General features: G+C 37.4%; 1 protein-coding gene, 2 long non-coding RNA genes and 1 other non-coding gene across 4 annotated transcripts; 1 reads left to right on the forward strand and 3 right to left on the reverse strand.

Annotated features, from left to right (window-relative positions):
- Window positions 1-14543: 14543 nt before the first annotated feature.
- Window positions 14544-14650, reverse strand: LOC118488537. The gene has a single exon (XR_004885081.1). It is a non-coding gene; the product is annotated as a small nucleolar RNA R71 (small nucleolar RNA).
- Window positions 14651-33926: 19276 nt separating this feature from the next.
- On the forward strand, window positions 33927-36383 carry LOC110915880 (serine/threonine-protein kinase SRK2A). Its single transcript, XM_022160624.2, has 9 exons — window positions 33927-34229; window positions 34727-34801; window positions 34901-35002; window positions 35082-35135; window positions 35211-35303; window positions 35395-35487; window positions 35570-35674; window positions 35742-35840; window positions 35920-36383. The coding sequence occupies exons 1-9, from the start codon at window positions 34104-34106 to the stop codon at window positions 36244-36246; spliced, it is 1074 nt and encodes a 357-aa protein (XP_022016316.1). The 5' UTR covers window positions 33927-34103; the 3' UTR covers window positions 36247-36383.
- Window positions 36384-40802: 4419 nt separating this feature from the next.
- LOC110917716 lies at window positions 40803-41132 on the reverse strand. Its single transcript, XR_002580812.2, has 2 exons — window positions 41072-41132; window positions 40803-40996 (listed from the first exon to the last, which is right to left on the reverse strand). It is a non-coding gene; the product is annotated as an uncharacterized LOC110917716 (long non-coding RNA).
- Window positions 41133-43638: 2506 nt separating this feature from the next.
- Window positions 43639-44392, reverse strand: LOC110916522. Its single transcript, XR_004883695.1, has 3 exons — window positions 44164-44392; window positions 44005-44073; window positions 43639-43851 (listed from the first exon to the last, which is right to left on the reverse strand). It is a non-coding gene; the product is annotated as an uncharacterized LOC110916522 (long non-coding RNA).
- Window positions 44393-72089: the final 27697 nt, after the last annotated feature.

A 72089-nucleotide genomic window follows, 5' to 3' on the forward strand; every position in this document is an offset into this window, starting at 1 on the left:
CCGAGATGCTGAGCTTCGTGCCACGGCTAAAGTGAAATGAACATCCAAGGAGAAAGCATTCAGAAATAAAATGAAGAAGAAGCTCCTTTTACTGAAGATCGTTTCCTTATTAGTCCTTATAAGGGCATATTTATCTTTCAGTCCCTGCGAGGACAACATTATTCCTTTCAAGTCCCGCTTAGGGCAACTTTATACTTTTACTTTTATATAATGGAATGATTTCGTTTGGATTTTCATTCTAAATAAGAAATATTAAATAAATGGAAAATATCAATTTTTATTTGATTTGCCATTTAACAAGAATCTTAGTAAGGCAAAACCTAGCTTGAATGTCTTAATAAAAGGCCTGGCCAATATGGTAAAACCTGGTTGAAAAGATTCAAATCTCTGTTAACATATGTAAACACGTTAACACTCCTGGCTAAGCGTGACCGTAAAATCACACAAGCCACTCTTTTTATAAATTATCTGCAGATTATATCTGTATACAAGTCTGATAATGACTTGATGCCTACGGGTAATAAAATTTGAAAATTGGGATTTATTTAAAACTCCCTGTAAGTAAAATAATCATCCCTTAAGGATGAAGTGCCACGAGCTATAATACACTGTCCGATTGCGACATCGACAGTTGTGAATCTTTTGAGATTCCCTGTCCTAAGGGGGTGAGCTATGCTCAAAAGCCCTCTAGACGATAATCTGGTCGTCATGTCATTTTTATGACCGCTGAATGACATTCGATTTAAATTAAGTACTAATCCTGTCGTTATGTCATTATTATGACCGCTGAATGACAGTTGATATAAATTAAGTGTTAATCCTGCCGTCATGTCATCATTATGACCACTGAACGACAGTTGATTAAATTAATGACACTGATCATGGCGTCATGTCATTATTGTGACCGCTGAGCGTATCATCAGTGCAATGACTATATGTCTTAACATCTTACGAGATGTCAATTGATAGGCCCACGGGCCAGAAATTTTAATAAAAGCAGTGGTGGTCTATGACTCCCTGTCAAGAAAAAGGTAATGAACTATGTTCAAACCTCAAGGCTTCGATTCTCTGAAATCCTAGCTTATAATTTATAAATGTCCTTGTGACTAGGCCTTTGTGCCACCTCAATATCCGTAATGTTTTATAACTAGGATAAATTGTAATGCCTCGACTCTCAGAAATTATGGCTTACAAATTAAACTTGTCCGCGTGACTAAGCCTTTTGTGCTATTACTAAATGCCTTGATCCCAGACGATCATGGCTTATAAAATTAAACTTGTCCGCGTGACTAAGCCTTTTGTGCTATTACTAAATGCCTTGATCCCAGACGATCATGGCTTATAAATTAACTTGTCTACGCGACTAGGCCATTTGTGCTATCATAAACTTATAAAATTAGGATTTATGATAAAAATCCTGAATAAAATAAACATTATTCCTTTCTGTTAAGTGTATGTATTAAAGGAGAATCTTAAAAGGTTTGACCTAGCTTGAATGTCATTGAAGACCTTGCTAAGACGGTAAAACCTGTTTAGAAGAGATTCAGATCCTGATTAACACTTGAAAACGTGTTAACACTCCCGACAACAGTGATGCGATAAAATCGCGATTGTCACCTTTATATATTAGGAACTCCCAAACCCGCTTAATTAGCCTATATGATCGATAGGAATCATGACTAATAAACGTCGAACATGATGTACACATCTAAACATCCACCTGGGATGTATACCTACGGGCAAGGATGCATACATGAAAACGATAGTTTTATTTCATAACTTCTTGTCAAGACAAGGAATTATGAAATTTTCCGATCCAGAGGAATCATTGATTATGTATTAAAAATTTCCCCAGTGACAAGGCATCTGTGCCATCGAAAAGTCCTATGGAACAAGCCGTTGTGCTATAAAAGATGTCGCTATGACGTTGACAGTCGTGACTTATGTCCCCTGTCTAGTAAGTATAAAGGATTTATTCCATTTAAAAACGCCAAAGATGGTTTATTTAAAAACCTAGGCAAAACATGATCAAATAAACTAAATACTATCTATTGGCCTATATGGTTTGTTTGCACCATGGCTATTTAAATTATCAAGTTCGACAATTCCCTATAATTAAGTAAGCTACTACTTCATGGTTAGTTGGCCTTCAAGGTTTCACCATGGCTGACTCCCCCGGGGCTCACAATTATCTAGTTAGTCAGAATGGTGTACATTGACTAGCCTTTGTGGCAAAATAAATTATCTCCCACAAGATGACGGTTGTAGTCTTTGACTCTCTATCCAAAGGTGAAGGACTATGTTCGAACCTTAAGATCTCTGATCCAATAAGAGTGCGGCTTATATATTAATGCCTTATGTACCACATTTTGTATGTCCTTTGTGACAAGGCCTTCGGGCCTATGATTATTAATGTCCTCCATGACAAGCCTTCCAACTATCTAAAGATTGTCGTTATGACAAGGACAGTTGTGACATTGTGACCCCCAGTCAAAAGGTAATGGACTCGGTCCAAACCATAAACGCAATTGATGGTCCTTTTTGACCTAGGCTAAATATAATTGGCATACTTTCTAGTAGCATACTATAAGGAAGTTATAAACCAAACAGCTATTATGGTTTAGTAATACCATGACCTTATAAATCATCCATTACGATGATTCCATAATAACTTGCATCTAAGCACATGTTATTTTTGGGTGTTAGTACCAAAGCTCCAGAATGGAGGTTTCCGACGAAGCACACAGCAATGCAGCGGCTAAAAACAAGGATGCAAATATAAATATAAATGTTAATGGCACTACTCTTCAGGCCTTGATTAGCGCAGCAATTAGTGAAGTTGTGGATAAGGTCCTTGAGAACAAAAAGGAACCGAGTGTCACTCACTCAAAGAGCCATACGGAAACGCGTACATCAGCTCGTAAGGAGAGCTCCGTTCACCCTTCAGATGAAAAGAGCGAACCTCAGGAATTAGTACTCTATGATAAGCCCCGTTCAACTGAGGGCGGGTGCACCTACAAATATTTCGTCTCATGCAAACCCAGAGATTTCAATGGCGAAAAAGGAGCAGTTGATGCTATGGAATGGCTTGAGGAAATGGAAACGGTTGTGGACATCAGCGATTGTGCTGATAAGGACGTAGTAAAATTTGTATCACAATCTTTTAAAGGAGAGGCTCTAGTATGGTGGAAGACCATGATGCAGTCCACGGGGAAAATTTCCCTATACCTTATGGGATGGTCCAAGTTTGTGGACCTTATCAAAGAGAACTACTGTCCACAGCACGAAGTGGAAAAGGTGGAGACAGATTTTCTGAACCTCACAATGAAAAACCTAAATTGTCAGCAATATGTTACCGACTTCAACTCCCTATCTAGACTAGTACCCTATTTAATCACCCCGGAACCAAAACGCATTGCGCGTTTCATCGGTGGTTTGGCACCAGAAATAAAAGGGGATGTTAAGGCTTCAAGGCCAATCAACTACAGATCAGCTGTAGATCTATCCTTGTCTCTCACTCAAGATGTAGTGAGACAAAAGTCGTTCATGAATGAAACTAATGACAAAAGACCAAGGGAGGAGAATAACTCTCAGAATTCTAAGAAGAGCAAATCCAAGCTCAACAACAACCAACAGGATTCCAACAAAAAGCCTACATGCAAAACCTGCAAAAGAAGACATTGGGGGCAGTGTCGATTAAACCAAAAGATAAAGCAATGTGGCATCTGTAAAAGAGCTGGCCACCAGTCCCACGAATGTAGGGACATGAAGAATGCAAACTGTTTCAGTTGTGGTGAAAAGGGGCACATCAGTACTAATTGCCCTAAGGCTGCCAAGAAAGGAGCAGCTAGGTCTGGAAAGGATAAGAAAGGAACCGCCTGGACTACCGGTTGAATACCTGAGGCAGTACACATCGATAATAGCATTAGGTACGTCCTTTACCATTTAGCATTGATAGTGACTGCCAAGTATTTTTACATTGATGCAAGGGATAATAAACCTTTAGCAAACCATAAGCTTAGCAAACTCTGGATTACATTCATAAGGACTTCATATATTAAATATGAGGTATAATTTACCAATGGAATCTTTAATGACCTCTCTCCCACCCTCGGAGATAATCCTTTCATAAAAATCTGGAGTACTCTTCCCTAGAAAGAGTACGACAATATATATTATTTATTTTATTTTATTATTTTTCTCATTGTTTTCTATCGTCTGCGAATGCCAAACTATGTTTGATAAGAGTACCATATGAGGATTTGCGTATCCTAGTGTGTCCCATAGATTGCTTCCATGCCTGATCAGTATGGAGGTTTAATGCATGGGATCCCCGAAGATATCCTAATAATCATATTGTACTAAAGTCGACTAGTAGTATTCAAAGAAGATATCCAATATAAAATGTCCTTATAAGTATCTCTACTTAGGGCATCTTTGCAATGGTAAAGGGAATGTGTCACTTATCTGACACCGAAAGCGAAAGATGAGCCAAAGCCTGAGAATGCAGAAATCTCTGACACCTCTATGTGTCATAAATAGCTTCTTTATAAGAATTACCATGTCTACCTTCTGAGAGGCAAGAGGATGTTAGGACAAACATCCCGCTTAGGGCTGCAGTTATTGTAAGAATCTTATATCTGTTATTACAAACGAAATAGGAAGAGCTAAGAGCCAAATAAATAAGTTTTGGATAAGGTTTTGTAAAGCCAAAAAATTCGAGGTTTTAAGAACTCCGATTTTTAGTAAATAAGAAAGACGATTCATCTTGCTTATGCATTGATTACCGCAACCCTATTTAGGCAACAACTAGAAATCCCCAATTGCTGCCAGGATCGTCGATTTATTCGACTAGCTGTAAGGAACAACTATTCTTTGAGATTAGTTTTAAACAGTGATTGGAATAACCATCTCACCTTAAGAATGGCTCGTCTATAATAGTTGTTATATAAGTATCAAGGCTGCTCCTTTGGGAGACCTTGTATAGATAAGATGTTAAACATCTATTGCTAGATAGAAAATTGGTAAGTCCAATTAACAGGATCTAAAAGTTGCCCTGGAAACAACGAATAAGATCGAGCAAATCCATAACCATCTATAAGTTGCCAGTATTCGGCAGAGAATCAAGGATTCATGGAAATAGCAAACCTCCAATTTGTTAATTGTCAGGCTAGTAAGCTCTGAATGTATGAAATCATTCGAAGTAATCAAATATATCAAGATCAAATAACTTATGAGCTAAAACTTATTTAAGGAGCTTGGCAGAGCTCGCAATGTATCACACCCTAAGGATTAAAGGATATGTTTCGCCAATAAGTCATGAAGCGCTATCACATAACGGTTGGCAGTCAGACGGACCGAGTGAGCGTACCATCCAAACATTGGAAGACATGCTTCGAGCATGTGTGATTAATTTAGGTGGCAGTTGGGATAACCGCCTACCCTTGATAGAATTCTCCTATATAAATAGCTACCATACTAGTATTAGGGCCGCGCCTTTTGAGGCCTTATACGGTAGGAAGTGTAGATCGCCCATTTGTTGGGCAGAAGTTGGAGATGTCCAGTTGTCTGGACCAGATCTCGTCTTTGAGACGACAGACAAGATCGTGCAGATTCGCGATCGTTTGAAAGCTGCCAGGGATAGGCAGAAAAGTTATGCGGATCCTAAGCGCAAGGATTTTCACTTCGATGTAGGTGATAAAGTGTTGCTTAAGGTATCACCTTGGAAAGGTGTAATGCGATTTGGAAAGAAAGGCAAGCTAAGCCCGAGATACATAGGACCTTTCGAGATAATCGAACGTGTCGGGGCAGTCGCTTATAAGTTAAACTTGCCTGAGGAACTTAGCGCTATTCATAATGTGTTCCATATCTGTAATTTGAAGAAGTGTTTCGCTGACGGTTCACTGGTTATACCGCATACGGATATACACATAGACGAGAGTCTAAAGTTTGTTGAAAAACCTTTGTCGATTGAGGATCGACAGGTAAAGAAACTTCGAAGGAAGCACGTGTCTATTGTTAAGGTCAAGTGGGATGCCCATAGAGGACCCGAATACACGTGGGAAGTGGAATCCACGATGAAAGAAAAATATCCCCATTTGTTTGAGTAAATCTCGGGGTCGAGATTTCTTTTAAGGGGGTGAGGATGTAACACCTCGAAAAATTTCGTCCAATAATGTCTTGACACGTGTCATAAGGTTCCGGTATGTGAAAACATACTTTAGAAGGACTAAAAGTGACAAACAGTGAAAACTATGGAACATAAGGGTCCAAAGTGTCAACAATGGATAAATAGGCTCTATGATAACCCCACATAATGTTTATAACCTTAAACGGATGGTTCATGGATCATACGACGCGGAAATTGCACAAAAGTGAAGTATTGTAAACTATAGGGGCCAAAAGTGTCAACATGTTGAATTTATACCTCTGAGTGAACTTTTGGCAGACCCGAAGCTTTGTAAAGCTAAAATATACTCACTAGAATATGTGGTAAAAATTTCATGAAGTTTCGTCAACGTATGAGAAAGTTATGGCCAAAACCGTACTTAAGGGACTAAAAGCGTCAACGTCGAATTTCATGGCTTTTCGGTTGAGCGCAAAGTTATCCGAGGACATTACCATGTTGGTAAATGTCCTAAGGTTCTTAAAAACCAAGTTTGGGGGTTTACGGGTCGAGAAAAGTAGCCGAAACATCGCGTACAAGCTCAGGGACCAATTCTGCCAAGTTTGAAACTTGTTGGGCTGAACCAGGGGTCAGGCGACCCGCCTGGGAAAGCCCAAGCGGGCCGCGTGGGGCTGCCAGCGACAGAAAACTCATTTTGGGTCGATTTGGGTCCGATTTTGGGTTTGTTACAGCTGGTTCTTGCCTCCTTTTGCACCAATTAGAAGCCATGCATGGCTACTACAACAGTAACCTCGAATTTGTGGCTTTAAATCAGATTTGATCAATGTTCTTGGCACTTGCATTTGTAAACAAAAGCTCTCTCTATCAAGAACCTTCAAGGCAAGACTTCTGGAGCTAATCTGATCAACAAGGCCGACTTCTAGTGTTCTCTAAACACCTATAGGACCCTTGTAAGCTTTCAATTCGTTCTTTAATCCGTTCTTGTTGTGATTATTGATAAAAGTCAAACTGGGTGTTCATAACCTTTGACTTTCCGATTAAACGGATTTCTTTCAGTCATTTCTCGAATTGAAACTTGTTATAGATTGGTATTTATGTGGGAAACAAACCCTCTAAAGGGTACTCTCTGATTCCCACTACATGCATGCTAAATGTCGAGTCAAACCTATTTCTAAAAAGTCAACAGAAGCGATTTTTGTGAAAAATGACATAAATAATGATATAGATGACATGCAATCTGTTTGATCTTCATAGAAAGCTTTATTATGAATATAAGAATGTATTTTACCACGATCAACTCGACGATCTTTAGTGTAAACCCGGATTGGAACCGAAAGTCTTAATAATCGACTTTTTCGTAAACTATCGGTTCGGATCCGTGCATGCATGTTCGAGATCTGTATTGGAAAGTATTTTTGACTATTTTTATTTTGTTAAACTTTCTGGAATTTTCGTTGATTGAGTCTACGCCTAGCCTATTCGAATGCATGTTTCCGATTTATGCATAAAGTTGACTATCTTGCCCTTTTTGTTATAAAACGTGATTTTTGGAAAAGTGAAAGAGTAGAAATCTTTATTTTTAATATATAAACTTGCACCGAAAATTTCGGATCAGTTGGTGGTCCAGATTGTGAGTTATGGCCGTTAGCGTAAAACTATATTATAAATTTACATAAACGGCCCTTTTCGTGTAGAACCCGTTTCTGGCCACGTTTTGATGCAAAACTTTTTACCAACTGATGTATTATAATATTCTGGGAATTTTGATGATTTTTAATAAATTTTTGGCTGAACGGATCCTAGATCGCCTAGTTATTTCGGGTTATGTCGGTTTTGACCGTTTAAGCCATAAAATGAGTTTTACACATCCTTTTGACCCGAAACCTTTTTCTACTGATTTTAAATGTTAAATAAATTATTTTAAGTATTCTGGAAATATAAAAATCTCAGATTTATTGTGAAAACCCGAAAACGCCCTTAAATCGCATTTTTAGCGTTTTTAACGCATAGTAAGCGTTATACTTATTTTTAACATATAAGACTTATACCTACTGATGTAGTTAGCATATTTTCATATAATAACAGTAAGTATAAGTATATAAACTCAGACTTCCAGTTTTGGCAGTTTTAGCCCTTGTGAAATTACTAAAATACCCCTACGGTGCATAGTTTGGTTTTAAATGATAAATCTGATATATGGGTCATACCCTACTGATATAATATGTTATATTAAGTATATTTACTGTATGAACCAGACCCGAAACTCAGATTTCTAAATTTACTCTTTTATGATCTTTTGAATGACCAAAATACCCTTTTAAGGCGTAAATTGGGTTTAAAATTATTCCGGGCAATATAGGACATAACTTACTGATATTATATCATAATTAAAGCATATTATATCAGGGAACTTGCATTTGAATCATTTGACTACCCGTATCGCCCTTTTTGCGTTCGGTTCGGTTTACGTAACTAGTTTGCGTAGATTGACCGAAACGGGTCAAACGTTATCATTTTTGTCTCAAAATCCAGAATGTATTTAGTATACCCATATTATACAAGTAATTGAACTTGTCGGGTCTAAATAACGTTCTATCCGGTCTTCGCTTAATCGTGCGCTTGAACCATATATTTCCTTAAAACTAACCGGTCTAAGCTTAGGCTTAATTAAAGACCCGTTAGTAATCTAATTGGTTATTTATACCATCGTTCCAGACTAGAGCCTTCCGGTAAATTGTACCTACGCTTACTTAAGTGAATACGGCTGAGTTATTATAATTCTTGCCATTTAAGACAGGAGCTAGCTCAGGTAAATACTCTTAACTTATTTTCCCTATTACGGGCTTGGGATACGGTAATATAAATACCGCATGGTCAGGTATGGGATTCAAAGACCAATGTGTCGGGAAATCCAAATAACCTGTTTTTAATTCGTATTGCTTGACTGAAACATTGGGGATTAATGCGACCGTGTCCTGGATATCCTTGACTCATTAATTGCAATGGCCACGACCTAAGCACGGGGTGTAGGCATACACCTGACAGATGCTTCATGCTTATTATTTGATTATACCCAATAAGGGATTCCCAATAAGGGAATAGTGGTGTGTCGGTTAATCTTGAACCGGCATAGGACCGGGCCCCGCATGTAGAGCAAGTTATGTAAAACTGATAACATGAGATATAGTTTGTCCCAAGTATAAAAGATTAATCTTGCCTTGTGCATTTTAATCAAGTGTCAAAATAGTTTTGTGCCTTGTGCGCCTAAACCAATTTTCATAAACTCTTTTCAAATGAGTCAGTTGAGTGTATTTACCAGTGAAAACTGACGTATTTTCCAAAGTCTAAGTGACAGGTACAAGTACGTAATAGGCTGGAAGCTGCTCAGGGCGTTAGTAAGGAATCTTGCAAGTTCTAGGCGTCTAAAGTCTGTTGAACATTTATCTTATTTTATTTGATCCGCCTGTGGATCCGTTTCAACTACTTGTGATATTAAACATTACGTTTATGAAAAGTTGAAATGAATCTATTTCTGCTTCCGCTGTGCATTTATATATTGTGTTGTTTGACTATGATGTTATCAACTACGTCACGTTACCCCCACCGGGCCCACCGGTGACACGTGGAAATTCGGGGTGTGACATCCTGAGCTAGGATATTTATAGCCTGAATTTGGGTTTTACGCGGCCCGCGTAAACCCTTAGTTAAATCTTACGCGGCCCGCGTGGCCGCCTAGTCTACGCATAGGCTGCATGGGTCATGGGTTAGGGTTAACAGATGGGTTATACGTGGCCCAGATGCTTATCCGGATGAATTTCAAGTTGACGTGACCCGCGTAAGGACATGCTTAACCTTTACGCGGCCCGCCTGAAGACCAATTTTCTAGATTTCTTGGTTTTTGATATGGATTAGGGTTTCAGGGGTCCGAGTTTATATTTATGGGTTATTTAGGGACATGTTTGAAGGTCCTTACATCCTCCCCACCTTAATTAAAATCTCGTGCTCGAGATTTATTGAAATAAGTGTGGATATTTGTGCTTCATTTTTTATTCTAGCTCCCAGGTGTATTCGGGTCCTCTTTTCAAATCCCACTTGACTTTGACCAGCACCAGCCGTTTATGTTTAAGAAACTTGATCTTTCTATCTTCTATCTGCAGTGGTTTCTCCACAAATTTCAACTTTTCATTTACCTCTATCTCTGGAAGAGGTACTACCAGGGATTCGTCCGATAGACATTTCTTGAGGTTGGATACATGAAATACATCATGTACTCCAGCTAATTCTTCTGGTAGTTGTAAACGATAAGCAACTGGTCCTATTCGTTGAATTACTGGAAATGGTCCTACGTACCTTGGACTCAGCTTTCCTTTCTTACCGAATCGTACGACTCCTTTCCAAGGAGAAACTTTTAAAAGTACCTTGTCTCCGACTTGAAACTCGAGTGGCTTGCGGCGATTGTCTGCATAGCTTTTCTGACGATCTCGAGCCGTTTTCAGTCTTTCTTTGATTTGAGTTATCTTGTCAGTGGTTTCTTGCACAATTTCAGGACCTGATAATTGACTTTCTCCTATTTCTGCCCAACAAACTGGAGTTCTACATTTACGTCCATACAGTGCTTCAAATGGGGCAGCTTTGATGCTTGAATGATAACTATTGTTATAAGAGAATTCAATTAAGGGTAAGTGGTTATGCCAATTACCACCAAAATCAATTACACATGCTCGGAGCATGTCTTCTAGAGTTTGTATCATCCTTTCACTTTGTCCGTCTGTTTGTGGATGATACGCAGTACTTAAATTTAGTCGCGTTCCCATTGCTTCCTGAAAACTAGTCCAGAAATGAGAAGTAAAACGACTATCTCTATCCGATACAATGGAGAGCGGAACTCCATGTAAGGATACTACTTCGTCTACGTACAACTTTGCTAACCTTTCCATGCTAAAGGTTTCTTTCATGGGTAGAAAATGAGCTGATTTGGTTAATCGATCTACAATTACCCAAATCGCATCATTACCTTTTCTGGTTTTGGGTAACTTAGTAACAAAGTCCATTGTTATGAGTTCCCATTTCCATACATGCATCTCTAACTGTTGTAGTAGTCCCGAAGGTTTCTGATGTTCTGCCTTTACTTGCGAACAAGTAAGACATTTAGATACATATTTAGCTATGTCCTTTTTCATTCTATCCACCAGAAATTATTTCTTAAATCTTGGTACATCTTATTGTTTCCTGGATGCATGGTATATCTAGATTTATGAGCTTCTTCTAAAATCTTATCTCTTAATTCTCCTTGCTTAGGTACCCAAATTCTTTTCTTGTGGAATGTCCAAATTCCATCATTTCCTTGCTCTAACTCTTTTATTCGTCCTTTCATTTCTTCAGCATTGTCTTCGATTGCTGTTTCTTGAATTTTCTTTAATTGTTCCATTAAATCAAATTGCAGATTTAATCTAAGAGCACGGACTTGCTTTGGCTTTTCATGATACTTACGACTTAGAGCATCAGCGACTATGTTTGCTTTTCCTTCGTGATATTGAATATCACAGTCGTAGTCACTCAGGATTTCCATCCATCTTCTTTGCCTCATATTCAACTCTTTCTGCCCAAATATATACCTTAGACTTTATCCCGTGAGGTATGTGAACTTGTATATAAATAGAATTTTAAAAAAGGCATGTTATGCCCAAATAAGTAATTTATCCTATGAGACGTTCTCAATAAATCATAACGAATAAAATTGTGAATAAATAAAAATAAAACCTAAAAAGATCTTGGATTCCCGACACTCTATGACAAGCCAAAAACTTTCTCTTCTACCTATTCCATTTGAGAGTGTAAGCCACATTTTAAAGAGTTTTGCTTGAGGACAAGCAAAAATTCAAGTGTGGGGGTATTTGATATGTGTAAAATGCAACATATAAATCACATCAATTAAGGCATAAAACTAACCCTTTTTAAGTACTAATGTTGGAAAAAGAGTGTTTTTGTCTTCCTTTTGTATTTTCAGGATGAAATGAGCTCAAATTCACAAAAGAAGCAAAAAGACAACTAATTCTAGCATAAATACAAGGAAATGAATAAAAGAAGACTGCCCGGACCCTCAACGGCATCCTCCAAAGCAAAGAAGAGAAAACAGAAGCCTGAACACGCCCCGTGCTCAGCCAGCACGGGGCCGTGCCCAAGAAGCAGCATAAAAGACAAACTGGTAGAAGCTTCCATTGCCCACCACGGGGCCGTGTCCAGCGAGCACGGGGGCGTGGTGAAAGTACAGCAGGTGCATTAATTGTAATTGCGAATTACAATTAATGAGGAGAGAGAGTGTCAGATGGGCACGGGGGCGTGTCCAGCGGACACGGGGCCGTGCCCAGCCTATAAATAGGGGTGCTTGGTTTCATTCCATCTCATCCCTTGGCACACCACCTCTCTCACACTTCATCCACCACCCACCACCACCATAACACCATCATCCACCACCATCATCCATTGTCCATCGTAGAGTGTGTGTGAGTCGTCTCGGGATCCAAGATTGATCGTAAGAGTTCTTGACAATCAAGGCCATGTTTGCCTAAGTCTCTTACATCACTTGGTGAAGACAAGTGTTTAGTATAATACTTTTTATTTTTAATCTTTTGCACTTTTTATTTGGTTTTGTATTAATGACTTTAATAACTAGTTGCTTATGTTGAAGGTGATCTTTCCTTATCGTTTGTCCGTGGTGTCTTGACATTATTTTACTGTCTATATAAAATAAAAGATTTTCACCATTCATATCTCCACGGTCTATATGGAGGTATGTTGGCTACCTGGTCGGGGGTTAAGGGAACGGTTTGGTAAGGGTCTTGCCCTTGTTCAGCGTTTAGAGGTCCTGCTTGGGACCTGGGTCAAATTTAGTAGGACCTCCTTCAATGCCCATAGGTATTGGATGGCGGGGATCCAAACTCTTTGACCCCCTCATAAGTTAACTACTATTAATACTATAACCCGGCTATTTAGGACTGTATCCTTGCTGACTCAGACTACTTAGCCGAGGGTAACGTCACCGCCAAAAGCGGGGCCTACCATAATTTGCATTAATAACTTAATTCATTATCTTCCAATAATCCGACCCTTTAGGATTGTATCCTTGCTGACTCAAACTACTGGGTTGAGGGTAACGTCGACTTCAAAAGAGGGGCCTACTACAATAACTAAGATAATCTCTTAAACAAGTGCAAAAGTGCGAAAATAATCAAAGGTTATACTAATACACGAGTCGGATCCAAGTGATTCATCTTGTCTATCTATTTTTATTTTATTTTATTTTTCAGCATTTAGTTAGTTTTTATTTTCTTAGTTTAAAAACATTTTTGTCACTTTTTGATTTGATTAGACGTTGAGGATAAACCGATATTAAAAGCTCTTGTGTCCTTGGACGACCTCGGTATCTTACCAACACTATACTACGTCCACGATGGGTGCACTTGCCCATATGTGTGTTTATTGTTAGTAAATATCGTGTTTTATAAATTTAAAACTTGGCTAAAGGTGTAAAAAGGGCTTAATTATACATCTAAATTATATATACACCGACACACATCAAGTTTTTAGCGCCGCTGCCGGGGACACAAGGATTTTAAGAAAGTTAGGAATCAACGGCCTAATCAAATTTTTATTTTTCTTTTTAATTTTTAGGATTTTTCTTAGTTTTTCAGCTTTTGCAGAGCTCAGCACGGGCCGTGCCTGGTCGGACACGGGCCGTGCCCAACGTCGTTACTGGCAGTTTTTAGTTTTCCAAGTTACAGAAGGCTGACCACGGGGCCGTGTCGGTGCAACACGGGGCCGTGTCCAACTTCCAGTAACTGGGGTCTGGAAAATATTAACTGAAACTCCGACCACGGGCCGTGTTCGCTGAACACGGGGCCGTGGTGAACCTTCTGACCAGCATTCTTTTCTGTTTTTATTGCAGGACTTGGAACCCGACGTCAACCTTACATAGTGTATGAGCTCCAGTTCCAATAAGGACATAAAAGAACCACTAGAAGAACCCGAACGCTTTCTCAGAAAAAGGTTAAAAGCTAAAAACCAAGAGAAGGTTTCGGGTGATCCACCTCCAATGGCGGACCAACGTACCCTTATGGATTATCTACGACCTACCGTAGGTAACCTAGGCGCCGCTATCAATGCTCCGAATGTCGAAGCCAATAACTTCGAACTTCGGCCGCATTTGATACAAATGCTCCAAAACTCCGCAACCTTCCACGGGCTTGCGGACGAGGATCCCCATCTACATATCACCAATTTCTTAGAAATATGTGATACCTTTCGGATCAACCGAGCGAAAGCTTGGCTCAACGCCCTCCCAGCTGGATCGGTAAACACCTGGGATGAACTAGCCCAAAAATTTCTATATAAGTATTTCCCTCCCGCTAAAACTGCTAAATTAATGACTGAAATTAATACATATTCACAAGAGGACGGGGAATCCTTATATGAAACTTGGGAAAGGTTCAAGGAGTTATTACGCAAGTGTCCGCATCACGGCCTTGCGATATGGCAACAAGTATCCACTTTCTATAATGGATTGTTGCCACACACAAGGCAGACACTTGATTCTAGCTCCGGGGGACTTTTAGGTAATCGACGCCCACACGAAATATATAATCAAATTGAGGAAATTGCTCAAACCAATTTTCAATGGCACACCCCCCGGGGGAATAAATCTATTGCCCCGGGCGCCCATAAGGTCGATGAAAGCACTTCTTTACAAGCCCAAATCGAGGCCCTTTCTTCAAAGATAAAAAAATTGGAAATGACAAAAAGAGTCTCGGTTATGGCTTGTGAAGGGTGTGGTGGTCACATGAAAATTGGAGTTGTATGAAAGAAACGGACGATCAACAAGAAATGGTAAACTACATTGATAATAGACCTAGGCCGTCGGGTCCCCCAACGGGAACTTACAACCAAGGATGGCGAAACCACCCAAACCATGGTTGGAGGGAACTCGGCAATAGTAGTAACCAACAAACCCAACGAACAAACTTTCAACAACCAAGAAATGAGTCACAAAATTTCACTCAACAACAAAGTGGACGAGAAAGGCTCGAAGATACTATATCTCGCCTCATCTCCGACACTGAAAAGAAAAACTCGGAAAGATTTCTACAATTAGAATCAAATTTTAGAAATCAATAAGCTAGCATTCAAAACATAGAAAAACAATTAAATCAAATAGCTCAAAATTTTGCCGAGAGACCGCAAGGCGCATTACCTAGTAATACCGAAACAAACCCAAAAGCGCAAGTTCACCTCATCACACTACGAAACCGCACCGTAGGGCCTGCAGAAGCGCCACCGCCAACAGAAGAAACAATACCCACACCTCTGCAAGAGAAGAACTCCCCTCCGTCACCAGAGCCTACCAAGGCTCCTCGAGTTCCATACCCCGGTAGGTTAATTCGTCAAAAGACCAATGAGCAATTCGCAAAGTTCGAAAGTCTGTTAAAACAATTGCATGTCAATATTCCTTTTATCGAGGTCCTATCACAAATGCCCAAATACTCTAAATTCATGAGGGACTTCCTTACGCATAAAAAGAAAATTAAAAATTTGCAGTTAGTCAATTTAGGCGAAGAATGCTCTGCACTCGTACTCAATAAACTTCCCCAAAAGAAAATCGATCCCGGAAGCTTCACGATTCCCTGTTCAATAGGGGAATCCCCCGTTCGTAATGCTCTAGCCGACCTTGGGGCTAGCATTAACCTCATGCCCTCATCTATGTTTAAAAGACTCGGCTTGGGAACCACGAGTCCCACAAAAATGAGCATACAACTCGCTGATCGCTCCGTCAAATTTCCACAGGGTGTCATCGAAAACGTTTTGGTAAAGGTAAGCAGATTCGTCTATCCAGCCGACTTTGTCATACTAGATATGGAAGAAGACACCGAGGTTCCCCTCATACTAGGAAGACCCTTTCTTGCCACCGCCCAAGCAGTGGTAGATATGAATGACGGAACACTCACTTTGAGATATGGGGATGATGAAGTAAAATTCGGAGTCGGGAAAAGAATAGAGGACGACGACCCGGTCAACTACATGAAGGTTATTGATTCGAGCTTGGATGCTGCTCTACGACGGTGTAACATGGGACGCCAAGCATCCCACTCAGAAAACATATAACCTCGCATTGGGTCTAGCCAAGGACCCTTATAAACGTGGCGCACCACGGAGGCATTCCGCGGAACTATCCTTAGTTTAGTTTAATCTTTTAGTTTTAATTTGCAGGAATAAAACACACTCATGGTGATAATGGATGAAAAAGGGAATGAGAAAAATGGACCCATGCACAAAGAACAGAGCAACCCGACACAAATCTCCATCACAGAAGGCTCAACACGGGTCGTGCCCAACCAACACGGCCCCGTGCTGAACCACCTGCAGAAAAATGCCCAGTTCAGGTAACTGGACACGGGCCGTGTTCAACGGACACGCCCCCGTGTCCAGGCTTCTGTCTCATTTCTTTAATTTCTGTTACTGGCACCTGACCACGGGGCCGTGCCCGGTCACCACGGGGCCGTGTCCAGGCTGCCAGTAACATAAATCTTTGCTTTTTAACACCACACCACACATCCAATCAACCTAAAAATTTATTTTTGGGACACATTGAGGACAATGTGTAATTTAAGTGTGGGGGGGAAGCTAACACTTTGAAATTTTGCAAGTCCTAACAACAAGCCTTACACAAAACTCTATTGGAACCGCTAAACACCCAAATTTTTTTTTTCAAAAATCCTTTCATTTTTACTTGTCTAAAGTTTAAGTTAGGAATCACAAGATCAATAAGGTTATATTTTTATAAAATTTACAACCGAAAGCGTCGTGATACAAGAACCAACATAAGAAAATTACGAAATGGCATAACAAGTCTAGTTAAAATTTAATTATATATACTTGATCACATTAAAAACCCATTCCCACAAAAGTGAGTTTTGAGCCTTTATTGAGCATACAAATTTACATCTTTAGACTAAATGCTCATTTTTCGTTTCTTGTGTGAATAGCCGCTTGGTTCTTACAACTCTAGAACTTGCCACGACGATTCATTCCCGGTCCTTACCAACTTAAACCCAAGTAAGTAAATGATGGAGGCATTAGGACTAACCATTTTTCTTTCTACACCATTATTTTTCAATTTTTTTTTACCACCTACCCAAAATCCCCTTAGTTAACCCCTTTGAGCATAAACCTTTCATTTCATTACCCTAAATCCCTTTTTACCCACCAAAAAACCTTTTTATTTTTCACCCCTTATTTTAGTAACAAAGCTCGGTTTTTCGCAAGCTCGTTCTTTTATGTGACTAAATATATATATATATATATATATATATGTGATGATGAAGTTAAAAACAAACAAAGTTATACAAACAAAAGCTTGTTTGGAGGAATACTTCAAAATAAAAAGTCACTAAAAATTTTTTTTTTTTTGAAAACCGACGCTTTTTACGCTTTTCGCCCTTTTACTAACCACTAACCCAACCAACCACCTTTAGCCCAAGCCTAACCCTTCACCCAAAAAGTCCTCTTGATATTTACAAAGGTAAAAAGTTAAAAAGGAGGAGGATTGATTGCTTGGCAAGCCTATGGAAGGTGTGAGTTCCATGCTGCTCTCGAGTGATTCACTAAAAATACACCTACGGCCGAGTGTTGAGTGATTTATCCCGTGAGGTATGTGAACTTGTATATAAATAGAATTTTAAAAAAGGCATGTTATGCCCAAATAAGTAATTTATCCTATGAGACGTTCTCAATAAATCATAACGAATAAAATTGTGAATAAATAAAAATAAAACCTAAAAAGATCTTGGATTCCCGACACTCTATGACAAGCCAAAAACTTTCTCTTCTACATATTCCATTTGGGAGTGTAAGCCACATTTTAAAGAGTTTTGCTTGAGGACAAGCAAAAATTCAAGTATGGGGGTATTTGATGTGTGTAAAATGCAACATATAAATCACATCAATTAAGGCATAAAACTAACCCTTTTTAAGTACTAATGTTGGAAAAAGAGTGTTTTTGTCTTCCTTTTGTATTTTCAGGATGAAATGAGCTCAAATTCACAAAAGAAGCAAAAAGACAACTAATTCTAGCATAAATACAAGGAAAGGAATAAAAGAAGACTGCCCGGACCCTCAACGGCATCCTCCAAAGCAAAGAAGAGAAAACAGAAGCCTGAACACGCCCCGTGCTCAGCCAGCACGGGGCCGTGCCCAAGAAGCAGCATAAAAGACAAACTGTTAGAAGCTTCCATTGCCCACCACGGGGCCGTGTCCAGCGAGCACGGGGGCGTGGTGAAAGTACAGACGGGCACGGGGGCGTGTCCAGCGGACACGGGGCCGTGCCCAGCCTTCTGTTCAGCCTATAAATAGGGGTGCTTGGTTTCATTCCATCTCATCCCTTGGCACACCACCTCTCTCACACTTCATCCACCACCCACCACCACCATAACACCATCATCCACCACCATCATCCATTGTCCATCATAGAGTGTGTGTGAGTCGTCTCGGGATCCAAGATTGATCGTAAGAGTTCTTGACAATCAAGGCCATGTTTGCCTAAGTCTCTTACATCACTTGGTGAAGACAAGTGTTTAGTATAATACTTTTTATTTTTAATCTTTTGCACTTTTTATTTGGTTTTGTATTAATGACTTTAATAACTAGTTGCTTATGTTGAAGGTGATCTTTCCTTATCGTTTGTCCGTGGTGTCTTGACATTATTTTACTGTCTATATAAAATAAAAGATTTTCACCATTCATATCTCCACGGTCTATATGGAGGTATGTTGGCTACCTGGTCGGGGGTTAAGGGAACGGTTTGGTAAGGGTCTTGCCCTTGTTCAGCGTTTAGAGGTCCTGCTTGGGACCTGGGTCAAATTTAGTAGGATCTCCTTCAATGCCCATAGGTATTGGATGGCGGGGATCCAAACTCTTTGACCCCCTCATAAGTTAACTACTATTAATACTATAACCCGGCTATTTAGGACTGTATCCTTGCTGACTCAGACTACTTAGCCGAGGGTAACGTCACCGCCAAAAGCGGGGCCTACCATAATTTGCATTAATAACTTAATTCATTATCTTCCAATAATCCGACCCTTTAGGATTGTATCCTTGCTGACTCAAACTACTGGGTTGAGGGTAACGTCGCCTTCAAAAGAGGGGCCTACTACAATAACTAAGATAATCTCTTAAACAAGTGTAAAAGGGCGAAAATAATCAAAGGTTATACTAATACACGAGTCGGATCCAAGTGATTCATTTTGTCTATCTGTTTTTATTTTATTTTATTTTTCAGCATTTAGTTAGTTTTTATTTTCTTAGTTTAAAAACATTTTTCTCACTTTTTGATTTGATTAGACGTTGAGGATAAACCGATATTAAAAGCTCTTGTGTCATTGGACGACCTCGGTATCTTACCAACACTATACTACGTCCACGATGGGTGCACTTGCCCATATGTGTGTTTAGTGTTAGTAAATATCGTGTTTTATAAATTTAAAACTTGGCTAAAGGTGTAAAAAGGGCTTAATTATACATCTAAATTATATATACACCGACACACATCATTAATGATTACTGAAATCATGTACACTACTTCTTGTTTTCTTGAATAACTAGCCAACTTTATTACTGAAATGAATTTCAGTGGCCTTCGAGGTTTATCTCCTGTGATTGAAATTACTTCTCCTGTAGGTGTATGGATTTCTACGGAATTTTTATCACAGAGAATTCTAGCATGGTTGGTTACTAACCAATCCATTCCTAATACCACATTGAATCCGGCTAACTTCATAGGTAACAGGTTTGCAGAAAACTTATGGCCTAAGAGTTCTATTTTTCCTTCTTGCAAGACCTTATCTATTTTAATAGAATTCCCATCTACCGTTTCGACTGTAAAAGTCTGCCTAAGATTGGTCAATGGTAAATTAAGAGCTTGGCAGAATGAAGTATTAAAAAAACTTTGGTTTGCACGAGAGTCAAATAATACTTTTGCATAGGGGTGTGCAAAAACACCCGAATCCAAAACCGAATCCGAATTATCCGAAAATCCGAATCCGAACTATCCGAATTTTCGGATATCCGAAAATTCGGATATCCGAAATTCGGATAATCCGAGTTTCCGGATTCGGATTCGGATAGTGATTTAAGAAATTTTCGGATATTTCGGATATCCGAAAGTTTTTTTAAATAAGTGAACTGTATATACCTAATAAAACCCTAATTGTTTCTCATCCCCTTTTATCAGCCAGTCCTCTACCTACCTGTACTGTTCTTATCTCCGCTGAAGATCTGCAACATCGGTAAGCATCAAAGATTCAACCAACATCGAAGGTTTGAAGTAGAAGAATTTTAAAAGTCGAAGAGGTGAAACACCCCACTAAGTCACTAACCTATATTCATCTAAATTTTAAAGTAGACTTAGGAAGGATTTCTATTTTACTAATTCATTTGTTGAATTAAACCTACAGATTCCTCTAAGACCCCTTCATCTAAGTTTTTTTAACTTGCTGATGCAAAGCAAACCTACGACCCCACTAATTAATAGTTTTTTTATTCAATTTTTTTTAGTAAATCAGATTTGTTTGCATTCTTATTTGGTCTATAGATCTGTAATATTTTGGTTTGAACTTTGAACAGGTTTTGATACTGATGTTAAATAATTTTTATTTTTTTTGTTGAATTTGTTACAAATTGTTTTAAATGGATACCCGTTGAATTATCCGAATCCGTATCCGAAATTTCGGATATCCGAAGTTCGGATATCCGAAATTTCGGATACGGATTCGGATAGTGAAATCCACTATCCGAAACATCCGGATACCCGAAATTCGGATATCCGAATTTTCGGATATCCGGTTTTGAACACCCCTACTTTTGCATACACGTTGTGAACCAGAAACGTACCAGCTATCACATCGGGAATGAGTTCTGCTTCTTGAGTGGTCAGCTGGAATGCTCTGGCATTCTTTTTGGTAGTTCCGTCAGTCGTCTTAGCTTTGTTGTCTGCTGGTTTGACCAGTTTGGGACATTCGGTTCTGAAATGTCCGGTTTCTCCACAGTTATAGCAGACCCTGGTCTTTTTCCTACAATCTTCCTCACGATGTCCTATAGCTTTGCAAAAGTTACAGGTTTCATTGCATTTTCCAAAATGTTTCTTTTTGCAATTCCTGCAGAAAGGCGGGGTGGAAGATTGCCCGATTCCCCTCTTCTTGAACCTGCTATTATTACCCATATGAAATCCTTGGGTAATTTTCTGAGCCAATTCCTTTTTCCGGTTTTCTTCTCTTGTACGTACCAGTTCGTTAGTTAGGGTGTTAGCTAATTCTACCGCATCGTCTATAGTGCGAGGTCTCGCAGCTTTAACGATATTACGGATTTCGCCAATCAATCCCCAAATATAACGGGAAATAAGCACCGGTTCTGGCGAAGCCAGGGTTGGTACCACTCTCGCATATTCGAAGAATGTTGAAGTATATCCTCGACAGTCTACACCCACCATACGATGGCTCAAGAACTTATTTGCCATTTGTTCCTTTTCATACTCGGGACAAAATTTTCTTTCCATTAGCTGCTTAAATTCTTCCCAATTCATGGCATAGGCCACATTCCTTCCTTTGGCTTGAAGTACCGTATTCCACCATTCTAATGCCCCTTCTTTGAAAAGATGTGACGCATACATAACCTTGTCGTCTTCAGCACATTTACTTATCATAATTACTGCTTCGGTCTTCTCCAACCAACGCAGTGTCGCAGTTGCCCCTTCATTGCCTGCAAATTCAGCTGGTTTACAAGCAAGAAATTCTTTGTAAGTGTAACTAGGCGTTGCAGCTTTCATTTTCTTAAGAAGTGGGGCCTGCCGTGGATCATTGTTGTGATTATCATGATTGCCGCCTCCGTTTACGCTATTACTGAAGTTATCTTCTTGAGTACGTTTACTAGGAATGATTTGTTGAGGTTCAGCAGGTTTCTGGGCAGCAGCCAGAATTGCTGGAATAGCATTGGCTATCCCTTGAGCAACGATATTTTCGATATCCTACCTAGTCATAAATTGATTTTCCTGATTTTGCTCAGATTGATTCACTTCATTAACTGGTTCATTACCAGCGTTTTCCATCTGGTAATTATTATAGGTATAAATTACTAGTGTCAAATAATCAATAATTAAATATAACAAAACAATTGCACATAAGCACACAATTTTTTTTTACAACACATATATAGCCAAAATTGTCGATTTCTCGACTTCTATTTTTATAGATTATATTAGGCATCCGTACACACTGTTATTTTACAGAAGTTTTTTTTTTAAGTTATTTTACAGAGTTATATTTTCGTTACTACTATTATTATACAAATACAGCCTCCCAACCCCACTATTCCTTTGTCAGCTGGCATTTAGTAGCGACGTTCCCTCTCGTCGTATTTCTAGGAGATTTGTTCTCCCATTTCCCGGATCCTATTCCCTGTACCTATCAGCTCCTTGCCAAAATGGCGGAGTTCGGCTAGGTTCTCATTACTCATCGGTGGGTTTGGTATAGGTTCTGGGTCGAACTGAGGGAAAAAGGTATAAGGGTTATTAAGAAGGTTTTGGAACTGCCAGTCGTTAGTCCACCATTCGTCCATTTCTCCTAAAGGTTGGGTGTGGATTAGAGGGTCTGGAATAGCTGGTTCCAAGTTCATTGGAAGTTGGGTTTCAGCAGGATAAGGGTAGAGATTGTTGGTGATAGATCTAATGATATCACAGCTTGCCAGTAGATGATCTAATTCCTCCTGAAATGGAAATTCTTCAGTTTGCTTAGAACTTTCCCCGATTTCTATTCTTGTTTGCCTAACATTTTCCCCGATTTCTATCTCTGCTGGCCTAGAACTCTCTCCGATCTCGATCTCTTTTCCTTTATCCATAGGATTTTCTATTTTGGGAATTTTCCTAGTTGCTGGTTTCCTCCTGCGCACTTTCCTCCATCCTACATATCTTCTTCTTTTCTTAGGCTTTGCTTTCTCCGGAGGTGGAGCTTGAAATTCCATAGGTTCCTCCAAATCAGAAATGTAACCAGTAAAGTCGTTGGAAACTTCTATTGGTACAGGATAGAGATTGAGATTCTGAAGGGCTTCAGATAATTCATTCATGTTGTTTAGCATATATGCAAAATGCATAAAAAAAGCTAAGTTAAAATTTTATAACAAAATTTCACAAATAAACACTTAAGTATTATTGCATACCGTGTGATTAATTTAATACAAAGGACAACTGAAATTTGAAACACACTAAGGTTTATTGTAACTTATTTATTTACGGGATAACTTATGTTTAGAGCTTCTGGCTTGTAGGTAATATAGGTGCTAATACTGATTCAGGGTCCTGATAGTTTTAAAGGTTGGTGTTTACTGCTACCGTTGCTAACATATAAAGATCTGCCCATTTTTCATCTAATTTGTCTTCCCAAGGTGGATTATTGCCTATTTCCTGGGTTTCCGGATTAAACCTCACTTCCTTTGGTTGTGATTTCTTTCCTTTCTCCTGACTTTTCCTAATAATCAAACTTCTTTTATTGGGATAAAGTGGCTTTTCAAACTGTGCTTTACGGACAAATATTCCTTCATCCATATCTGCTGGGTATTTTGAGGAAGTTCCTTTTTCTTTAGGTGAAGTATCTAATTTATGATAGATAGCCGAAAGTCTTTGTTTACCCATACTGTAACTAACAAATAGTCAGTTAATAAAACACATAATCACAGAATGGCAATCAGTAAAATTAAGTATTTTGCTGAATACTTAATTAGCTTAAATCAGTGGCTCTGATACCACCTTTTCCTGTCACGGCCCTAGCCCCGGTTTGACCCGGTCCAGAGCCGCGGAACAGGAACCCCGTGGTATTTCATTTAGGCGACAACGGAAGTCTTTAATACAGGATCTTTTAATACTAAAAATACTCGTTTAATTTATTACATAATTTAGGGATAAAACCCTGTAATTTACAATAAAGTGATTTCACTGGGAAATCTTTATTTTACAAAACATGTTTCTTTATTTATTTATATTGAGCCACTTCCTTAAGCTTGTAGTGCTTCACTGCGCTTTTCCTGGACCACATCAGATCACCTGAAACATGTTTGAAAAGGGTTTTGTCAGCGGGGAAATACTGAGTGAATCATTCTTTTGTTTAAAACATGCATTGTTATAATTTACAGTATTAAGAGCGATTACAATGTTTCTACATGTCAACCATATACCCACGGTATTTGTCACTCGACCACCCATTGGCTATCTCGTTGTCCAATGGTGTCTGTGACTATGGTCATATCACCCCTTGGCTATCTCGTTGTCCAATGGTGATGGATTAACAAGTAATGTATACAAAACCCCACATACCGGCTGTAATGAAGACTACAAAGACTTAATCCCTGTAATTATAACTTTGAAAACAAACATGATTGTGAAAGCAAGTTTGGTAAAAGAGAATGACTCACATTGCAGATTTATGCGGGCGGAGTTTAATCTACTGATTAGCCTGTTTAACCTAATTTAAATAACAATGCACACGAACTGGGTTAGTAACTAATACAGCATTTACGACAATTCACGAGATTAAACCCTCACAACAAATGACAAAGTGCGATACTTAAACATCCATCGAATTAACGACGAATGACAAAGTATAAACCCAATTTGAGCAGCACTTAAACATTCGTTGGATAGTTTCAATCGATCGGACGTTGAATCGTAATAGTGATCGAGTTAATACCCGGTATCGTAGCAGCACCTCGCTATTATGAAATTATAGCTTTAACAGTGAGAATTCGTTTATAATTGAAAGTGTTTTGACAACAGAATGAAAGCTCCTGAGCTAGGCTATTTATAGCCTGAATTTGGGTTTTACGCGGCCCGCGTAAACCCTTAGTTAAATCTTACGCGGCCCGCGTGGCCGCCTAGTCTACGCATAGGCTGCATGGGTCATGGGTTAGGGTTGACAGATGGGTTATACGTGGCCCAGATGCTTATCCGGATGAATTTCAAGTTGACGCGGCCCGCGTAAGGACATGCTTAACCTTTACGCGGCCCGCCTGAAGACCAATTTTCTAGATTTCTTGGTTTTTGATATAGATTAGGGTTTCAGGGGTCCGAGTTTATATTTACGGGTTATTTAGGGACATTTTTGAAGGTCCTTACACTAAGTGCCCAATACTGGGGTAAAGTTGGTTTCACGTATGATCAAGCTCTATTGAAGCCCTATACGAGGTAAGTGTTGTTCCCAGCCGTTGTCAAAATCGGTGGCACATGCCTGCAGCATGTCTTCAAGAGTTTGGACGGTACGTTTGGTTCGACCATTCGTTCATGGGTGCTAATTGGTGCTCATGCACGACCGTGAGCCCAATTATTTGTGCATGGCTTGCCACAAATCGGGCGCGAAACATTAGTCATAATCAGAGACAATGGGAGTCGGCTCCCCGTGCTTAGCAACTACTTCCTTTAAGTAGATGTTTACAAAAAACTTGTCGGTTTCTTTTCGGCTGAGGACATATTGGTGACTCTTGTGATCGGTGTAAGTCGGGCAATTGGTACCGTACAAGCAGTGTCTCTTCATTTTTGAGCATGGAAGCTACCGTTCCCAATTCTAGATCGCGAGTAGTGTAGTTTTCTTGCAAATGTTGAGTTGTCGAGTTACGTAGGCAATGATTATCCTTGCGTTGTTTCAGCTTGCGATTCGAGTACTTGAATGGATGCACCGTTGCAAGCAAATATTTCATCAATTCCTCGGACGGAATAGGATAGGATAGGAGCGCCTCATAGCTTACCTTTCAATTGCTGGAATTGCGGATTCCTGAGCATTTTTCTAATGCTAGGTGATACTCCTTTGAGTTTAAGCCATGAGGAATTTGTGTATGCGATCAAGAAAAGCGGGCTTTGCGACGTCAAAAGTCGCACGTTGAAAACTTAGCGTAATGCAGTTTGTGTCATAGAAGTTTTAGGGTAAGGCGTAGGAGTCGTTCGGATTCCTACTGGTTCTCGTTGCAGGTTCAGATGTCATCGAAGGAAACAAGTGACAAATCCGTCAAGGTAGGGTAAATTTGAATGTCGTGACTAGGAAGTCGTATTGGTTGTATCGAGTTCGAAGGTCAATGCTTGTGATATCTTCCTACCTGAGGTATCTACGGCTCGTTTCTCCTCGAGTAACGTTCGTTGAGAGTAACGCGTTCAAGTGGGTTTGTGCAGAATGGGGCGAGATTAGGGATTTCGTGGAGCATAACATGAATAGTGAAAACATGTAATAAGGGTAGTCGCATTCGATGCGTTCAATCTGAGGCAAAATATATAGGCTTTGGGATCGACAGTATGGGTTTATCTGAGGTCGAAGATATACTGGTCGTATGCTAGTTGTACGAGGTTAAAATAAAGAACGTCGTTTGCCGATAAGAAGTGTTACGTCGATATGGTTGGCATAACAAGAACTAACAAGAGAAGGATGGTCGTCGCATGGGTTTGTAGGGTTAAAGTTTACTGAAACGTCTGACAGGGTGTTTAAGCTGGGCCATGTGTGAAAGGGGAGTAATTCCTTTTGTTCCATGTTTCCTATGTGAGCTTACGATTTCTCAAATCGGTAAGTAACCAAATTTGAATGGATGGTCTAGGTCGTGTGGATGAGTCCGAAGTAGCACTTGCGTCGTCGAGGAGTTTCAATGTGAAAATGCGAAAACATGTTTGAAAGGATATAATCAATACATCACCAATTTCAGGGTTTACGAAGTTCATTAACTAGAAGTCTTGCTTGCGGAATTCCCTAAACTAGAGGGAAAATGATTTCTGTATGAAGAAGTAAGGTTATCGCGATAAAGGAACGGCATATTTACCCAAGTCAGTAATGGGGATTAGGCATCGCCTTAAACATTAAGCATTGGTCGATACGAAAGTTTAGCGAAAGATTCTCATAACTGGAAAAGTTACCATAGGGTAACAGCTCTTGCAATGAAAGGGTAAGGTAAACGTCTAGATCATCGTGCTCGTTTGTGGGTTAACTAATTAGTGTCTCCGTCCTCCCGTGTCTCCAAATCCGTCGATTCATGGGAAAGATATCAATTTGCTGAGTTGGGGTATACGGAGGTATAAGGTTAGGTCTGGCTAATAATTTTCCGCGTAACAGAGAATTAGGAGAAATAGCTTCGTGATCGATGGGAATGCGATACGATCTTTAGCACTGCCATGAGAAGTATACACTGCGTGCGCTTTCCGTATACGAGGTATGCAAACAGGGAATAGAGTAGCGTAGACCTACTAGGACACTTCTAGACAATTATCAAGAATCCATATCATCAGTTGAATGAGGGAACGAGCCTCACAACTTAAGTTGGGGAAAGGAAGTGCATGAATTAAAAGGATGTGAATGACGTTGTCGATCCTTCTAATCCTTGTTAGTTGCTTCACGTCCTACTTCTTATTCTTGGTTTTGACGTCGTTAATTCGTATACTGTTATACAAATATATATAACATTTTATATTTATTTCAAAAGACGGAATTCGGAATCTATATTTCAAACGTTTAGTATTTGAAAGTGATATAAAATAATATAATTATTTATATTTATTTCAATCGTGTTGAATCCGAATATTCTCATAAAATGAATACAGTTGTTTATATTCGTTTCAAACGTCAAGATCTCGAGTATATATATATATATATATATATATATATATATATATATATATATATATATATATATATATATATATATATATATATATATAGGGCTGGGTTCATTTCAGAACTCTAAATAACTACAGAACTTTCAGAACTCCTAATAAACAATCATTTTATGTATTAGTTTTTGTATTTAGGATCTTTTTATCATCTATTATATGTATTTCTTTGATTACATACATGTTAAAATTAGTTTACATATGTTTAATTGCCAAAAATATATATGTGTCATAACTAATTACATATATGTAAAAAAACTAGTTTACATATGTGTAATTATAAAATTACATATAAAAAATGATAAAATTACTATTAACATGTATCTAATCGTAAAAATACACATAATAAATGATAAAATTATGCTAAACATAAAAATATATAAATAAAAAGATTGTTTATTAGGAGTTTTGCGAGTTCTGTAAATATATATGGTTCTGAAATGATCCTGGCCCTATATATATATATATATATATATATATATATATATATATATATACATATAGGATAAGGATCATTACAGAACACTAATTATTGCGAGAACAAAAAGAACAACTCTAAATCACTAAATTTTGGGATTTAAGGTTCATATTTCTTAAATTTTATGTTTCTTACATTCATATGCGTATTATATATACATAAAAAATCATATATTTTTCCCTACACATAGTCTACATACATGTAGGTAATTTAGCCTACACATAACCTACATGTGTGTAGGTTATTAAAAACTGAAAATTTTTAATATTTTGTTTTAAATTATAGTGTGAGAAACAATAAATCTTACATTTATAATATTTTCATTTACTTTTTAGGATTGAAAAAATGAGTGATTCATTTTGTTCTGCGTGTTCTCGCAATATTTAGTGTTCTGCATAAAACCTTCCCTTATATATATATATATATATATATATATATATATATATATATATATATATATATATATATATATATTTACGTCTTACGAAAGATATCACGCTATCATACATATATATCATTCCGAATACGCAACGTTACTTATATAGGTATATGTGTATATAATTTCATCGTACGGAAACTACGAAGAGTCGTACTACTATTCCACCCATGCCTTCTATTCGCGACGACTAACACCACTTTGTAAATATAGTTATGTTTTTATATATAAAATATATAAACGTATATAAACACATATATCATAAATCCTTCGGAAACTAAGTCATTTCTGAGACTTAGTTTTATCCCGATTATAAACGGAATCAAATAACCGTAGAATGGTTATTTTAAATCAAGATAATAACACCTTCATAGAATCGTTGGTTGACGATTCGGTAGAGCTCAGACACGTAGTTTAGCTACGTCGTTTTATTAGAAACTTATAAGTATTCCTTGGTAGGAATGTCATAGGTTGCACGCTAGCAAGTTCACGTTCTTGGAACGACATCACGAAATCACATTAAGCTAGCATTGCACAAGGACATCGAGGTGAGTTCATAACCCCCACCTTTTACGGTTTTGCATTTTATAAATGTTTTCAGGGGTGGAAAGACATGTAAGTTTTGCAAAAGCACACATTATTTCGCTGAACGAAAACTCATATTTCTAAAGGAAAGACATGCAAGTTTTGCAAAAGTAAACGATATTTCGATGAATGAAATCACATATTTCCAAACCATGTTGCAGACAGAATTCAACAAACACTATGGATTATGAATGGTTTAGGCTAAACATACCGGTTTTACAAAACACACGTGTATTTTCGAAACATGCATGAGTTTTATGACATGGGCTAGGCCCAATAACATTAATGACATGGGCATGGCCCAATAACACGAATGACATGGGCTAGGCCCAAAGACATGGGCTAGGCCCAATAACATAGATGACATGGGCTAGCCCAATGACACACGTGCAAGGCACGAAGACACATGGACTTGATGGTCCACTACTCAACTAAGGGCCGTAAGGTCGCTTAAAACTGTATAGTGAAGTCCTCGCTACACATTGGAACTATAACCACCTGCTAGTTGGCCGTCTTGAGTAAAATGGTTTGGCGAGTCACTTTCTAGCACGAGGTGGGTTATAGGCTCATGCGGGCATGTTGTCTTTGTCGTACGCGGACATTGATTGTTATACAATTTTTACAAACACAAGGTTTTCAAATTACATGCCAAAGAAAATGGTTTTGTTACATTCTCTCAACATTACTTAAACCGGTGATCAAAAAGATTTATTTTAAATCTTTTTCAAAACAAACTATGAACTCGCCAACTTTATGTTGATTTTTCGCATGTTCTTTCTCAGGTTGCATTTTTCAAACTATGGAACGGTTGGAATAGGAGAACCCATGGAAATTCGAGAATTTAGCGGGCGTTCAATTTCTAGAAGTCTTAGCTTTGATACTTCCGAGGTGCAATGAAGATACCATTCAGATCACACCGACTCTGATTTTAGCGGGTGTGACACCCGCTAGGTCTGACACGAGTTCGTGTGTGTTCAACCTGAAACAGACACAAACCCGACTAGAGAAAACCAAACCCACGAATTTCATGTTAGGTCTGTGTCGTGTTTTTTTTGGTATTATCAGAAAATCACACCCCAATTTACATGTACAAACATATTAGCTAAGAAAAGCTGGTGGAGTTACTAGGTATTATATTGTTAACCCTAGGTCATGGGTTTAGATTTTGCACCACCCATGCTTTTTTTTTTCTTTTTGGGTTGCGTCTCTTGCAATTTTATTTTATTTGTTTTTTCTAAAGATACATAAAAATTAATTATAAACTTTTTGCGCGGTTTTACATCACGACTTGTTTAAATGACGATGCAACCTTTTTTTAGTTACGTTTTGATGTTTACATCTAAGTCACCGCCACAACATATCGAACTTATGTATATATCATTTTTGCTAATGTCTAATCTAATGTTACGATTTTCTTTTATGAGTTTTTCTTTTTCGGTTGTTATAACAATACAAGTACCATGTTGATACCATAACAAACTGAACTGATACAAACTAAATCTTTCCCGCTTCCGCGTCTAATGTTTAAACAACAAGTATTTAAATCGTATATTGGAAATGAAATAATGTTTAAAAAAATGAGTGGAAATGTAGTGTGAGAGATTTTATATATTCTCTTTCCTCCCTCAATCCTGAATTTAGTTTACCCGGACCTGTGATGTTGCAATATCAAATATTGATTAAGTGCAACCTTGGAAGCTTGATATGAATGCCATCCACATAAAAGGTTGTCACCAATTGATCCAACCTTTAACAAAGGCCACATATGCTGTATTTTATAACCAATGTTCATCTTAAAATAAACTGAAACTTTGTTAACAAAATTGTTAATGTTAAGCAAGTTCCATCCACTACAAACCAGACTAATCTTACCTTGGTCACCTAAATGAAACCAATTGTATTAACATCATAAGCAAGCAACAACGACAGTCTCTCTACTTTGGTCCATGTTGTTTCGGTGTCCATATATAAATTCTCAATTGGCTAGATACAAATGCTCAATTCCTGATGTTCCCACAAAGATTCCAACTTTTCATCGACAAATTTATACCTTCAAATAACTTTAAAAAAAATGCAATAAACATATTTGTGATAATATCAATGCAGATCCAATATGTGATGAATTCAGACTATACAAGCTATGTAGCAACTATCAAAGGGAATAAGAATTTATACCATTGATCAGAGAGTTGGTCCAATTATGTGCCATTGTGAGCCAAAAAACCGCAAAACTAATTTAGAATTGATTGAACTGTGAGACACAAAAAAGAATAAATGGATAAATATCATTGTGCGCCTTTTTTCTCAGGCCCTCACTTTTTGTGCGTCAGGCGCCTTTGATAACCTAATTTGCTTTCCGACCAAGATCCATGACAAAGTTATCAAGCTTAATATCACAATGCAAAAACCCATTAGAATAAACATACTCAGTTCTTGTTATTTATTTGCGGACCAAATAAATAAGATAAAAAGCCAATTAGGGGTCTAGATTACTGAGACTCTAAGGCTGGTGGGTGTGGTATAAAGCCCTTAGGGGCTTTATCACGCCATATCAGCGTCATGTCACATAGGGGGCTTTAAAGCGACTCCCTTTAACTTGCATGCACTGGTTTAAAGTCCAATATTAAACAAAATACAAAAAAAAGAGCAAAAGATTTGATTGGTTGAAAAGAATGGGCCCCCCCTGCACATGTCATTAGTGCTCGTTACTGGATAAAAACAATGCAAATATGCATAAGCAAGATAGAGGTTAAAGAAGTAAGACCTTGAATTTTGTGAGAGCCTACACTTTTCACATAATAAAAGCTAGAAAAAATAGGCCTCCTTCAAATCACAAACCAAGCAATTGTCTTTAGGAACCTCACCAAGCTTTCGACCAAATACGACATTTGAGAGTTAAGTTGAACTTCATCCAATAAATAAAAGAAAACAAAAAAGCTTATAATAAATGAAATGAATGAAGTTAAGTCAGTATGTGTGCATTCCACGACCTATGAAGTTAACCAAATATCAAGATTTTGATTCTTCAAAAATCGGCCAACCCAAGAAATAGTTCCACTGGTTCTAATTATAAATCCACATTTCCATTTATGTCTGCTAGTTTTCTCAAATGTACTTGTTGAAAACTTGTCCTAAATTACAAATGAGAATCAATGAAAAATGGATTAAGTTTTGTAACACCAAGATAAACACTAAACATCGGAAATGTAATCGGGACCATGACAGACGGGAATCACCTTGTTCACCGGGTGTTCGGTTTCACGGCGGAATTCAAGCGCCGTCATCAAAACCTAAGGAGTCAAAACCACTCGTGTACGACGACATAAACAATGACGGTGATTGGTGGTGTAAGGCGGCGCATAACACAGCAGCTGCAGCGATGGAAACGGTGGTGGTACCAGGGATCCAGAGAAGGAAACGGAAATGATGGTGTGTGGGTTTGAATTTTGTAAATTATATCTGACACGCTTGGAGATATAGGGAAAGAGAGTTTAAAATTTAAAAATCGTTTCCCGCTTGATTAAATACAAGACTTTGTCATCCATTTAAATTAGGAAGTTACATTTAACTAAAGTATATAGATAATGTTTAATCAATTATCTTTTATTCGTAGAACCAGTGATTTAAAAACATAAAATGATTACACAGGTTTATTAATTTTACTATTTGCTTAAATAAATCTCTATAACATTTTATATCAACTTTTATACATTTTCTATGCTATATTTTTGTTTGAAATTAAGCTCAGTTCAATTGTTGGTACCAATGTAGGCTAAAGGTATTACAAATGCAATATTCATTTTTATAGTAAGGTATCATCTACATGTATATTTCAATCTGTACGTCAATATTGACTAAGACTAACATCAAAACGTCGAAGCAAATAAGTAAGTCATCACGGTACCTTCGAATGTTTTTTAAACATCATAGTTTAAAATATATAAAAGAATTATAAGTTTGTGGGGAGGGGGAAAAGTGTAACTAATTATCCGTAATTTCATTAAAACTTAGGGATTTAAGTGTAATAAAATGGAGGGCTAAAATATAATTAGTGTTTAAAAAACCAATTTACCCTCATTTTGGGGACTATCTTATAAATTAAGAAGGAAAAATTATTATTTTTTATGTATCTTAAAATGTCACTCTCTCATGCATTATAATATAGTACAAATTAATTGTTATTTTCTTCTAATCACTTGTATGTTAAAGCATTATCGACTTGTATCTTTTAATCCGTGTGTTGATATTGAACAAGACAACTACCGAAACGTCGACAAAAATGTGTAGGTCGTCATGCTATCTTTGGATTTTTTTAACAGTATAGTTTATAAGATATGTCAAAAATATGTAAAAAAAATTATAAGTTTATTGTGGAGGGGTGAAATAAATAGTGTTTAAAGACCAAACTACCCTCATTTTAGGGTCTTTCTATAAATAAAGAAGGAAAAAGTTCTTAATTTGGGTATTTTAAAATACCCCCCTCAGAAGGAAAAAGTTCTTAGTTTGGGTATTTTAAAATACCCCCTCAAGCATTATAATATAATATAGTATATTCTCAATCCTGAATTTAGTTTACCCGGAATATTTCCTTTCACACACAAATTTCAAACTGTATAATCTACTTGCAATCTTTTTCACCAAATTCCTATCCTTACATCATCATGATTTCAATCCGATCCCCAAACCCCTTATTCCCAATTCAATAAAGACAGCTACTTTATGTTATGTTAGGGTTTTGGATGAGTGTGTGATGATAATGGACAAGTACGAGCTTGTAAAGGATATAGGATCTGGGAACTTTGGAGTTGCCAGATTGATGAGGAACAAGCTTACCAAAGAGCTTCTTGCTATGAAATATATTCAAAGAGGCCACAAGGTATCTATATATAATGCCTGCAAATGCACTACTTCATTTCAACAATTTTGCTTCATTTTTTACATGTCATTTTGTTCAGTTGAGTGTTACAACAATTTAATTTAGACCACCCATTGAACAAATCTGACTGACTGACTAGGGATGATAATAATATCTTATATTTTAAAGTAAATATGATCTGTAAATAGTTGTTTAATAGCAAAGGCCTCGCGTAAGCGGAGCTTGACCAAAAGTTTCGAGGGGGCGGAAAGTCATTGGACCCAATTTATATATTGTATAAATATTTAGACAAAATAATTGAGGGGATCCTATATAATTTTAAAATTTTCGGACTAAAAATAGGAAATTTTACACTTCTACCCACCCGGTGCACCCCCCACTATACACTAAGCTACGCCCATGGTAAGTGCTGATTCGCGCCTCATGCATCGGCTTTTGGGATATTGGATTGCCAGGCTAAAGTATGATGAGGGTATATGTTCTTTCTTTGGTTGTAGATTGATGAGAATGTTGCTAGAGAAATCATAAACCACAGATCACTTCGGCATCCAAACATAATTCGATTTAGAGAGGTAGGTAACTGCTTCATCAATATTGTTAAGATTTTTATTACAGGATGGATGGATGGTGTTTTATGCTATGTTTTGAGGTGATTAATTAATTAATTATAGGTGGTACTCACTCCGACCCACCTTGCTATTGTCATGGAGTATGCTGCCGGAGGCGAGCTTTTTGAGAGAATTTCAAGTGCTGGAAGATTCAGTGAAGATGAGGTCATGGAAATATAAAATCTTGAGTACTTTCTTTAGCTTGAAATCCTCTCGTAATTGAGATTTTCCGTCAATATTTCAGGCTCGATACTTCTTCCAACAGCTGATATCCGGAGTCCACTACTGCCATTTCATGGTAACGTATGCTTTTAACAATTGCGTGTGCACGTGATATTGATATAATGTGAGCAAATGTCATCAAGTTGTGCAGCAAATATGCCATAGAGATTTGAAGCTTGAGAACACTCTTTTAGATGGCAGCCCTGCACCACGGCTTAAAATCTGTGATTTTGGCTATTCAAAGGTGTTCATCGTGTATCCTTGGTTAAATTGTGTATAAATAAAATAAAATAAAATCAATATTGTAAAAATTTTACTTGTTTTGATTTATGTAGTCATCTCTGCTGCACTCACGACCCAAATCCACAGTTGGTACCCCTGCATACATTGCTCCTGAGGTTCTTTCTCGTAGAGAATACGATGGCAAAGTAAGACGTCTCGATATTTATATTCTTTTTTGTGTTTTCGCAAATGATTTGGATGAAGTTTTGATGAAAGTTGTGAATTTAGACAGCAGATGCTTGGTCGTGTGGAGTGACCCTTTACGTGATGCTAGTGGGCGCGTACCCTTTCGAAGACCAAAAAGATCCCAAGAATTTTAGGAAGACGATTCAAGTTAGTCGCTTTGATATCACTATTTTGACTTTTCATTTGACTTACCAACTTTGACTTTGACTCGCAGCGCATAATGGCTGTTCAATACAAAATTCCGGACCATGTTCACTTATCTGAAGACTGTAGACATCTTCTTTCTCGGATATTTGTCGCCAATCCATCCAAAGTATGTATACTCAATATTTCCGGTTTTCACATCAAGATTCTAACAGAGATGTTAACATTTGTATTTTTATTCTTTCCAGAGGATCACCCTAAAGGAAATTAAGAGTCATCCGTGGTTTCTAAAGAACTTGCCTCGGGAACTAACAGAAGGGGCACAGGCTGCATATTACAGGAAGGAAAACCCGACGTTTTCTCCACAAAGTGTGGAGGATATCATGAAGATTGTGGAAGAAGCAAGGACACCTCCGCCAGTTGCACGTTCCCATAGCGGGTACGGGCGGGGAGACGATGACGAAGATGATGATGATGATAAAGAAGATGATGGAGAAGAAGGAGGTGAAGATGAAGATGAATATGATAAGAGAGTGAAAGAAGCTCATGAAAGTGGAGAAATTGGTCCAGTATAACTGTGGAAAAGCTGTGTGAAAATGGGGGGTAAGTTTGTAAATGTGTGGTGATTATGTTAAATAGGTTTGTTTGGCTTGTGAGAATTGGGTTATTTTTGTTAAAAATGATTATATATATGGTTGTGTTTTTGTTTCTATTTTTTTAGACGTTTTGTATTGGGGCGGAAGAACGACATGACATGAAAAAAACAGGTATTGGGTCGACTAACATGACCTGTTTAAAAAACAGGTCTTGTTTGGGTTGACCGGTTAAAATTAGGTATTTAGAAAAGTAAAACTTCTATAACTTTATTTTTGTTTAGTCTGTTTTTATTTTAGATGGTTAGCCTTATATTCGCTTTTATCGAGTTATTTGAATTTCTAGGTCATGTTGAGCTGACTTTATATAATTGAAAATGGGATCTAGTTTATGTATTTCTTTGTCAAATCAGTTCCATTATAATATTAGGGTGTAAGAGCATTCACATCCATTCCATCAAATTTTCATTCTAAATTCTTAACCAAAAAAAAAAAAAAAATTCCACCCTAAATTACACTAAAAAACACTACATTTTCTTTCTCTTTTTTAATTAAATAATATTTTTTTATACCTTTATCATTACCTTTTATCTCTCCTCCACTCACAACCACTTTCAAAATATATTAAAAAATTATAGGGGGTGAACAGTGTCCTCTCAAATATAAAGATGAACAGTAACATTTTCTCTCTCCTCCACTCACAACCATTTTTTATACTCTTTATATTATAAAAACTTTACACACAGAATTTAATGGATTGGATGTGAATGCTCTAAGGGGCGTTTCACCTATTGAAGTGGTCCTCTCTCCATCCCGACTAATCTACTATGTCATGTCAACTCCCGTCTCCACTCCATATTTTGCACTCAAACATGAGCAACATTCCACCCAAAGATTTTTTTCTTTAAAAAATAAAAATAAAGATAAAAGTGTGCTTTGGTGGAAGAGGGTGGGGCCATAATTGACCCTCTTGATTGGCGGCGGTGTTCCCGCGAGGAGAGTTGTCCCCTCTTCCTCTTTCACCCTTAGGGGGGACGGTATGGTCTCGGGGACTTTGATCAGGGAGGGGGTTGCTGAGCGGTGATGGGATGCCAGCTTCAAATCGGTGAGTGAGGAGTGGTGTTTGCGGTGAATATTACCGATGCGGGAAGAGGAGTGAAGGAGGAGAGAGGGGGGTTTAATGGTAGGTCTCAACCCCTTTCAACTAATCATATTTTTTTAATTCTTTACCACTCTCCATGTGTTTGACCATTACCAGTGATTGAGTGCAAAATGGAGAGTGAAATGGGGACTTGACATAACATGATATTATTGGCTAGAGAATAACTCAAACACTCAACTAGTGATTGACCACTCCCTCCATCCTTGTGCTTATAAATGAGTTTGTTACACGGGTTAGTTACACAACTAACAAACTTAATTTCATGATCATTTGGTTAAATAAGCATAATCATAGAAATGAAACATGATCCCAAAAAAAACTACTTACACTAAATCATAATCAAACAATTATGCAACATGATCGATGCATAATAAGCATCTATGTATATACTATGATCATGATGTAATAACTTGTATTCATTGTTTAAGTAAACAATAATACTCATTATCTTGATGTTGTACATTTGTTTAATTTGCTTAGTGTGTGGACCGTTTAGGACAACGTTGTCACATGTTATGTTGAACATACAAATGCAATAATTAGTTCATAATACAATCATTTTTTTTTCTATTAAAGTAGACGCTCAGGGGCTAACGGGGGGGGGGGGGGGGGGGGTTTAAAAGGTTCTTAATGTTATAAGTACGTAATGAAATTTTGGCACCATCCCCATGAAAGAATGAATAGTTGAGCAAAGAGAAATTAACTAAATGAAGAAAAATATGAAACTGGTGTTAATTGGAAGAATTTTTCCGATGAAAAACTTGCAGTAGAGTTTGGAGAATTGGAGAAGATGACTAGGGCAGTATGGGGTTTCTGATGTAAGTTAATAAGATCGACTGTGTGTCATGGGCGTAGTTGTAGGTTGTTGGATGTTCTTTTTGATATGTAACGCCCATGTATCTTTATTAATTTTGTCAAATAAAATGAGCTTGGTGAGTTGGAGAAGATGGCTAGGGTAGTATAGGGTTTCTTAGGTAAGTTAACAAGATACATGTGTGTTGTAGGTAGGGCTGTCCAAACTGCTCGACGATCGAGGATCGCTCGACGATCGCTCGAAAAATGCTCGAAAAATGTTCGTTCGATTCCCGCTCAGTTTGTAAATGAGCCGCTCGGATCAGTTCGATTCAAATTCAATCCAAGCATGAGCAAAGGTCCGCTCGCTCGTCGATCGCTCGGTTTCGCTCGAATTATTTTTATTAATAATATATATATATATATATATATATATAGGTAAAGGGTACTGTACAAATTCCCTTATCGTGCATTACGTACGCTACAATCTCAGCCGTCCGATCATCTTCCCGCAATGAAAATCGCATGTTGTTTTTTTTGTAATAATTTCGCATGTGATAAATTTGATGAAATAGCAGGTGTTTTTTTGTAACAATTTCGCATGTGTTAATTCAATTTCGCATGTGATAATTTTGATGAAATAGAAGGTTGTTTTTTTTAACAATTTCGCATGTGGTAATTCAATTTCGCATGTGATAATTTTGATGAAATAGCAGGTTGTTTTTTTGTAACAATTTCGCATGTGGTAATTCAATTTCGCATATGATAATTTTGATGAAATAGCATGTTGGCTTTTGTAGCAATTTCGCATGTGGTAATTTTGAAGAAATCGCATGTTAAAAAACCAACATGCGAAATTGTTACAAAAAAACAACATGCGATTTTCAATGCGGGAAGATGATCTGACGGCTGAGATTGTAGCGTACGTAATGTACGATAAGCGCATTTGTACGTTAACCAGCCCCTATATATATATATATATATATATATATATATATATATATATATAGGGGGATCATATGAGAAGAAAATTATTGAAAGAAGAAAAAGAAGAAAGGATATATTGGTAAAATACTATTTCATTTATAACTCATCTCATTAATTTTTCTTTTTTTAATTAATTAGTCAACTAATCATTAATTATCCTTCATATAATCTACAAAACCTACACATATCAAAATTTTCCTACATATACCCTACACATTATATAATTTTATCCTACACAGTCGAAATTTATCCTACGCACCTCAAAATATGTCCTACACAACTTATAATTTATCCTACACAACTAGTAATTTATTCTACACTTTACATTAAGTTGTTTTTAATTTGAAAAAAGTATATATTTTGAAAAAGAGTTACAAATTTAATTTAGTTAGTTATTAAAGAGGAAAAATACAAATTAATGATCTATGTAAGTTTACCAATATACCCTTATATTATAATTAAATGCAAATATTAAATGAAGTAAAATGAACCATTATTCTTATTGGTAGAAACTTCTTCTTTTTATCTTCTTATAAAAAATTCTTCTCATTTGAACTCTCAACTATATATATATATATATACTAGCCATTTACCCGCGTGATGCGGCGGGAGTGACGATTTACAATAGAATACTCGTTTACCGTTAGTTTATCACCTATAGGTTTGGCGGGAGTGACGATTTACAATAGGATACTCGTTTACCGTTAGTTTATCACCTATAGGTTTGTTGTTCTTCGATTTCAATATGGCGCGATAAATTGTAGCAAGTGAATTTAGAGAGAAAAATGGCTCAAGATTTTAGGGTTTCATTGTTTAGAGATGTAATCCGGGTCAAGTAGGATCTATTAGTACCTTATGTAATTTAAATTGTAATCTCTTAAAAACTCATAAGTTAATGATTATAAATCATATACATTGCCGAATATAATCTAAAAAAAAGTGTAATTCAAATCATATACATTGCCGAATATAATAAAGTTACCATCTTTATTAAAAAAAAAATACAACCTATAACATGTCGGTTTGGACCAACACAACAACACTCCTTTGTCCAACTATTTATACTTGTATTAAACATAACTACAAAAACAACATTAAAATGTTAAGTGTTGAAAAGGTAACGCTGTCTGATTACTTACTGCACGTTGGCAGATATTTACCAATACATATGCTCTAAAGGTCAAGTCAAGATTTGAAACCTGCCAACCGATGGGTCAATATTGTGTTTTATAACAGATGAAGTGATGGCATATCTAGTAAAGTTAACCATATAACCCAACCAACCATTTTCTTGCTACAACTAACTGATTCCGAAGATCCATTTTTAGAGTTCGAAAGCCTATTTTGACCCGTTAGTTGACCCAAACAATGAACTTGAGTGGCAATGCACACAAAGAATAACTTTACGTTTTGCTGTGCATGACACTTCGTACAAGTGTATACAAGATAATCAATTATGAATACATATTGGTAGCTAGCATCATAAATATGAAATTATCTTGTTTTTGTTGGTCCAATAGTCGTTCCCATTCAAGCATCAGAAATATGTAGGTGGTTTCTAATATATAATCAGAACATGCATACATACATACATCTGTTTTTTTTAAAAGTAGTTCACTACAGCATGATTGCTTTTTATTATAAACTTGAATGGCTATCATTTCAAATCCAGAAAACTGATTTGGGCTCGATTCAAGCCGACCGGTGTCACTGCAGTAGTCATAGAATAGAGTAAGTACGGAAGTTCTTTGTTGCGTCAAACCACAGGTTCAACCTCTGTTCCCTATTACCCTGCATATACCAAACAAACTTGCGATTAGTTTATGCACAGCTATTCATAATCATTTTATCATGAAATAAGGATACCTGAACAAATGTCTCGCTCGACCAATAGTTTCCCTTGACGCATTATGCAAGGTTCGCTCGGTCCAACAACTCAAGCAAATGTTTTCTATGTTTTTTAGGGGGAAGATGGGTGCTTCTCTCCACAGGGCATACAAGACACAGGTTATTGGCGGCAGTCCGCCAAATTTAACATATAAAGTTTTTTTATATGTTAAATATGGCGAGCTGCCGCCAATAACCTATGTTTTGTATGCCCTGGGAGAGAAGCACACATGTTCCCCCTAAAATGCAAAGAAAACATTTGCTTGAGTTGTTGGACCGAGCGAACCTTGCACAGGCTCAGTTTTTGCATCACAGCCTCAAACACTTTCAGTTCAGATAGATTACACAGGCTCAGTTTTTGCATCACAGCCTCAAAACACTTTTACTTCAGACAGATTAAGAACACAAGCTCAGCTTATGCATCATAGACTCAACACTTTTAGTTCAGACAGATTAAGAACACAAGCTCAGCTTTTGCATCACAGCCTTAAACACTTTCAGTTCAGACAGATTAAGAACACAAAATCCGGAGTACACAACAAGAGTAATTTGTAACCTAACAGGCTTAGCTTATGCATCATAGCCTCAAACACAATCATCATCACAGTCTATTGTGTTATGTAACCCCGCTTTAAAGCATGATGTACAAGAGTAATTTTCCACTAAACTTAAACAACCTTTAAAGCATGATGTACAAGTGTTTTAAGCACAAGAAACACATATGTAACCTCACAGGCTCAGCTTATGCATCATAGCCTTAACAGTTTCAGTTCAGACATATTAAGAACACAAGCTCAGCTTATGCATCATAGAGTCGACAGGCTCAGCTTATGCATCATAGCCTCACAGGCTCAGCTTATGCATCATAGCCTCACAGGCTCAGCTTATGCATCATAGCCTCACAGGCTCAGCTTATGCATCATAGAACACTTGGGAAATGAAAAAGTATATCAAAACATCCCACAGAACAAACTAAAATCAAAAGTACATAACAATCTATCTTTTCACTATTCCATATCGAAAATTGACCTAACTATCATAATTTTCATTGAACTACAACACTTATCATCCCCAACCAACTTTAGCAAAAAAGGAACCCACATCCATTTTTGACTCGTTACCCAACCCGCTCATTTTGCAAATTCTAAACTACTGCAGAATGAACATATATATTAAAAGTAAAGCTAAAAGGTACATGTAAAGAGTAGGTTACTCACAACAGTCATCACAAGTCATCTCACCACCACACCATCTTTTGAGAGCAGAATATAAAGGCTAAGTTTAGTGAATTTGATACCCTATTGAAAGGCTTCTCGACAGACCATCATTCCACGTCACAAAATACAATTTTAACCCTTTTTCACCAAATCAACCAGTTCTGACCGGCATGAAAATAAAATTGACCTAACAATTTTCTCGGCTTTTTATGTAAAATTAGGGTGTTAAACGGGTCGAGTTGGCGGGTCCAACCCGACCCGAACCCGAAAATTTTATACAAACCCAAACCTGACCCGAACCCAAAAATCTTGTCATACATATGAACTCGAACACAACCCGAATATTAGCGGGTTGACCCGAACACGACCCGTTCAACCCGAATTTTCAAACTTTTAATTTTTTTCACAATATAATATATTAGAATTAAAACTTTACTTAAAAAACACAAATGCATATGACACAATTGCGTTTTAATTATAAAATTTTATGTCAATCTCTCTTATAAAATTTTATGTCAATCTCTCTTGTTAAGTTTAATTATAAAAGCCTAGGAGCATCAATATGGACTAAATAGAAGATAAATAACAGAAAGAAAATTACCGCTACCATCTCAAAGTTGGACATCTGTTCCATATCTCGATACAAGCCTTGGTCCATAAGGCCGAGGAACTTCGCCAAAACATTGGACCAAAACCCATCACCCGTTTAGTTATTACCTATAAAAAACAAACAAAATATATAAAGTGTTAACAAAAATAAAAAACCTTTAAAAAAATACAAACTGTTAACAAAAAATTATATTTTAAAAAAATCAACAAACTTTAAAACAATTATAAACCAACTGTTAAGAAAATAATAAAGAAAAAAAATAAACTTTAGAAAAAAACCAAGTGTTAAGAAAAAAAACAAAAAAAAAAAAAACTTAAACTTTAAAAAAAACAAACTGTTAAGAAAAAATAAACAAAAAAATGTATAAACTTAAAAAAAAAAAAAGATAACCTTTTGTCGGGTGTGTAGATGTGCCTATGTAAGCCTTGGCTAAGGCTTCTTCTTCGATTGGCGTCCACTTAGTCGACTTCGGTTTGGACGGTTGCTCACCCACCACTTGCTTGTCTTTTTTCCGTTTGCCTTTTTCGTTAGACGGTTGGGTTTCGGGAACAACCTCGATAACATCGTCGGGTTGACCGTGCTCATTTATGAACCATGCCAGATACTTACAAAATAAAGTACACATTCTAGTTTTTGTGATCATATTTAAGACACTGACTACTTCAAATATGGAAAAAGGATTTATACAAAAACTGTTTTGGGTCAGTCTACTCAACCCATTTCAACCCATACAAAAACTACTATATTTAACCACCAAAATACTTACAAATAAAGAAACAATCCTAGTTTTGTGATCGTATTTAGAATAAACGTTTCAAATGTAATCACAGCAGCTGCCAACGCACTCGAAATCTTCAAACTGGTATTCATAAGATACAAATATACCTCTCTGTCAGTTCTTCCAGGATATCTTTGTCCCAAAAATAGAGTATCTATACCATAATACAACAAAACGATATTATTATCGAAGTTTTAACCTATAAATGGTCTAATCGCTAACTTTTTCGTCAGCGGCTTCTCTTTTTTCAACGAAAGCTAATCACAAAACTACAGATGAAATAGCGATCTTAAAAACGGAAACTCACAATGTTTGTTCTGGGGTAACCATAAACTAAGCATCGCCACCCTCATAAATTTGAATTATTTTCTACATCCTGCCAAATGATTGGTACCAATTTAGAATATGCAAATAACAAGAATGGATGATGTTACCATAAAAAGTACATGTAGGAGTAGAACATAACTCAAATATTCATCTGAAACGAAATATATGTCGTCTCGAGTCTTCACACTCACAACCCTAGTATTCCCTTGCGCATTTTGCCACTAAATTGGAACCTTAGTCAGAGATCTGACTCTGAATCTTCATTCGCCATTGCCAACAGTCACTTTAACGACGAAAGAAAAATAATTCATCACCTGGGAGTTCTGCACTTAAGACTTGTATCTCCGCAAACTACCATCTTGGGTCATCTCAATCTGAAAACAACAAAACAGGTCCATACCGAATGTAAATTCAAACACCAAACATTTTAGTAATTTGATTGCTTCCTAGGTAAATCAATATGTTATCCAAATGAACATTAGCACCAATAATTCAGAAAATCATGAATAGTTAGTTATTTAAAAAAAATATAATACACTTAAAAAACAACCTAAGACCACAAGTTCGATATCTAAAACCCTAGAGTTCTTATATCTCTCAATCCAATAACACAAAACAACAAATTATTGAAATTAACCTCTTGATAACAGACTCTAAACACAATACAACTGAAAATTGCACACAAAATAACATGATATACCCTAATATTAACATTTTTTTCGAGGAATGGAATTCAATCAATATAGGTGGATTTAAAGATGCTTACACGCCAGGACACCATGAGAGGACCGTGTTCTTGTAACAAGCAATCTCAAAACGATTTCCATGTTTCTTTAGCCAAACGACTATACAACGCTTGTGAGTCTTTTCTCACTCGCCAAGCACTGGTCTTTGGTAATATGGTTCTTGTCGGCATCCATAGTAGTTCTTCCTTTTTGTCTACACCAGCACATTGCACTGAGTTCAGCTTGTTAGGCATAATAGCTAAAAGAACAGAAGGATGAAACCTTAATATTTTGATGTAAGATGATGAAACCTAATATTCAGTGAAATAAGAACAAATTAGTACTAAATAGAACATTAGTACCTTATACGCCACAAGATTAATGTTTATCTCGTTCATCAGTGCATGGAACATGATATCTACTTCTTCAATTTAACTACCAAAAACAAAACAACACAAAATTCATATTTCGGTGTGAGTAAATCGCAACAGATCTTGAGGAAAAGCAGAATCACATAATAAATTAACTAAATGAGTAGTGAAATCGTATAATTTGCACTGAAATTAAGGCTCCTGAGGCACAACAACGCTAAGTTGGTCTCCGGTACTCATCTCCGCCTGATGCAACAGCTAGGGCTTTGTCGGCTCCCTTTCTCCTCTATCATGTCTCCTCTTAGCTTATGGTGAATCGCGAAGTGAGGGCAGATCTGGACTGAATCTTTGAGAGAGAACGAAAAGGAGCGGCTGGGGGTTTAAAACTTAGATCTACCAGAAAACCACCATCTACAGCCGGATGCTCGTCTGCCACCAATCTGCTCGAGAATCCCACTGCCGGAACCCTAATCAGCGGATTTTAACACTGCACACCACACCGTCACAGGTTGGGGTCATGGATTTGAATTCGAATGAAAGTAAAACCCTAGATCTGGTGAAATCCTTACAGATATGTTCATGAGTCGCCAGAGAGAGAGAAAGAGAGAGAAAAAGGGTTGATGAAGTTTTGTGAGAGTAAATCAAATGAAAGTAAAACCCTTGATCCGTGTGAGCTGAATATCAACCGTTCAGATCACAATCCGTGTGAAAAGGTGAAAGAAATGGATGGCTGAAGATGAATCAGTTGAAGGGTAAATTATGTTGTGTTTCTTGGTGCTTCAAGTGTTGTACATTGTGCATTGAGGGTGTTTTCAACACATTGTTCAATTACCATTCTGTCCTTCCTATATCCTTATTAAAGTAGTATATATATATATATATATATATATATATATATATATATATATATATATATATATATATATATATATATATATATATATATATATATATATATATATTATAGATTTTAAAGGTTAAAAGCCCAAAAAATATACTAGCCAAAAAAAAAATACAAGCCCAAAATATATACTAGCCCAAATTAATAGTTAATATCAAAATCTAACCCTAAATCCCTAATTCCTAAAACAATACTCATAAACTGATTGTTCGAACTTCGAAGATCTGCATATCGCCGCTGCTAGTTAGTAAAGTGTATTGCTTTTGTTAGTAAAGTGTTGGACATGTTTTAGTTAAGTTAGGATTTGTTTTTGTTAAATGCAACCTTATAATTCAATCAAGCGAAACCGAGCGAAAACGATCCGCTCGATTTTAGTTAGGATTTGATAAAAACCGAGCAAAACCGAGCGAAAACGATCCGATCGATTCAAATTCAATCCGAGCATGAGCATCACTTTTGTGCTCGGTTTTGCAAATTCGATCCGATCGGATCGAATCAGTTGTAATTCAATCCGAGCATGAGCATACCCTCGATCGGATCGGATCGGTTCATGAACACCCCTAGTTGTAGGTTGTTGGATATGATTATTTTGTTTAATTTTGTCAAATGAAATTTATTATGATTATTTTGTTTAATGTGGTTGAACATTATATTGGATTTCCATAAATTGTAAACTGATTAAAGTGTTCTTTTTTTATATTTTTTATCATTATATTAATTGGGAGAACTTATGTAGACTAATTTTTTATATTTATACTATTTTATGACTTTTTATTTTAGACAAAATTGCATAAATCAACCTTTATGTTATACCCAAACTACACTTCGTACCTTTCACTATGAAATCCGCAAAAACCAACCTTTACGTTCATGTTTTGTTACATCCTATAACCTTTACAACTAACCTCATCTAAAATCTCAGTTAAATGCCCTCACATGCATTGCATGTGAGGGCATTATAGTCTTTTCACAAGTCTTTTATTTAATGTATTTAAATAAATAATAAAACCAGATTTTAATAAATTAAAAAATATATATAAGACCCCTATCTCTTCCTCTTAGCTCTCTCTTGTCTCTTCAACAAACACCCACCATCAAAAAATCCGGCCACCATCACCACCGAATCCAGCAGCTACCACCACCAAATCTGAACATCCTGTTTCGATAATCGTTTCTTACACAAATCAATATATCCTTTCTCAAATCAATATATCGTGAGAGATCCGATAATAGAATCACACCTTCGATGTTATATTCTAACAGAGATACCGAGTGGCAACATCTCTGATTTCCTTCACCTGAATCATCACCGGCGTGTCGACCTCCGGGTACCGGGCTTCGTACATCCGACAATCAGAGTTTGCGAGTGATGTCGTCATTGACATCGATGAATGTAGTGGAATTTCAAGGTTTAAGGTTTTGGGGGAAAAGGATGAATCTTTCAGAAAGTTGGATACAGAAAGTTGGTGTAGGGTGGTTTAAGGTTGGTGTAGGAATCTTGAAGGTCACCGGCCAAAATCAACGAAACAGAGTCTCCGGCCAAAATCAACGAAACAGAGTCTCCGATCATCCCCGGAGAATGAAACGGCAGCTTGAAGATTACGACGATGAAACGGCCACAGCGATTGCCCCGAAGCTTCTACTTCCGGTTCATTACAGCATTCGTCTAGATTTTAATATCCTTTTTGTTTGAATGTCTTGTTAATTTCTTTAGTGAGCTTGACTTTACTTCTGTTGTGTGATGATTCTACCCTCACTCTAGCCTAATTTCTTTCATTATTGGACAAGTCAGTTCATCAACATTAATTAGCCTTTCATTAACAAGAATTCAACAATCCTCAATCGACAAAGAAGTATCATCGTTAAAGTCAAAAGCAGTTGTGTACGTATCTAAAGCAAATGTGTGTAGTTACCTGAAGCAAGGAAAATTGTGGTCTGTAGAAACAGATGGTGAAACAGAGTTTATTTGCAAACAGAGGTTTGGCAAAATGATGTTTGGTTGCATTTGATTTAAAATAATATATTAAATAAAAGGTTTGGGAAAAGACCATAATACCCTCACATGCAAAGCATGTGAGGTAAGTTAACACCTTCGATGTTATATTCTAACAGAGATACCGAGTGGCAACATCTCTGATTTCCTTCACCTGAATCATCACCGGCGTGTCGACCTCCGGGTACCGGGCTTCGTACATCCGACAATCAGAGTTTGCGAGTGATGTCGTCATTGACATCGGTGAATGTAGTGGAATTTCAAGGTTTAAGGTTTTGGGGGAAAAGGATGAATCTTTCAGAAAGTTGGATACAGAAAGTTGGTGTAGGGTGGTTTAAGGTTGGTGTAGGAATCTTGAAGGTCACCGGCCAAAATCAACGAAACAGAGTCTCCGGCCAAAATCAACGAAACAGAGTCTCCGATCATCCCCGGAGAATGAAACGGCAGCTTGAAGATTACGACGATGAAACGGCCACAGCGATTGCCCCGAAGCTTCTACTTCCGGTTCATTACAGCACTCGTCTAGATTTTAATATCCTTTTTGTTTGAATGTCTTGTTAATTTCTTTAGTGAGCTTGACTTTACTTCTGTTGTGTGATGATTCTACCCTCACTCTTGCCTAATTTCTTTCATTATTGGACAAGTCAGTTCATCAACATTAATTAGCCTTTCATTAACAAGAATTCAACAATCCTCAATCGACAAAGAAGTATCATCGTTAAAGTCAAAAGCAGTTGTGTACGTATCTAAAGCAAATGTGTGTAGTTACCTGAAGCAAGGAAAACTGTGGTCTGTAGAAACAGATGGTGAAACAGAGTTTATTTGCAAACAGTGGTTTGGCAAAATGATGTTTGGTTGCATTTGATTTAAAATAATATATTAAATAAAAGGTTTGGGAAGAGACCATAATACCCTCACATGCAAAGCATGTGAGGTAAGTTAACTGAGTTTTTGGACGAGGTTAGTGGTAAAGGTTGAACCTGTAGCAAAACATAAACATAAAGGTTGGTTTTTGCCGATTTCATAGTGAAAGGTACATAGTGCAGTTTGAGTATAACATAAAGGTTGATTTATGCAATTTGGTCTTTATTTTATTGGATTATCAATTTCTAAGGATACTAGGTTATAACCCCGTTTATTACACGGGTCGAATAAATGAATTTTATATACTAAATAATAAAACAATATATCTTTAAAACCTCCTTTACTGCACGGATTGAATAAATATAATTTTATATATTAAATAATAAAAAGTTATATCTATAAGAACCATATTGTACGGGTTGAATAAATATAATTTTATATACCAAATAAAAAGTTATATCTTTAAAACCTAATTTTTTTGAACGTTAAACTTCATTAAAAACGGCTAACCTAACAAAGGGCCACCACCAAAAGGATTACAATATATACATTGGGTTAACTAACCAATCCTTCCACTCTAAAATTTTTAAAATTAGAGCGATTTCTAAGCCAAAAAAACAACAAAGATTTAACTAAAGCAACCACCTCTATAACCTTAGACGACGACCCTTCAAAAACCTTTTTGTTTCTTGTTTTCCAAATAGTCCAGCAAACGATCATCAGAATACCACGCAAGATTCGTTTATACCACTTGGTTTGCTTGCCGAGGCTAGGCAACAGCATCATTTCTTTAACATTTCTGAAAACCGGTTGTGTTAAACGACACCAACTCTAGACCGCTTGCCAAACACCAAACGCGAAGCCGCAATCGACGAATAAGTGACCTGCAGATTCCGTAGCAGCTTCACAGAGAGGGCACAAGGTATCCTGAATCTGGATGTTTCTTTTAGCTAAAGCCAAACGGGTCGGAATCCTCTCCATCTCAATTCTCCACATCAAAACATTAACTTTTATAGGGACCCAAGAAACCCAACGCATCTCGTTATTTGTCTGCATATTCCGCCCCATGTTCAGCAAACTTTTTACACTTGCCACAGAAAAAACACCACCAGAATCGGCTTCCCACACCCACTTATCTTTGGATCCTGAAAAAGACACCTTGGACAACAAATTCTGCACGTCTTGCATGTAACAACTCTCACTAAAATTAATACTTAGTATGTTAATTATCTATTAAGGAAACCCTAATTGAGAAACCCAAGTAATTCTGCATAAACCCTAAAATTTTCATAACAATCGGAATCAGGATCAGGCCCCTAAAACTCAGGGGGGTAAAACCCTAGTTACGATTATCTAAATACCTTGTTGTCAGTTTTGAATTTTACGATTTCGTCAACTCAGCAGGCCTACACACACACGTAGCTACCCTATGGAAATAGGTGACCCCTCGCGCTACGCAAAGCCCAAGGGGGTACCCCTCGCGTCACGCGAGGGGGGTCAAATTTTGTGTATAAATAGTAGACATTGGGACTTGATTTCTGGTACTAAAACGACGAAGAAATTCGTTATACACACTGAGATATCGTAGAAACAGTTCACAACACACACCAATCTCGAAACGCTGCCGCAAAACAGGGTAATAACTCGATCACTATTACGATTCAATGTCCGATCGATTGAAACTATCCAACATATGTTTAAGTGCTGCTCAAATTGAGTTTATACTTTGTCATTCCTCGTGATTTCGACTTGAATGTTTGAGTGTTGTCCAAATTCGGGCTATACTCTGTCATTCGTTGTGAATCCGCTGGATGTTTAAGTATCGCACTTTGTCATTCGTTGTGAGGGTTTAATCTCGTGAATTGTCGTAACTGCTGTATTAGTTACTAACCCAGTTTGTGTGCATTGTTATTTAAATTAGGTTAAACAAGGCTAAATCAGTAGGCTTATACACTGCTCGTTAAATCTGCAATGTGAGTCATTCTCTTTTTATCAACTGTTTTACAAAACTCCAAGTTATTTTCAAAGTTATAATTACAGGGATTAAGTCTTTGTAATCACCAAATTACAGCCGGTATGTGGGGTTTTGTATACATTACTTGATAATCTTCACCATTGGACAACGAGTTAGCCAAGGGGTGATATGACCATAGTCACAGACACCATTGGACGAATGGGCCAATGGGTCGAGTGACAAATACTGTGGGTAGTTGGTTGATATCAGAAACATTGTAATCACTCTTAATACTGTAAATTATAACAAATGTGTCGTTTTCAGTAAACTGAATGATTCACTCAGTATTTCCCCGCTGACAAAATCTTTTTCCAACATGTTTCGGGTGATCTGTTGTAGGCAAAGAAAAGTGTCGTGAAGCACTACAAGCTTAGAGAAGTGGCTCAATATAAATAAATAAAGAAACATGTTTTGTAAAAATAAAGATTTCCCAGTGAAATCATGTTAATGTAAATTACGGGGTTTTATCCCTAACTTATGTAACGGGCATTTTTAATATTAAAAGATCCTGTATTAAATACTTCCGCTGTCGCCTAAATTAAATACCACGGGATTTCCTGCCTCGCGGCTCTAGACCGGGTCAAACCGGGGCCGAGGGCCGTGACAGGAAAAGGTGGTATCAGAGCCACTGTTTTAAGCTTATCACTGATTTTAGCCTATTAAAGTAATTGAGGAATACTTAAAAATTTCTAATTGTCATTCTGTGAATATGTGTTTTATTAACTGATTAATTGTTAAGTTACATTATGGGTAAACAAAGGCTTTCTGCCATCTACCACAAATTAGATACTGCACCCAAAGAAAAAGGAATCTCTTCCTCAAAACACCCAGCAGATCTGGAAGAAGGGATTTTTGTCCCTAAAGCACAATTTGAAAATCCCCTTACCCCAGAGAAAAGAAATTCGATTATTAGGAAAAGTCAGAAACCCCAACTCAAGAAAGTGAGGTTTAATCCAGAAATCCAGGAAATAGGAAATACTTCACCCTGGGAAGATAAATTAGATGAAAATGGGCTAATCTCTATATGCTAGCTATTGTAGCAGAAAATGCAAACCTCTAAACTACCAATAAGCCTGATCTAGTATTAGCATCTCTATCCAGAAAAACACTACTTTGTAAATAAATAAATAAATCCTAGTGTGTTTTAAATTTCCGTTATCCTTTGTAAAATTAGTCTTTCGGTATACAATAAACGGAATGTTTATTTAAATTTCCTTATAAGATTTTAACTTAGCATTTTTGTGCATTTTGCATATATGCTAAACCAGCATGAGTGAGCTATCTGAAGCATTTTAGGATCTCAATCTCTATCCAGTACCAATCGAAGTCTCCAACGACTTTACTGGTTATTTTGCTGATATAGAAGAACCTATGGAATTCCAAGCTCCACCTCCGGAGAAAGCAAAGCCTAAAAGAAGAAGATATGTAGGATGGAGGAAAGTACGTAGGAGGAAGCCGGTAACTAGGAAACTTCCAAAAAAAATAGAAAACCCTATGGAGAAAGGAAAAGGGATCGAGACTGGAGAGAGTTCTAAGCCAGCAGAAATAGAAATCAGGGAAAATTCTAGGCCAAAAGGAATAGAAATTGGAGAAAGCTCAAAACAAACTGAAGAAATAACCTTTCAAGAAGAAATAGACCGTCTACTAGCAAACTGTGATGTCATTAACCCTATCAACAACAACCTTTACCCTTATCTGGCCGAAATCCAACTTCCAGTAAATCTGGAACCAGCTATTCCAGACCCTCTAATCCACACTCGACCTTTAGGCGAAATGGAAGAGTGGTGGACAAACGACTGGCAATTTCAAAACATAATCAATAGTCCTTATACCTTTCTCCCACAGTTTGATCCAGAACCTATCCCCAACCCTCCAATGAGCAACGAAAACTTAGCCGAACTTCGTCAGTTTGGTGAAGAACTGATAGGTACCGGGAATAGGATCCGGGAAATAGGAGAACAAATTTCCTGGAAATACGACGAGAGGGAGCATCGCTACTAAACTGCCAGTTGACTAAAGAATAGTGGGGTTGGGAAGTATGTCTGTACAATAACAATAATAGTAAAATATAACTCTGTAAAATAGGAAATAAAACATTGTAAGATAAACAGTGTGTATGGATGCATATATAATCTATAAAGTTAAAAGTCGAGAAATCGACAATTTTGGCTATATATGTTATGTGCTTATATGTAATTGTCTTGTTACATTTAACTATCAATTATTGGATACTAATAATTTACACTTATAATAATTATCAGATGGAAAACGCTAATAATGAACCAGTTAATGAAGTAAACCAATCTGAGCAAAATCAGGAAAATCAGTATATGACTAGGCTTGATATCGAGAACATTGTTGCTCAAGGGATAGCCAATGCTATTCCAGCAATCATGGCTGCTGCCCAGAAACCTGCTGAACCACAACAAATCATTCATAGTAAACGTACTCCGGAAGATAACGACAGCAACAGCATAAATGGAGGCGGCAATCATGACGATAATAATCCACGACAGGCCCCACTTCCTAAGAAAATGAAAGCTGCAACTCCTGGTTGCACTTACAAAGAATTCCTTGCCTGTAAACCAGCAGAATTTGCAGGTAATGAAGGGGCAACTGCAACACTGCGTTAGTTAGAGAAAACCGAAGCAGTAATTGCAATAAGTAAATGTGCCGAAGAAGATAAGGTGATGTATGCGTCAAATTTGTTCAAAGAAGGGGCGCTAGAATGGTGGAACACGGTATTACAAGCAAAAGGAAGAAGGATGGCCTATGATATGAACTGGGAAGAATTTAAGAGTCTTGTAGAAAGAAAATTATGTCCCGAATATGAAAAGGAACAAATGGCGAATAAGTTCCTAAGCCATCGTATGGTAGGCGTAGATTGTCGAGGATATACTTCGACATTCTTTGAATATGCGAGAGTAGTACCAACACTGGCTTCGCCAGAACCGGTGCTCATCTCCCGTTATATTTGGGGATTAATTAGTGAAATCCGTAACATCGTTAAAGCGGCGAGACCACGCACTATTGACGATGCTGTGGAATTAGCTAATACCCTAACTGATGAACTGGTGCGCACAAGAGATGAAAACAGGAAGAAGGAATTGGCTCAGAAAATTACCCAAGGATTTCGTACAGGTAATAATAACAGCTTTAAAAGAAGAGGAACATGACAATCTTCAACCCCACCATTCTGCAGAAATTGCAAAAGGAAACATTTTGGAAGATGCAATGCAACCTGCAATTTTTGCAAATCTGTAGGACATAGTGAAGAAAACTGCAGAAAGAAAACCATAATCTGCTATAACTGCGGAGAAGCTGGGCATTTCAAACCCGAATGTCCTAAATTGGTTAAACCAGCAGATAACAAAGGTAAACCAGCAGACGGAACTACTAAGAAGAATGCCAGAGCATTCCAGCTGACCACCCAGGAAGCAGAACTCATTCCAGATGTGATAGCTGGTACGTTCTTAGTTCATGACGTGTTTGCAAAAGTATTATTTAACTCTGGTGCAAACCAAAGTTTTATCAATACTTCATTCTGCCAAGCTCTTAATTTACCCTTAACCACCCTTAGGCAGATTTTACAGTCGAAAAGGCAGATGGGAATTCTGTTAACATAAATAAGGTTTTGCAGGAAGGAAAGATAGAACTTTTAGGTCATAAGTTCTCTGCAAACCTGTTACCTATGAAATTAGCTGGATTCGATGTAGTGTTAGGAATGGATTGGTTAGTAGCCAACCATGCTCGAATCCTTTGTGATAAGAATTCAGTAGAAATTCGTACCCCTACAGGAGAGATAATTTTAATTACAGGAGATAGACCTCGAAAGCCACTGAAATTCATTTCAGTAATGAAGTTGGCTAGTTATTCAAGGAAACAAGAAGTAGTGTATATGATTTCCGTAATCATTAACACTAAAAATAAGGAACTTCAGGACATCCCTGTAGTCTCGGAATACCCAGATATCTTTCCAGAAGAATTACCGGGGTTACCACCCGATAGAGAAGTAGAGTTTAGAATTCATCTAATTCCTGGAACTACACCAATAGCCAAGGCACCTTATCGATTAGCACCCACTGAAATGCCAGAATTGAAAAAGCAATTAGATGAATTATTAAGCAAGGGATTTATACAACCTAGTTCATCCCCTTGGGGAGCACCAGTGTTGTTTGTGAAAAAGAAAGATGGGTCGATGAGGATGTGTATCGATTATAGGGAACTAAATAAGGTTACAATTAAGAATCGATACCCATTACCTAGGATTGACGATCTTTTTGATCAACTCCAAGGCGCTAGGTATTTTTCTAAGATAGACTTAAGATCCGGATATCATCAATTGAAAGTACAAGAGGAAGACATACCTAAAACTGCTTTCAGAACTAGGTATGGTCATTATGAGTTTACAATCATGCCCTTTGGACTCACAAATGCTCCTGCAGCATTCATGGACATGATGAATCGAATTTGTAAACCATACTTGGATAAATTCGTAATTGTCTTCATTGACGATATACTTATTTATTCCAAAAGTCAGGAAGAACATTGTGAGCACCTGCATACACTCTTAACTTTGTTAAGAAAGGAAAAGCTTTACGCCAAATTCTCAAAATGTGAATTATGGCTGCAGGAAGTACAATTCTTAGGACATATGGTGAATCACGAAGGGATTCACGTAGATCCTGCTAAAATAGAAGCAATCACCAAATGGAAGGTCCCACAAACGGCTATGGAAATTAGAAGTTTTCTAGGCTTAGCTGGATACTATAGACGCTTTATTAAGGATTTTTCCAAAATAGTTGTACCCTTGACCAAGCTCACCTGTAAAGCAATTAAGTTTGAATGGGGACCTAGACAAGAAGAAGCTTTTAAAATCTTAAAGCAAAGATTGACAAATGCTCCAATTTTAGCCTTGCCAGAAGGAACAGAAGATTTTGAAGTATATTGTGATGCTTCAAAATTAGGATTTGGATGTGTACTGATGCAACGCAAGAAGGTGATTGCGTATGCCTCCAGGCAATTGAAGAAACACGAGGAAAATTATACGACTCATGACTTAGAATTAGGAGCTATAATTTTTGCCCTTAAGATTTGGAGACATTATCTGTATGGAAGTAAGTTTACTGTTTATACAGATCATAAAAGTTTAAGGTATATATTTGGGCAAAAAGAGTTAAACATGAGGCAAAGAAGATGGATGGAAATCCTAAGTGACTACGACTGTGATATTCAATATCACGAAGGAAAAGCAAATGTAGTTGCAGATGCTTTAAGTCCTAAGTATCATGAAAAGCAAAAGCGAGTCCGTGCTCTCAGATTAAATCTGCAAAATGATTTAATGGAGCAATTGAAGAAAGTTCAAGAAACCGCAATCAAGGATGATGATGAAGGAATGAAAGGTTACATAAAGGAACTAGAGCAAGGAAATGCTGGAATTTGGAGATTCCACAAGAAAAGAATTTGGGTACCTAAGCAGGGAGAATTAAGAAATAAGATTTTAGAAGAAGCTCATAAATCTAGATATACCATACACCCAGGTAACAATAAGATGTACCAAGATTTAAGAAACAATTTTTGGTGGATAGGAATGAAAAAGGACATAGCTGAATACGTATCTAAGTGTCTTACTTGTTCACAAGTAAAAGCAGAACATCAGAAACCCTCAGGACTACTACAACAGTTAGAAATGCCTGTATGGAAATGGGAACTCATAACAATGGATTTTGTTACTAAGTTACCCAAAACCAGAAAAGGTAATGATGCAATTTGGGTAATTGTGGATCGATTAACCAAATCAGCTCTTTTTCTACCTATGAAGGAAACCTTTAGAATGGAAAGGTTAGCCAAGTTATACGTAGACGAAGTAGTATCCTTATATGGAGTTCCACTCTCCATTGTATCGGATAAGGATAGTCATTTCACTTCCCATTTCTGGACTAGTTTCCAGGAAGCAATGGGAACCCGACTAAATTTAAGTACTGCATATCATCCCCAAACAGATGGACAAAGTGAAAGGACGATACAAACCTTGGAAGACATGCTCCGAGCATGTGTAATTGATTTCGGTGGTAATTGGGATAACCACTTACCCTTAATTGAATTCTCCTATAACAATAGTTATCATTCCAGCATCGAAGCTGCCCCATTCGAGGCACTGTATGGACGCAATTGCAGAACTCCAGTTTGTTGGGTAGAAATAGGAGAAAGTCAATTATCAGGTCCAGAAATCATACAAGAAACCACTGACAAGATAACTCAAATCAAGGAAAGACTGGAGACGGCTAGAGATCGCCAGAAAAGCTATGCAGACAATCGTCGCAAGCCACTAGAGTTTCAAGTCGGAGACAAAGTACTTTTGAAAGTCTCTCCTTGGAAAGGAGTAGTACGATTCGGTAAGAAAGGAAAACTGAGTCCAAGATACGTAGGACCATTTCCAGTAATGCAACGAATAGGACCAGTTGCTTATCGTTTACAACTACCAGAAGAACTAGCTGGAGTACATGATGTATTTCATGTATCCAATCTCAATAAATGTTTATCTGACGAATCCCTGGTAGTACCTCTTCAAGATGTAGAGGTAAATGAAAAGTTAAAATTTATAGAAAAACCACTACAGATAGAAGATAGGAAAGTTAAATTTCTCAAGCACAAACGACTAGTGCTAGTCAAAATCAAATGGGATTCAAAAAGAGGACCAGAATACACTTGGGAGCTGGAATCAGAAATGAAGCGGAAATATCCTCATTTATTCCAGTAAATCTCGAGGACGAGATTTTTCTTAAGGTGGGGAGGATGTAACAACTCTCACTAAAATTGATACTTAGTATGTTAATTATCTATTAAGGAAACCCTAATTGAGAAACCCAAGTAATTCTGCATAAACCCTAAAATTTTCATAACAATCAGAATCAGGATCAGGGCCCCTAAAACTCGGGGGGGGGGGTGTAAAACCCTAGTTACGATTATCTAAATAACTTGTTGTCAGTTTTGAATTTTACGATTTCGTCAACTCAGCAGGCCTACACACACACGTAGCTACCCTATGGAAATAGGTGACCCCTCGCGCTACGCGAAGCCCAAGGGGGTACCCTTCGCGTCACGCGAGGGGGGTCAAATTTTGTGTATAAATAGTAGACATTGGGACTTGATTTCTGGTACTAAAACGACGAAGCGTAGAAACAATTCACAACACACACCAATCTCGAAACGCTGCCGCAAAACAGGGTAATAACTCGATCGCTATTACGATTCAACTTCTGATCGCTTGAAACTATCCAACGTATGTTTAAGTGCTGCTCAAATTGAGTTTATACTTTGTCATTCGTCGTGATTGTCACACCCCGAAATTATCAGAGCTGGCGTGACTGGACCGGTATCTTCATTGCACAGCGGAAGCAAATAAGCTAAGTCTTTCTAGAAACTGAACGCCCACTAAGTGTGTATGATAAAAATCCCTGGTATGTAGCAAATAAGGGAATTGAGATCACCAATGGTTTGCAAGGCCATTGATATGTGTGAAGTGCAAGTTGGAAGACTCAAACCTAGCGGATTTATGCGTTGGGCACAAAGTCACCCCGAGGTCCGTTATGCTGGGCCTGGGGCTGGGCTCGCTACACCCAAGTAGATCTACCGCTCCTGTCCCTCGGTCCTACCCTGAGGATTAATGGCCTCAAGTTTCCGCCTACCCACTCACATGATCTAAGTAGTAAACCTCCTTACGCTAACCATACCATGTACAAAGTATTCGTAATTACTGTAACATATATTCCAACCCAGCCACCCTGGCTGAACCTCCCCAGCCACCCTGACTGGGCCTCCCCAGCCACCCTGGCTGAACCTCCCCAGCCACCCTGGCTGGACCTCCCCAGCCACCCTGGCTGAACCTCCCCAGCCACCCTGACCGACTCCCTAGTTACGAAAAATCATTCACATTTCGAAAATACGCATTTGTTTTGTAAAAACCGTTATGTTTAGTATAAACCTTTCGTAAATCATTTGAGTTCCTCGAAATCCATTCGTGATATGATTTAGAAATACGAGTTTTGCGTTTGTTCAAAACTTTGTATGTTTCTGAAAATCGTGCATGTCTTTCCACCCCGAAAACATTTATAAAAAAAATGTAAAACAGTAAAAAGTGGGGGTTATGAACTCGCCTGAATATTCCTTGTGCAAATTACGACTTCGTGATGTCGTTTCCAAGACTAGACTTGCTAGCGTGCATCCTACAATATTCCTAACATGGAATATCTTAATAAGTTTCTAAATAAACGCAGTAACTAAACTACGTGTCACTGAGCTCTACCGAGTCGTTAGCCGAACGATTCGACGGTAAGTTGTTGACTTAAAAGAAACGAAGAAGTCGTATTTGTTAAGTTTCGTATAATGTCGGTAATAGTTTACTAAGCCTTGAAAGTACTTAGTTTTCGAGAATTTCAAATATATAAATATTTATACAAAAATATCCATATATTGACGAAATAATGTTAGTCGCTCCGAGAAGTCGTACGCGTACAAAAAGAATATCTGTATGAAAATATCATATAACCAACTCGTATTATACATCGCGTTTCGTATGAACTTTGTCAAAATATACGTATGTGTCGTTTAGGCGTATAAAATAAATATGAAAAGTTATATTTATTTTATAAAAGAAGTCATATGGTTTGCTATCTGAAATAAATATACCGACTATATTTATTTTTATAAAAGAGTTGTCGAAATATCCAGGTTTAAAATAAACATAAATACAATATTTATTTTTGTAAATTACTTTCTGAATCGTCGTTTTCGAAAATTGCGAAGTGTTGTCGAAAGTAATTATATGCTTTTGCTAGTTTTCATAAAAGTCGCCTGATATCACTAGTCGTCGTTTCTCAATAAAATATGTTTTGTTTTATAAATATACGCCATTTATTTTACGGATTTTCTCGAAAAACGGGCAGAGTTTCCTCTGTTTTTTGACGCCCCCGACAACACAAGTTGTCGTTATGTTTATCAAAATTCAACCAAGTTCAAACAATATATATGTAACTGTCAAAATATATTAAACGTATACTATAGTTAACTGGTTCGAGCTCGTTTCACGTGAGTAATAAAGTTATAGAAATAACAAAATAGTCGCGCCGTAAATCTTTACCGAATCTTCGTGTCAAATGTCGAACCGATGATTGAGTTGACCGAGTCAACTTTACCGTAATTGACTGAGTTGACTCGGTTTGACCAAGCGCGAACCCGAACCATTCTGTTGACTGCTTAGCCCCGAACCCGCTGACCGAACCGAAACCACGTCTAACCGGGTTGACTGAGTCGACTCGCTGAGTTGACCCGGTTGACCGAGTTGACTGCCTTTGACCAGTTGAACCGTACCGCTCCGGTGTTGACCGCGTTTGACCCGTACCCAAAACTGAGCCGAACCGACTGACCAGTTGACTGGTTTGACTGTGTTGACCCGAGTGGACTCGGACTTGAAATCGGACTGGCAACCAACCTGAGCACAATCACCACCACAACCGTTCCACTGTTGGCATCACCATAATTGCTACTGTTACAACTCGAACACGAGTATTTTCCGTTAGGCGAGCCGAGCACCCAAAACAAACATAAATGAAGAGCAGAAAAAATGAATAATCGAGCAGGAGACTCACCGGAGATGTCGCCGGAAAATAAAAAGTTTTGAAAATGAGCAGAAATGCTCCTAGTAGGCCGATCTACGCATGCTCGAAGTTAAAAATCTAAACTGAGCTTGCCGGAATCTTGACCGGATATTCACCGGAGTGGCGCGTGAGCTTAAACGGTTAAGAATCGGTGGAAACGGACACCGCCATCGCACTCGGAAGGTTTCGTTTAGTGGGGGTAGGGGTGTTTGGTCGGAAAAAAAGACACCGGAACCTCGCCGGAGCACCGCCGCCTACGGTGGCTCCGCTGCCGCACCGCCGCGGCCACCGGCCGTCGCCACCGAGATGTCACCAGCTCCGCCGCTTGCCGGCCGGGGTCCGGTTCTTGGTCTGCCGAGAGAGGGAGAGAGAACGTGAAGGGTGTTTGGTTTTGTTTAGGTGAGATCGAGAGAGGGAGCAAGACAGACCAAAAGTCTGTGTTTGTGTGTGTGTTGGTTGAACTAAGGGGGGTAGGGTTTTATAGACATTCAAGTGGGTATTGACTAACATGGCTTTCTCTTGTTCTTCGTATAAAGATCTAAAGAGATCCTTTAAAGATTTTATAAATATTTTGTAGAGATTTCTAAATCTTGTAGGATTTAGTATAGATTTTGGCAAGATTTGTAGGGATTTGGCAAATCTTTTGTACAGATCTTATAAGATCTAATGTATTATGCAGGTTTAGGCTTGCGGTTTTGGGCTTGGGCCTAGCGCCCACAAGCCCATCTTATGTGTAAGTGGCCCGTAATTCCTACGGGACCCGTTGTCAAATCCTGAACTCTGTTTTAACGTCAAAAACAAAAACACGGTCGGTAGTCGTTGTTAGCACGCCCGTTCATCGATCACGGTAATAATCGCGAAAAATTACATCATTGCCGTTTTTAATCCGTTTTTCGATCCGGTTTCAACTGTAGTCACTAAAATTTAATTACGAAGCTAAAATATATCATAAAAATTTAATATTTGTCGGCGTTGTCAGTGTTCTGTTCGTTTTCAATCGGTTGCTGTTTAACGTTTCACAGGTTTCTCTGTAAATCTCCGTTCGCGTACTGTAAAGTCGGATAGACGTTCCTAGGCACTCCAAAGGCCTAATTAAGTTAATTCGTGTTGTAAACACTATTTATTATCGCGTTAATTATCTGTTAATCACGTAATTAAGAGACGTAAATCACCGGTTGTCACATTCTCCCCTTGTTACAGAAATTTCGTCCTCGAAATTTAGACTAGGTTATCTCTTCAAAAGTGTGTTTCAAAAGTTGATGTCAAGGGAAACAAGATGTATAGATACAGTCACTAATGTGACTAAGTTAACAGGATCCAACAATGAACAGGAACTTCGACCAATCGAATTCCATATGAACGTTTATAACATGTAAACGAGTTCTAGAAGCGATAACATCCACTGGATGAACTTAAAATCAACAATCTCAAATATAATAGTTTGCATGAAACGCTCGATCGTGATCAGCACAAGCTGCAAGTTATACCGACGCCTCAAGGTGTCGTAATGAATGAAATAATTCAATAATACCGGTGATCGAACAAGTATCACCTGTGTTTTGCATGAAACGATCGATCATGATTAGCCCAAGCTACAAGTTTGTACCAACACCACAAGGTGTCGTAGTGATTTAAACAATCCAATAATAGCGGTGATCAAACAAATTCACTGTGTTTGAAGTCAAATGAATGCGCAGTAAAGGGAATCTGAAAGTTTGTTTCAAATGACATCATAGAATTTTCAATTGAAAATGAAACATCAAAGAAATAATGTTCTCGATCGAAGGTGAAGAAGCAATGAATATCGCAAAACATTCGATCGATGTTGAAAGGATCGTTAGGAGGTACACCGGAATATGAAATGAATTTGTGTACCCTTGTCTTATCACACGATTGTGTTAAGACTGTTTTAGTTATAATAAATCAAAGTGGATTTAAAGCAATCAATAAGTAAACATTTAAATCCGTGCATGAGATGTCTAAACGAGTTTAGCGCAAGCTTCAAATAAGTGAAAGATACCACCACAAGGTGTCGAAATCAATAAACAATTTAGTGGAGTCGAATGTCAAACAAGTTTACTTCGACTCGGAACTAATAAAACATTTGTTAAAACAAATTTTGAATATGATGCCCTCAATGCATCATATGATGCTCTGAAGTGAATATGTGTAATGGACAAGTTCAAACAATTGAACTTGGTTTTAGCGCAATCTGACAAAAATATATATGTTCCAAAAAGGAAACTTCGGCATGGTGACGACGAAAACCATGTGTGTAACTTGAAGAGAAAAGAAGTTTTCAAGAAAATGTGTTGACTTGATAACAAAGGAGCCAACATTTACAATAACGCGGGTCATTCGAATCACAAATCGATAATTAGATTAAGCGAAACAATATTTGAACTTTAATGAAACGCTTATTCGAAACGAAACCACATGCGTAACAAACGATGCATGTGTAACATATAAATTTTCCAAGAAATGAAGCAATTAGTGTTCGCTATACTGAAAGAAATGATCTTGTCACAATGACCATTAAGAGGAGTAGAGATACGAAAATCTACTCAGTAAGTGTGAAAGTCGAAATTTCAACAAAAGAAATTTGAGGACTTTACCTGGGGTTTCGTGTGACGACCAATTGTTAGGTGACATTACCATGGAATGTCGAACATATTGTATTCGTCGTTAACCGAAATAGGGGGATGTGGAGACATACGTCTTTCCCTTGGAGTGATTCGTGTCGTTGCAGGATCGCGTGAAAAGTTGCTATTTCCTGGCCGTTAGTTCTCCTGCTGACAGGAATCTAGCGTCGTCGTTGAATTGCGCCATCGCGTCTTTTCAAAGGCCTCGCCTCGATAGTCGTATGTGACGTACTTCAACCTCTGTTGATGTAAGCTTAAGTTTCACGTATACATGTGCACTAGCGTCGTGTGCCACGTAGAAGGTGATGTACCCCGACATCCGTTGACGTAAAAATTGAGTTCCATGTATTTTCATGCGCTAGCGTTTCGTTATGCGTAGGCTGCCTGCTCGGGAAGTTAAAATATCATAGACAATATGGATAATAGTGTGTACCCGAGTTAATATTCGCGGTTCCTACGTGATGACCATGCACAAATAATCGATCATATAATCAAATAAGCATGTTAGTCACCAATAAGCAATCAAGTAATTCCCCTAGTCCCACTAGTCTATCCTCCCAGCCTCTCAGACTGAATCTCCTAGTCCCACTAGACTATCCTCCCAGCCTCTCAGACTGAATCTCCTAGTCCCACTAGACTATCCTCCCAGCCTCTCAGACTGAATCTCCTAGTCCCACTAGACTATCCTCCCAGCCTCTCAGACTGAATTCCCTTTTCCGAAGGTCTTAAATGCATGTTTCCTAAACTCTCAGAGTGTTGTGTACTGTATGTAATCGTTTTATGCACCGGGTATGAAACACCATAATAGCGTATGTTTGAAAACAATATTTTGACTGCTTGTTTTTCGGCAATGGTTGGAGACCATATTCGAGTACTAGGCGTTCTGTATGTGTTCAATGTCACAATGATCTAAGTCCCCAGGGGGAAAGGTGAGGTTAGAGCCTAGGTATCACAACAGAAACCTAATTCGCTGTAACCTATAGCTCTGATACCAATCTGTCACACCCCGAAATTATCAGAGCTGGCGTGACTGGACCGGTATCTTCATTGCACAGCGGAAGCAAATAAGCTCTGTCTTTCTAGAAACTGAACGCCCACTAAGTACTCGAGTCTCCAATGGTCCTCCTATTCCAACCGTGCCTTGACTTTGAAAAGCAACCTGAGAAAGAAACATGCGAAAAAGTCAACATAAAGTTGAGCGAGTCCATAGTTTGTTTGTAAATGATTTGAAATAAATCTTTTGAGTTGTGAAAGATTTGAAATAAACCTTTTGAGTTGAGAAAGATTTGAAATAAATCTTTGGAATAACCGCTTTTCGAAATGGTATTGAGAAAACGAATTTAAAAATCATTTTCTTGTCTAGTATATGAGGACTTTGTATTTGTAACGATCTATGATCGTAAAACCATGTATTTGTAAAGTATGTATAACCGTCAATGCCCACCCTGACTTTGAGTCTATGCCCGTATAAACCAATACTTTGAATTTGTATAAAACATGGTTTTTATTTTGTATAAATCAAGCATTTTGTAAGCGTGTATGATAAAAATCCCTGGTATGTAGCAAATAAGGGAATTGAGATCACCAATGGTTTGCAAGGCCATTGATATGTGTGAAGTGCAAGTTGGAAGACTCAAACCTAGCGGATTTATGCGTTGGGCACAAAGTCACCCCGAGGTCCGTTATGCTGGGCCTGGGGCTGGGCTCGCTACACCCAAGTAGATCTACCGCTCCTGTCCCTCGGTCCTACCCTGAGGATTAATGGCCTCAAGTTTCCGCATACCCACTCACATGATCTAAGTAGTAAACCTCCTTACGCTAACCATACCATGTATAAAGTATTCGTAATTACTGTAACATATATTCCACCCCAGCTACCCTGGCTGAACCTCCCCAGCCACCCTGACTGGGCCTCCCCAGCCACCCTGGCTGAACCTCCCCAGCCACCCTGGCTGGACCTCCCCAGCCACCCTGGCTGAACCTCCCCAGCCACCCTGACTGACTCCCTAGTTACGAAAAATCATTCACATTTCGAAAATACGCATTTGTTTTGTAAAAACCGTTATGTTTAGTATAAACCTTTCGTAAATCATTTGAGTTCCTCGAAATCCATTCGTGATATGATTTAGAAATACGAGTTTTGCGTTTGTTCAAAACTTTGTATGTTTCTGAAAATCGTGCATGTCTTTCCACCCCGAAAACATTTATAAAAAAATGTAAAACACTAAAAAGTGGGGGTTATGAACACGCCTGAATATTCCTTGTGCAAAGCTAGCTAATTACGACTTCGTGATGTCGTTTCCAAGACTAGACTTGCTAGCGTGCATCCTACAATATTCCTAACATGGAATATCTTAATAAGTTTCTAAATAAACGCAGTAACTAAACTACGTGTCACTGAGTTCTACCGAGTCGTTAGCCGAACGATTCGACGGTAAGTTGTTGACTTAAAAGAAACGAAGAAGTCGTATTTGTTAAGTTTCGTATAATGTCGGTAATAGTTTACTAAGCCTTGAAAGTACTTAGTTTTCGAGAATTTCAAATATATAAATATTTATACAAAAATATCCATATATTGACGAAATAATGTTAGTCGCTCCGAGAAGTCGTACGCATACAAAAAGAATATCTGTATGAAAATATCATATAACCAACTCGTATTATACATCGCGTTTCGTATGATCTTTGTCAAAATATACGTATGTGCCGTTTAGGCGTATAAAATAAATATGAAAAGTTATATTTATTTTATAAAAGAAGTCATATGGTTTGCTATCTAAAATAAATATACCGACTATATTTATTTTTATAAAAGAGTTGTCGAAATATCCAGGTTTAAAATTAACATAAATACTATATTTATTTTTGTAAATTACTTTCTGAATCGTCGTTTTCGAAAATTGCGAAGTGTTGTCGAAAGTAATTATATGCTTTTGCTAGTTTTCATAAAAGTCGCCTGATATCACTAGTCGTCGTTTCTCAATAAAACATGTTTTGTTTTATAAATATACGCCCTTTATTTTACGGATTTTCTCGAAAAACGGGCAGAGTTTCCTCTATTTTTGGACGCCCCCGACAACACAAGTTGTCGTTATGTTTATCAAAATTCAACCAAGTTCAAACAATATATATGTAACTGTCAAAATATATTAAACGTATACTATAGTTAACTGGTTCGAGCTCGTTTCACGTGAGTAATAAAGTTATAGAAATAACAAAATAGTCGCGCCGTAAATCTTTACCGAGTCTTCGTGTCAAATGTCGAACCGATGATTGAGTTGACCGAGTCAACTTGACCGTGATTGACCGACTTGACTCGATTTGACCAAGCGCGAACCCGAACCATTCTGTTGACTGCTTGGCCCCGAACCCGCTGACCGAACCGAAACCACGTCTAACCGGGTTGACTGAGTCGACTCGCTGAGTTGACCCGGTTGACCGAGTTGACTGCCTTTGACCAGCTGACCCGTACCGCTCCGGTGTTGACCGCGTTTGACCCGTACCCAAAACTGACCCGAACCGACTGACCAGTTGACTGGTTTGACTGTGTTGACCCGAGTGGACTCGGACTTGAAATCGGACCGGCAACCAACCTGAGCACAATCACCACCACAACCGTTCCACTGTTGGCATCACCATCATTGCTACTGTTACAACTCGAACACGAGTATTTTCCGTTAGGCGAGCCGAGCACCCAAAACAAACATAAACGAAGAACATAAAAAATGAATAATCGAGCTGGAGACTCACCGGAGATGTCGCCGGAAAATAAAAAGTTTTGAAAATGAGCAGAAATGCTCCTAGTAGGCCGATTTACGCATGCTCGAAGTTAAAAATCCAAACTGAGCTTGCCGGAATCTTGACCGGATATTCACCGGAGTGGCGCGTAAGCTTAAATGGTTAAGAATCGGTGGAAACGGACACCGCCATCGCACTCGGAAGGTTTCGTTTAGTGGGGGTAGGAGTGTTTGGTCGGAAAAAAAGACACCAGAACCTCGCCGGAGCACCGCCGCCTACGGCGGCTCCGCCGCCGCACCGCCGCGGCCACCAGCAGTCGCCGCCGAGATGTCACCGGCTCCGCCGCTTGCCGGCCGGAGTCCGGTTCTTGGTCTGCCGAGAGAGGGAGAGAGAACATGAAGGATGTTTGGTTTTGTTTAGGTGAGATCGAGAGAGGGAGCAAGACAGACCAAAAGTCTGTGTTTGTGTGTGTGTTGGTTGAACTAAGGGGGGTAGGGTTTTATAGACATTCAAGTGGGTATTGACTAACATAGCTTTCTCTTGTTCTTCGTATAAAGATCTAAAGAGATCCTTTAAAGATTTTATAAATATTTTGTAGAGATTTCTAAATCTTGTAGGATTTAGTATAGATTTTGGCAAGATTTGTAGGGATTTGGCAAATCTTTTGTACAGATCTTATAAGATCTAATGTATTATGCAGGTTTAGGCTTGCGGTTTTGGGCTTGGGCCTAGCGCCCACAAGCCCATCTTATGTGTAAGTGGCCCGTAATTCCTACGGGACCCGTTGTCAAATCCTGAACTCTGTTTTAACGTCAAAAACAAAAACACGGTCGGTAGTCGTTGTTAGCACGCCCGTTCATCGATCACGGTAATAATCGCGAAAAATTACATCGTTGCCGTTTTTAATCCGTTTTTCGATCCGGTTTCAACTGTAGTCACTAAAATTTAATTACGAAGCTAAAATATATCATAAAAATTTAATATTTATCGGCGTTGTCAGTGTTCTGTTCGTTTTCAATCGGTTGCCGTTTAACGTTTCACAGGTTTCTCTGTAAACCTCCGTTCGCGTACTGTAAAGTCGGATAGACATTCCTAGGCACTCCAAAGGCCTAATTAAGTTAATTCGCGCTGTAAACACTATTTATTATCGCGTTAATTATCTGTTAATCACGTAATTAAGAGACGTAAATCACCGGTTGTCACAGTGATTTTGACTTGAATGTTTGAGTGTTGTCCAAATTCGGGCTATACTCTGTCATTCGTTGTGAATCCGCTGGATGTTTAAGTATCGCACTTTGTCATTCGTTGTGAGGGTTTAATCTCGTGAATTGTCGTAACTGATGTATTAGTTACTAACCCAGTTTGTGTGCATTGTTATTTAAATAGGTTAAACAAGGCTAAATCAGTAGGCTTATACACTGCTCGTTAAATCTGCAATGTGAGTCATTCTCTTTTTATCAACTGTTTTACAAAACTCCAAGTTATTTTCAAAGTTATAATTACAGGGATTAAGTCTTTGTAATCACCAAATTACGGCCGGTATGTGGGGTTTTGTATACATTACTTGATAATCTTCACCATTGGACAACGAGTTAGCCAAGAGGTGATATGACCATAGTCACAGACACCATTGGACGAATGGGCCAATGGGTCGAGTGATAAATAATGTGGGTAGTTGGTTGATATCAGAAACATTGTAATCGCTCTTAATACTGTAAATTATAACAAATGTGTCGTTTTCAGTAAACTGAATGATTCACTCAGTATTTCCCCGCTGACAAAATCTTTTTCAAATATGTTTCAGGTGATCTGTTGTAAGCAAAGAAAAGTGTCGTGAAGCACTACAAGCTTAGAGAAGTGGCTCAATATAAATAAATAAAGAAACATGTTTTGTAAAAATAAAGATTTCCCAGTGAAATCATGTTAATGTAAATTACGGGGTTTTATCCCTAACTTATGTAACGGGCATTTTTTATATTAAAAGATCCTGTATTAAATACTTCCGCTGTCGCCTAAATTAAATACCACGGGATTTCCTGCCTCGCGGCTCTAGACCGGATCAAACCGGGGCCGAGGGCCGTGACATTGCATCTCAGAGATTGTTTCAACAGAGGTTGTTTCTATTCGCCAATCTTCATTCAGAACCATGCCTCTATTCGCATCCCATTTAATCCTATCTCGCACCACACAGTTCCTCTATTACACGGGTTGAATAAATGTAATATTGTTTACCAAATAATAAAATAATACATCTTTCAAAAACCTCATTTATTACACAGTTTGAATATATGTAGTTTTATATACCAAATAATAAAAAAGTTACATCTTTAAAAATATGTGTATTAGACGGGTTGAATAAATTTAATTTTCTATACTAAATAATAAAAAATATATATCCTTAAAAACCCTGTGTATTGTATGAATTGAATAAATTTAATTTTGTATATCAAATAATAAAAAGTTATATATCTTAAAACACCTCATGTATTACACGGGTCGAATAAATGTAATTTTGTATAATAAATAATAAAAAAAGGTATATCTTTAAAAAACTACGTGTATTACACGGGTTTAATAAATCTAATTTTATATACCAATAATAAAACAATCATATCTTTCAATATACTAATGGATAATACTCGATACGCGATGGATATGGTGATTGTGAAGATGGTTCTTGAAAAGAAGATATGTTATTCAAGAAGCAAATCAACATCTATTTGAGTGATAAAATGTTGGTACCAATTCCGACAAATTGATTTATAAATTATGTAATAAAATTGATATAATAATTTTTTTAGTAATGAAAATAAAAATATTTCATATATTAATACAAAGTTTGGTTTTCGTGATAAATAATTTGTTTTAGAGTTAATTGCTCGGATGGTCCCTGTGGTTTCACGTTTTTTCACGTTTAGTCCCCACGTTTTGAAAATAGCATGTATGCTCCCTATGGTTTGTCATTTTGTTACTCGGATAGTCCCCCAACATTTACTCTGGGGACTATCCGAGTAACAAAATGACAAACCATAGGGAGCATACCTGCTATTTTCAAACTAACTGACATCTACTCAGGGACTATCCGAGTAACAAAATGACAAACCATAGGGAGCATACCTACTATTTTCAAAAGGTAGGGACTAAACGTGAAAAAACTTGAAACCACAGGGACCATCCGAGCAATTAGAAAAATAGTATTTTATTAGAATAATAAAATATTTTATTAGAAAAATAGAAGAATGGTATTCAAAATTTAAAGTAGAATGAAATTTAATATTAGCTTATTATTTATTTATTTATTTGTTTAATCTAAGATAAGTTTGGAAGTGAACTGAGAAAATCAAAAAATAAATGCTTACAATGAATGATAGGTGTCACACATTAATGTTTTATTATATAGTATAGTATAGATATATATTTAGATTGATATAAATAGATTATTATATTGTAGTAAAATTTGTTAACGAAGTCTCAATAAATTTAACCCTTTTTTTAAAACTTGTAAATGTAACAAAGTCTCGATAAATTTAACCATTTATTTAAAACTTGTAAATGTAGAAATGATAAATAATATTAATTAATTTTATTTTAAGTTTCGTAAAATCTATTTGATACCAAACTAAACAAAACGTTCAAATATATAGTTAATATCAAGAGTAAATTACGATTTTTGCCTCTGTGATTATTTCACTTTTACCCTTTTAGCCAAAAAATGAATCTTTTAACATCTAAGCCTCCAACGTCTTTTTTTTTTAATCCTTTTGGCCCCAAACACTAACCCCATCCATTTACTTTTAGGGGGCCAAAAAAGTTAGAAAAAATGACGTTGAGTCCAAAAGGATTAGAAAAAAAGACGTTGATGGCTCAGAATGTTAAAAAAAATCCTTTTTGAGTTGAAAGAGTAAAAGTGATATAACCACATGGGCCAAAATCGTAATTTTTTCTAATATCAAATTAGATAACTAAGTTTGAATTTGAAGTAAATAGATAAATATAAAAGTAATAATTAAACTAAAAAATATTTAGTAGGAGGATTATCTATAATTAATTAGAAGTAATTAAACTAAAATAATAATTATCCATAAGACATGGCCTAATATGATGACAAGTGTCCTAAAGATGGTTTCTTTTATTATATAGTATAGATAGATTGTATTTCTATTATGATTTTCGAATGGTGTTTGACGTATTTTTATAATGTATTTAAAATTTAATTTAGTTTTATCCTTTTGTTATGTGATTTAACTCGACCCGAATCAGTCCAAACCTTTTTTAATATATAGCAAAGACAACACACACTTGAAAATTTTCCGCCCCCCATGAAAAAAGTTTATGAGTCCGCCACTCAATTAGTACATGGGCGAAGCTTTATGGGAGCCGGGGGTGCCCGACCCCCCTTGATTTTTCGCTTCGTTGTGTAATTTTATTGAATTTTTTTCGTAGTGTGAAATATTGGATATTTAAGAGTCTGGTCCCTCTAGTTTGGATTTTGAAAGTCTAGCCACCTCTGAGTTTTCATTTAAGCTGCAAAATTTAAAGCACTAATAAAAAAATAAATAATAAAGAAACATTATTATTATTATTATTCTTATTATTATTATTATTATTATTATTATTATTATTATTATTATTATTATTATTTTATTATTATTGATAAAGTACGATGAATAGTAACTTTATTTTTATAGTAATATATAACTTTTTATTATTTTTTATTTAATATATTATAATAGTTTATTAATAGATTTACTTTTAGTAACATATTTTTATTTTTTCCCTTTTTTAAAACCATATATTTTCTTTATCATTTTTTAATAATTCTTTTTTAGAACATATATTAATTTATCGATAATTTGATACTTCTTTAATAATTTACATTTATAATTTTTTTAAAAACTCATGTACGTAGTTATGCTTGATTTTTTCCCCGACATTCCGTTATAAGTTTTGTTGAAAACGAAGTTGTACTCAAAATAAAGTATTTATTTGGTATCATAAAATAGTATGATGATAAACTAAACTGTCCTATTGGTTTGGCTTTCTAAACAACATGCTTTATTTTCAAATCACGTTCATTTTACATTATCATTTGCTCGGTTTTTCCGCAACGTGCGATGTCGAAATCTAAAATGATTAAAAACAATTAATTTTTTTTGTAAGG

The sequence above is a fragment of the Helianthus annuus genome, chromosome 16, assembly GCF_002127325.2.
Source record: "Helianthus annuus cultivar XRQ/B chromosome 16, HanXRQr2.0-SUNRISE, whole genome shotgun sequence".
Classification (NCBI taxonomy): Eukaryota; Viridiplantae; Streptophyta; class Magnoliopsida; order Asterales; family Asteraceae; genus Helianthus; species Helianthus annuus.

What these genes read in the sequence shown, in the direction of transcription:
- LOC110915880 (XM_022160624.2), top strand. Translation starts at nt 34,104, where the DNA reads ATGATAATGGACAAGTACGAGCTTGTAAAGGATATAGGATCTGGGAAC. An exon ending in TCCACTACTGCCATTTCATG is followed by an intron (nt 35,136 to 35,210) that starts GTAACGTATGCT and finishes CAAGTTGTGCAG; the next exon opens with CAAATATGCCATAGAGATTT. An exon ending in GTGATTTTGGCTATTCAAAG is followed by an intron (nt 35,304 to 35,394) that starts GTGTTCATCGTG and finishes TGATTTATGTAG; the next exon opens with TCATCTCTGCTGCACTCACG.